This window comes from Miniopterus schreibersii (assembly GCF_964146895.1).
Source record: "Miniopterus schreibersii genome assembly, chromosome: 1".
NCBI lineage: Eukaryota > Metazoa > Chordata > Mammalia > Chiroptera > Miniopteridae > Miniopterus > Miniopterus schreibersii.
Window position 1 is genome coordinate 198,925,434 of NC_138101.1, and position 61,709 is coordinate 198,987,142.

The 61,709-nt window shown below is 52.7% G+C and overlaps 1 protein-coding gene across 3 annotated transcripts; it reads left to right on the top strand.

The window, feature by feature from the left end:
• Nucleotides 1-27,934: 27,934 nt before the first annotated feature.
• Nucleotides 27,935-60,281, top strand: LOC308556607 (uncharacterized protein). 3 transcript variants are annotated; one of them, XM_081136011.1, is made up of 8 exons: nucleotides 27,935-28,175; nucleotides 28,632-28,836; nucleotides 31,471-31,564; nucleotides 31,778-32,513; nucleotides 34,132-34,244; nucleotides 38,144-38,284; nucleotides 46,609-46,684; nucleotides 59,932-60,281. In XM_081136011.1, exons 4-7 carry the CDS (start codon nucleotides 32,426-32,428, stop codon nucleotides 46,678-46,680), a joined length of 414 nt encoding a protein of 137 aa, XP_080992137.1. In that variant the 5' UTR covers nucleotides 27,935-28,175; nucleotides 28,632-28,836; nucleotides 31,471-31,564; nucleotides 31,778-32,425; the 3' UTR covers nucleotides 46,681-46,684; nucleotides 59,932-60,281. The 3 variants fall into 3 exon arrangements, 1 of the variants encoding a protein (XP_080992137.1); XR_013998734.1 differs by lacking the exon at nucleotides 27,935-28,175 and adding an exon at nucleotides 37,923-38,052 and having other exon boundaries at nucleotides 28,735-28,836; XR_013998735.1 differs by lacking the exons at nucleotides 27,935-28,175; nucleotides 34,132-34,244 and adding an exon at nucleotides 37,923-38,052 and having other exon boundaries at nucleotides 28,735-28,836.
• Nucleotides 60,282-61,709: the final 1,428 nt, after the last annotated feature.

Consider the following 61,709-nt stretch of genomic DNA (forward strand, 5'->3'; position numbering starts at 1 on the left):
TGTGCACGAATTCCTGACACCTAAAATAGCCTGGGACATGGGACACGGCGCCAGGAAGCTCTCGCTCGGCATCGCGGCAGCTGGTGGCCCCAGGCTGGGAATAAGGAACCATTATTAAGGGTTTCTATGGCTGCATTCCGGGCTGAGACGGAGCGGGGTACAGGGGTCACATCTGATCAGCACTGGCTGTGTGACCTCGAGCATGCTCTTTCCCAGCTCCGTGCCTCAGTTTCCTCAGCTGCGGAAGGACAGTGAGCAATCTCTGCACGATTCCTGTAAACATCACTATAACATGCGTGTGCGGCCTGCAGTTCCTTGCCCTGCCTCTCGCCAGATGGAGGCCCCCACGGCCCCCAGCCCCCCAGCCCCGAGCCTACGACAGGGAAGCCTGAGCCCTGCCAGGAAAAACGGCAGCCTGGGCTCTGCCCGCCGCGTGCCAGCCAGGGACACCAAAAACCCTACTGAGGACAGCAGCTTTGGGCCCAAGTAAATCACAGGCAGCAGAGCCCAGGGTGAATCTGTGCAGAGCCGAATTCTGGGTGGTCTGGGTGGACGGGAGGAATTCAGGGATGTCCTGGAACTTGAGTAGGAGAAAGATGGCAAATTCAGGCCAAATTTGGGAGAAGCGTGTACCTCAAGGCCCCACCACGAATTGGACAAAAAATGTGAACGAAAGAAAAGCATGAGGCCTGGGGGGCTCAGTCGACGTGCCCCAAACCCACAAGTAGTTGTTAGAAATATGGGGCTAGGCCTGCCTGGCCTCAAAGACCCCTCATCTGCCGCAATCTTGGGGAACCAAGGAGTTAGGCCCCAGGAGTCCGCAAGGAACCCTGCGGCTCCTCACGGAGACTTAGGGCACAGCGGACGGACGTGCGAGCATGTCCCGGTCTATTTTCGGGCCTCTGCTGAGGACACAGGAATCCAGGCACATGGGCCCAGGGGCCGGGACCACCTGTCAGATCCTTCCCAGCTGAAGGCGGGGTGTGGATGATCCAAGGCCGGAAAAAGTCAAGGCCACCTCTGCACCTTCCAATTTTAGACCCGCACGTCTCGAGCTCCCGGACACAGAGTGTCCTGCTGGGGACGGCACATGCCCTATTTAGGATAGACCCTTGCCACAGACCCAGGCCAGCATTCCTCCGATCTTTCATTGCCTGTCCCCGGTGCCAGCAGGGCACTGTGGCTTCGTGGACTTATAAGGCCTGGAGGAAGGCGGACAGTTCTTTGGTGGGCCCGCCCCGTACAGGCACACATGGAGGGGCCATAAGTTAGGGCCTGGGGTTCAGGACACCCCTGGATGCCACTCAGCTGGGAAATTTGGGGGGCAGAGTTTTGAGCTCTGAAGGTCAATGAAGGAGACACTCATGGCTGGAGCATAGGATGGCTTCAAGCTGGCCCTTCAGGTCGCCCCATGTGCCAGCTGAGTAACGTGGAAACTCCATAAAATGGGGCCAGGAACCCACCCTATGGGCCTCTTATGGGGATTAACTGACACCCTGGCAGCTCCCGGGCTCGGATGTGTGGGCTCCAGGCCCCGTAAGGCCAAGCCTGCCCTGCCTCAGCTCTGGGCTGGCTCTTGTGACCTGCCGGGTCCTACATGGTGTGTGCTCCTGTGTGTGTGCGTGTTTCCCAGGCCTCACCGAGGCTCAGCAACAAGAGGCACCTTCAGGAACAAATTTTGCCATTTTGTGGGCAGAACCAGGCCCTGCTCTGCCCTCTCCCAGACCTGGTCCCACTCTGTATCTCTGTCCCTGTCCCTGCAAGTCCCCATCCACAGAGCTGCTGTCTCCGGTGTTGCAGAAAACCTATTCTGGGGGGCCTGTCCTTGCCCTGCTGTGTCCACAAGCACCATCTCCCCAATACTGTAGAATGTTCACACGTCTGCCAGCCGTCTGGCCGTGAATGTCACGCCTGCTTGCTGACTTCTCGGCGGTTCTGCTGAGATGGGGTTGGTGGGTTTGTAGCCCCAGAGGCCATGACTGCACAATTTCTTGGTTTTCTGAAGAAAGTGAGGGGGCCATTTTCACAGCCAAACCACAGGGCGCCCCCCGCCGGCAGGTGTCAGCCTTTTTGTCAGGACGAATGGGAGATGCACACTGAGGGCTGTGGGCAGGGTGGGCCCTGGGAGGAGAGAAGACATCACCATAATGTTCTGGTCCAGACAGAGTCACGGGGGACAGGTTGACTCTCCCACGCGAAACGTTCAAGACCACCAGACAAACGGTAGGAGCCACGGGTTTCTCAAGATCCTGGGTATCACCGAAAGTTGGGAAACAAATGAGGTGAGTCCCCCAGTTGCCCCGGCTGACGTCCCTGGGAGACGCCCTGGCTGTGGGGTGGGGAGGGAGCCTGAGGCAGCTGGAACTCTCAGGGCAGAGGGTAGTGAGGGGTGAGAAGGCCCTGGGGCCTGCACACTGCCTGCCTGCCCGCCTGCCGGGAAGAAAATGACCTCAGGCTGGAAAAACCAAACTGCTCAAATCCAGGGATTAAAAAACACACAACCTTAAACCATCCAAAAAGATTAGCTGGAACAATCCCAGCACTCGCACAGGACTGACAATAGTGTCTGTTTCACCCAGCAGCCTGGCAAAACTCATGCTCGCAGGACTTGGACTAGAATTCTCAACAAGGTGTGACCTCGGCAGCGGGAAATAATGATCAGCCCCGGACTGAGCGCCGCCTCACACCTGCCCAGCAAATTAGAGAAACGGGGCGCAGAAGGATCAGACTGTCTCTAGGTAACTTGACTGAATTCCAGAACAAAGCTCAGAATATTTATAGGAACACAAAAACATTCGGCGCGGGAACAAAGCAAAATTCATAATGTCTGGCATCCAATCAAAGGTGGCCAGGCGTCCAGCTGGCTGGAGTGGCCCGGTGGGCTGTGCACCGAGAGGTCGCCGGTTCAATGCCCGGTCAGGGCACACACTGGGGTTCAGGTTCGATCGCCAGCTGGGGCAGGTAAGGAAGGCAACCTATTGATGTTTCTCTCTCTCCCCCTCTCTCTTCCTCTCTCTGAGCATGTCCTCAGGTGATGATTTAGAAAAAACGTGTGCCAGGCATCCAGAGAGTCAAGAACACCTGACCCCCAAGGGAGAGACTAATTATTCAAAACCAACCCGGACCCGACACAGATGTTAGACTTCGCAGAAGAAGATACTGAAGCAGTTATTATAACTGTGTCCCGTATGTTCGGAAGGTTAAGTAGAGAAATGGAAGCTATAAAAACAGAACCAAATTGAACTTGCAGAGCTGCGTGTAAGAGGAAATTACACCGGGTAAGATTATCGCCAGATTAGACATTGCAGGAGAAAGGATAATTAACTCGACAATTTAGTAATAGAAGCTATCTAAAATGAAACACACAGAGAAAATAATCCCCCAAATTAAAATAGCGTCAAGGAGTGGGGGACGGTGTCGAGCCGCTAATATGCAACAGGTCATTGAAGAGCCAAAGGATTGGGGGTGTGTGTGTGGGGGGGAGTCAGAAAAAATATTTAAAGAAGTAATGGCCAACATTCTCCCAAATTTGATGAAAATGATAAACCCTCAGCTGTAAGGAACTCGATGACCCCCAAGTACAAGAACAGGACAAACACTGCACTAAAGCACATCATAGTGACATTGCTCGAAACCAGCAATAAAGAAAAAAATCTTAAATGCAGAGGCAAAAAGACGTGTTACTAGAGGTTACAAGACTAAAAATGAATGCAGAGTTCTTAGTGGACACGGTGCAGACAAGACGACAGAGCAGCAATCTTTAAAATACTCCCCGCCCCCCGAAAAAACCAGCCAACTTAGAATACTTTCACGGACCCAGACGAGCTTCCCTGATACACCTGGTGAAATATCTCCTGAGAACAAAGGTGAAGTCAATTTCCCGATGTACAACAGTTGCCCGAATTCTTCATGAACAGATCTGAACCCCAAGAAATGTCAAGTCCTTAGGGCACAAGGAAAATGGTATTAGACAGAAATATGGTTCCACGCAAATGAAGGAACACCCCAAATGCTAACTTCGGGGGTAAATAGTCAAGGTTGCTTTTTCTAATTTAAATTTCTTTAAAAGATAGCCGACAGTTAAAATAAAAATATTAACGTCCGGCCGGGCGGCGCGGCCCAGCTGGTTGAGCGTGGCCCGTGTACCGGCCCGCGTCGCGCTCGGTCCCCAGGAGGGGGCGCGCAGGCGGTGGCCGGTCCATGCGTCTCCCTCGTGGATGTTTCTCTCTCTCTCCCCGTCTCCCTTCCTGCCTCGTTAAAATCAATAAAAACGTATTTTAAAAATATTAATGTATTATAGGGTTTATAATAGATGTAAAAGTAAAGTGCGTGACCACCGCACAGAGGTTGGGGTGCAGAAATGCAAGTCTGGTGTGACCGGGTCTCACCAGGCGTAAAGCGGTATTTACTCGAAGGCTGACTGTGGTAAATTCACGGCGAACACCATAAACCTTAAGTAATGACTAAAATGACAAAACTGGGAGTCAGGTCCACAGAGGAGGAAAATTGGGATAATAAACATCACGATGAGTTCCAAGAATGCAGAAAAAGAGGGAAAAGGGAACAAAGAACTACCGGGTCAAATAAAAAGCTAACAGGTGTCTGGCTTAAATCTAAGTAAAATCGATCACCCAATTAAATGTAAGTGGTCTAAGCACCCCGTTCAGAGGCAAGCAAGACCCAAAGTTGTTCACAGAAAACATACTGCAAATATAGAGACACAAACAGATTGAAACCTAAAGCATGGGAAAAGATAAACGACGCTAACACGATTCAGAAGAAATTTCAAGTGGCTGTACTAACAGCGGACAAGCAGATTTCAGGGCTAAAAACCACGTTCGTTTTCTAATGGTCGTGGAGTCGCTGACCTAGAGGACACAGCATTCCCAAACCTGTGCCTCTAATAACAGAGCTGGAAAATGCATGAAATAGAGACTAAGAGCCCTGCAAATAGACAAATCTGCGATTACAGTCGGGCATTTCAAGCCTTCCCTTTCGGTAATTGATACAACAAGTGGGCAGCACATCAGTACAGACCGAGGGGACGTGGACAGCGCTACGCGCCAACTTGACATAACTGACATTTATAGAACACGCCGCCCAACAACTGCAGACACACATTCCTTTCAAGTGTACATGGAACATTTATAAAGATAGATCGCATCCTGGGCCATAAAACAAGTATCAGTATATTTAAAGGGATACAAGTCATATGAAGTCTATCCTCTGGTGGAATTAAATTAGATACAGTATCAATAGCAGAAAGATCTCTGGGATGTTGCCAAGCACTTGGAAACTAAGTAACACACTTCCAAATAACTCCTGGGTCAAAGAAAAATAAAAAGGGAGAGTAGAAAGCGTCTTGAGTTAGGAGAAAAATGAAAAAGAATAACAGAACGTGGGGACTGTCTCTCAAAGCTGTACCACGGCAGGAATTTATAGCACCAGATGCCTCTACTAAAAAGAAAAAAAAGATCTGAAAGCAACGACTTCCATTTCCAAATTAACAAAGACAACGGAGAGCAAATTAAACTCATAGTAAGCGGAAGAAATAATTAAGATCAAGACAGAAATCCGTGAACTATAAAACGGAAAGACAATAGAGAAAACCAATGAAACCAAAAGCTATTTCTCTGCAAGATCAAGAAAACTGATAGACCCAGCCGGGTGGACGAGGAAACACAGAGAGAAAACACAAACGGCTAATATCAGGAACGAGAGAGGCGACGTCCCCGCGCCTGCGGCGACTGGCAGGACAGCAAGGGAATATTAAGTGTGAACAACTGTATGCATATAAATTCTGCAGCTCGTCTGCTTTGGAAAATATCTTTGTGAAATCAAACTATGAAAGCTCAGTAAAAAAAATGTCATCGATAATCGAATTAGCTGTATTTATATAGATTCAAGAAATTGAATTTATAGTTAAAAACTTTCCCACAGAGAGAACTCCAGGCCCGAATGGCCTCACCAATGATACCAAACATTTAAGGAAAAAAAATAATACCCGTTCTTCACAAACTCTTTTAGGGGATTCAAGAGGAAGGAATGCGCCCTAACTTATTCTATGAGGCCGGCATTCACCTGATGTGAAAACCACATAGAGACGTTATAAGAAAGAAAACGGCGGACCGGCATCCTTCATTAACACAGGTGCAAAACCCCTGCAGCATTACTTTAGGGAATGGAATGAAACAATAATATCGAAAAAGGAAAATATTCAAGACCAGACGGAGTTTATTCCAGGAAGGCAGGGTCGCTGTAACACCTGATAATCAATGGAATGCACCATAAAGAAAACACACACACACCATAGGAATATTTTAATAGACACAGAAAAAGCATTTAATTAACTCCGGCCTCCATTTGTGATAAAAACCTCACAGTAACGAGGGAAAGAAAAGAACTTCCTGGATGTGACAAAGAGCATCTTCAAAAATCTTACAGCTAATCTCGTATTTAATGGAGAAAGACTCCGGCCCCCCCGCCCGCCCCCCGGAACAATAACCGGACGGGGACGGCTGTTCTCACCTCTGCATTCAACACTGTACTCACCGGGAGCTCCGGTCTGTCTACCGGCCTCTCTGTTTCAAAAGAAGAGAAAAAGAGAGACAAGAAATAGATAAAAGGCCTTCAGATTGGAAAGGAGCAAGTAGAAACGTCTTTATTTGCAGGTGCCACCACCATGTGGGTTGGAAATCTCAGAATCTAGCACAAGAAAGCTCCTGGAGTGAACAAGTGAGTTTCGAGGTGCTGTGGATTACGAGATCAATTAAAAAAGTCAGCCCGGCCGGGCGTGGCTCAGAGGTTGAGCATCGACCTGGGATCCAGGAGATCGAGGTTCGATTCCTGGTCAGGGCACATGCCTGGGCTGCGGGCTCGATCCCCAGCGAGGGGCCTGCAGGAGGCAGCCGATCAATGATTCTCTCGACATTGATGTTTCTATCTCTCCCTCTCCCTTCCTCTCTCTGAAATCGATAAAAGATATATATATTTTTAAAAATCCATTGTTTTTCTGTACACTAGTGACAAAGTATCGGGAATAAAAACTAAAGTGCCATTTATAAAAAAATATGTGAAATACTTATGGATAAGTCTAACAAAAAGATGGGAAAGACTTATGCAAAAGAAAACGAGAGGGCTGTGGAGAGAAATTAAAGGTGAAGGTCAATGGAGAGATAGGCCTTGGTCACGGATAGGAACACTGAGCGTTGTTAGGATGTCACGTCTCCCCAAATTAATCAATAGAGAAACACCATCTCAATCAAAATCCCAGCAGGATTTTAAAAAACAGTCATTGGTAAATTTATTCTAAGCTAATTCTAAAACTCGTACGGCAACGTAAGACCCAGACTAGCCGCCTGGGCCCGTGTGGCTCAGTTGGTTGAGCGGCGTCCTGTGCACGTATGGGAGGCAACCATCGATGTTTTTCTCTCATATGGATGTTTCTCTCTCTCGCCCTCTCCCTCTCCCTTCTCCTAGGTCTAAAATCAATAATAAAAATATATATACATTAAAAAAAATACCTAGACTAGCCAAAGCTACTCTGAAAATCAAGAATGAAGTCCGTAGGCTAACACTACTCAATTTCAAGGCTCATTATAAAGCTGCAGTCATTACAACAGCGTGGCATTGGCACAAAGAGACACCCCTGGCCAGCGTGGCTCGGGTAGTTGGGGATTGTCCCGTGTACCAAAGGGCTGCCCCCGATCAGGGCACACGCCCAAGATGCAGGCTCCGTCCCCAGTAGGCCGCGTGCAGGAGGCAGCCCATCGGTGTTTCGCTCTCACATCCATTTCTCTGTCTCTGTCTCTCTCTCCCTCCCTCTCTCTCTAAAAATCAACAAAAATATTGTTAAGAGAGAGAGAAAATAGACCAACAGTACAGAATAGAGAATCCAGAAACAGACCACACACAGGTACATGGAGTCCTAGTTTTTGACAAAGGTGTGAAAGCAATTCGGTGACGAAAGCCTGGCCGTTGACAAACAGAGCTGGACAGGGAGACGTCCCCGTGCAGGAAATGACGTCCCACGAGTGCCGCACAGCGGATACAGACCACCTCCGAGACCCCAAGGTAAAACCCAAATCTATGAGCAGTCTGGGACAGCACGCCCGCGGGGGAAAACCATCGGGAGCTTGGTGTAAGGTCTCTTAAAGAAGACCCCCCACAAGCACAGGCCGGCACAACGGGCTTCAGCAGAATTAGAAACGTGCCTTCCAAAAACTACCTTTAAGCCAGTCTGGTAGAAAATATTTGCAAAGCATATATTTGAAAATATATGCATCCAAATATAGAAAGACTCTCAACTCCTGACACCTGGCCAAGCGTCATAATAAGAAAACAGAGAACTAGCCCTGGCCCGGTGGCTCAGTTGGTTAGCGAGTCATCCCCCCAGGACAAGGTTGTGGGTTCCATCCTCAGTCAGGGCACATACGAGAAGCAACCAACGAAAGCATGAATCAGTGGAACCACAAACCCACGTCTCTCTCTCCCTCTTTATCTCTAAAATCAATCAATAAAAAAAGTTATGCTGGAAGCAGAGAAATCAATCAAAGCAGGGCCAAATACTTCACCAAAGGAGACGTCTAGATGGCAAGTAAGTTCACAAAAACCTGTTCAACATCAGTATTTTTTAGGAAAAAAGACGTTTAAAAACACAATGAGATACTACTACACAATTATTTAAAAGTTTGAGTGAGAACCAGCCAACTCACCAGCTTCCCATCAACTCTCTGCCTCGTGGCGGAGCGCCGGGGTGAAGGGGGGGCAGGATGTCAGGACTGGGGGTGTCTGGGCTCCCTTCCTGCCCTCCCTGGGTGGAGGGAAGACCAGGGAGGCCCTGGGTCTGGGGATAGAGGTGAGGGAGGGACTGAGGGAGAGGAAGGGAGGAGTGAAAAAGAGCCCAGGTGAAAAGGAGAAATAAAGTCTCTTTTTCCAGGTGTCAACGCCTGACACCTGGCCAAGAAGAGGGGCACAGAGCTGGGAGTCAGCGCCAACCCCCCTGCCCGGTATCCTTGCTCAGGGAGCCATTTCCACCAACACAGCTGCCTCTCATTTCCTTCGGGATTAAGAGGGAATCTGCAAACCTGCTCCCTGGACATTGTGAGGCAAAAGCTAGCGCCCTGGGGACCATTGCATTTAGCTCCAGACCCTGGAGGCCCATCGAGTATTCATGGTTCTCTTTGCATTTCTAGGGGGAGGAAGTGGGGTCTCCCTAGGTCAGCAACGTCCCTCCTCTCCTAGCATTTTGGGGTTCAGCCTCCACCCCAAGCTCTCTGAAGTCTGCCTTACCTTCAGCACAGCTAATCTGGGACAGATAACTAACTCCCTTCACGGGCTACAAAGGGGCTCCCTGTGTCAGCCAGCACCCTCCCTAGTCCTTCCAGCCCCCCGACTCTGTTAAAGGTTGGGAGGGAAACCCTAAAACCGAGTGTGTCCTCTGACCCTCTGGTGGTGACATGGAAATTCCCCCCAGGGCCACCTTCCCACCCCCAGCACATCTGAAAGACGCCAAACACAGCTGGACCCGGTTGCCATGGGGAGCAGGCGGGGAGGGGTTCCGAACGGGGCTGAGAAATACCGCTTTTCATGCTCACACTGCTGCGCTCTTCTCTCTTGTTTTGTGTTGTTTGTTCTTGTTTTTGTTTCGTTTTTTTTTTTTAAGACAAGAAACAAGAATTATTCCTGTAATTGTCTTAAAGGTTAAAATATTATGACAGTTCCCTGATTGGGCTACTGGGAGAATTAAATGAGATGAGGCCCCAGGGAACGTCAGGGCGGCTTTCGGGAGCTTTCTGATGGCACAGGAAAAAGAACTGTCCTTCTGCCACCAGGCTCCTGTGCCTCAGTCGCCCATGGGGAGCTGTTTGGTCCCCTTAGCTTGTCACTCATCAAATCCTGCCTACTGCCATCCTCCACAAGACAGATTCTCTTACGAGGTCTCCAGGGAGGACTTCCATCCTAATAGCATACTTAAGTCTTTTGAGTGGAATTTTTAGTCGTAAAGAACTTTGGGGTGCGATTGTTGTTACAGGATTCAACCTCCCCAGACCTGTCATCTCTGCCCAGGGCTAGCAGGCCCCCCTGAAGCCCACCCCCTCAATGTCAGCCTCAGACCGCTCCCACCCAGGCCCTCCCCACTCTGGGCCTCCAGGGTCCCAGGCTGGGGGGTTCGAGGCTGCCCCCTCCACCTCACCTTGGCAGCACAAAAACCTGGGACAGTCACAATGTTGGGGTCAACCTTTCTGAGGCCGCTGTGGAAGTCGGGTGTCCACGCTTTTCCGGTTTAGGCGTCTGATGCTGGACAACAACAAAAACACGGTGAAATAAATGCCAAGTGAAGACCCCAGAGATCACAGCGAATTGAAGAGAAGACAGCCCTCAGACACCTGGGGTCCTGGATGGCCTCCTCCGGGGGCTTTCCTTGGAGTGTGGCCGCCCAGCTCGGGAGGCAGCAAGGCCGAGGCACAGCTCCGGAGCCTGGAGAGCTGTGAGGGGTGTGGGGGTCTCCCAGCCTGGGGCGACGGCTGGTGGTTCAGCCCAGGAAGCGAAGTGAATGGAAGCGAACACCCTAGGGAAGGGTGGTCTTTGGCCCCTGGGGCAGCTCCAGGGCTGCTCCTTTAAGAAGGGGAGGAACTCACAGGTACAATTCAAGTTTCCCGGCCCCCACCCGCTTGAGCTAGTTTGAAAATGTCTGAGGGCGTGGGAAGGTGGGGGGGTAGGACTGGAGGCTGGCGGAGCCCTGAAGACTGGGAAGTTGGGCCTTAGGTACCCTCCGGGGCCGGGCGGCTGCTTTTTGCTCACCACACTTCCCCTTTGAGCTGAGATGTCTGGTGGCACCGTAGGCCCCAGACCCATATTGGTAGGGAGGTGGTAAGAAGCTTCTCCACCTCGCGGTGCGCAGGGCTGCGGCGCACTGTGCCGTGGGGCGCTGGGCACAGTCCTGCCACTGCTCGCGGTGCTGCTGCGGTTGCCCGGAGCCTCATCACTGGCTGCGCTCGGTTACCCACAGGTGCTGGTGGCCCTCAGTGACCTGGAATGGCCTTGTGCCTTAGTCCACTGCATGGGACTCCCTGCCTCACACATTTTCTAAAAGGCTCGGGGTTGGGGGGCATGGACTCCGCCTCAGGCCTCTGCCTTGCAATCATCCCCAGCGGAGAGCCTGGCTGTAACCGGAGCCGGTTTTCCCAGGTTCGTAGGGCTCAGTCCTCTCTGTGCACTAGATGACCAGTTTGGGATTCTACAAAACCGAAGACTAGAAGACCCATTTCCGAGGTCTGTGCTCAATAAATGCTGTGTCCAATGGGCTATACATAGTAAGAGTGCACAGGAAGCAGACCTGAAATCGGCCTCTCCCAGGTCTGAGGAAGACAATTTAGCCAGAATGACTTAGCCAGTGTCAGTTCAGAGATCTGAGGACCCCACTCTGTGCACCCGCATCAGGGATGGCGTGTGATGAGGAAATGCTGGCTCCCAAGAGTAACTGGAAAATCTCAACCTGACACTGCCCCTTTAAGCCTGCTGGGAGAGCCTCTGCCCCTTTAAGTGAAGACCCATTGAGTTGGGAAAGACTAAACCGCCAAAAGAATTACCATTTTCCCGAATTACCATTTTCCTGAATAACCAAACTGCCCTCCCGCTGCTTTGTAAATGGCTGTCTGCTGTTGACTGAGCACTGGGAGGGGCAAAGGGTCCCCAAAGAATGAGAGCAGACCCACCCCTTCGTCAGAGAGAGTGCATTCTCCTTCCTTCAGCTGCGGGGGCCCTAGAGTTGAGGTCTGGGATTCCCGAAGAGGTTTGGCGCCTGCAGGATTCCCCCAAGACCGCTGGCCCCAGGTGCAGGACTTGGCTGCTGGTAGTTAAAGAGTGAAGAGAGTTTCATGCCTCAGGCCTTAAACAGGGATTGTAAAGTTTGCTGGCCTGTGAGAAGTGACTTCCCATGGGCCGCGGTTCGCCAGCGACCCATGTTTCACCAGTGTCCCGCATTTCACCAGTGTCCCGCATTTCACCAGTGTCCCGCGGTTGACCAGTGTCCCACATTTCACCAGTGTCCTGCATTTCACCAGTGTCCCACATTTCACCAGCGTCCCGCATTTCACCAGTGTCCCGTGGTTCACCAGGGTCCCGCATTTCACCAGTGTCCCGCGGTTCACCAGCGTCCCGCATTTCACCAGTGTCCCGCGGTTCACCAGCGTCCGGCATTTCACCAGTGTCCCGCGGTTCACCAGCGTCCCGCATTTCACCAGTGTCCCGCGGTTCACCAGCGTCCCGCATTTCACCAGCGTCCCGCATTTCACCAACAGCCCCACGGTTCACCAACGTCCCGCGGCTCACGAGTGTACCGCGGCTCACCAGTGTCCCGCGGCTCACCAGTGTCCCACGGTTCACCGGTGTCCCGCGGCTCAAGAGTGTCCCGCGGCTCACCGGTGTCCCGTGGCTCACGAGTGTCCCGCGGCTCACCGGTGTCCCGCGGCTCACGAGTGTCCCGCGGCTCACCGGTGTCCCACGGTTCACCAGTGTCCCGCGGCTCACGAGTGTCCCGCGGTTCACCAGTGTCCCGCGGCTCACCAGTGGCTTGCGGTTCACCAGTGGGCCGCTGTTCACTGATGGCCAGCAGTTAGCCAGTGGCCCACGGTTTGCCAGGGGCTCATGGTTCGCCAGTGGCCTGTGGTCGGCAGCACCCAGCACTGTAATCCTGCACATGTGCTGAGGTTCACCACAGTTCCTCTGGTCTCCCTGCCCCTCCTCTGCCAGACTGTGGTTTGTGCCCATGGTTCACCATGATGCCAGGTTTCACTGGTGTTTGCTCAAATTTCTGATTTTTAGAGTGGTGTGTGGTCATTCTCCAGATCTGGGGGACCAGTTTCTAGCCGCACCCAAATGCCTGGGGTTTGCTCAGTGCTTCTCCAGCCTGAGGGAGTAACCACGCCTCTCCAGGATGACTTAGGTAAATTTCATCCTTAAGGCAGTTCCTGAAAGCCTGTGGAGGATGCTCTGTTCCTTTAAGAGAAAACTCAAAAGCCGGTGAATTCCAGAGGAGGGCTGCGCTCCCCTTGCTGTTTTGCAAATGACTCTCTTTGCCCGAGGCAGGTCCGCCCTGAGAGCAAGAACTTCCTTGAGTGTTAGGGTCAAAGAAGTTGAGTTTGGGGTCTCTGGGGGAAGTCTGGCACCTGCAGCTTCCTCCAAGACCACTAGCTATCACTTTTGCCAGAAAGAGAACAGCCTGCTGTCTGGCTAGGGTTCGCTCATTGCTCGGGGGTTGCCCATTGCCCACAGTCCACCAGTTGCCCGCAGTCCAGGGTACCATCATCCTGCTATGTCGCGGTTGCCACTCCTGCTCTGCCCAAACCCTGGCTTCCTGGCCCCCATGCACCCCATTTACAGCTTCATGGGTCTACACAATTCTCAGAGCCATTGTTCTCATGGGGGAGGCACTGCACACGATCACGTGTACCCCTCAAGGCTTGCTGAAGTGTTTCAGACCTTCGTCTCAACTTAGGAAAATTGTTCAGGGGGGTCCCAAACATCCAGTTCTCCTGCTGAGAGCCCATCTGTACCCTGAATTCTATTCTCTTATGGTATGTGTAGACCAGCTACCCAGTCAGTTTGTGAGAGAAGCCAGTTTAGGATTCTCCATAACTGGAGGACAGGAGAGCCATTTCCTAGCATTGTTGTATTGAATAAGTGAAATAAATGTCATGGCAGAGTTCCTGAAAACATGACGAATTGTATGACTGCACCGCACTGTCCCCTCAGGAACCACGAAGTGCCTGATCCACAGGTGAGGTGTGGGCGACCACAGTGGCTTCCCCACAAGTCTGGGGGTGACAGTGTCACCAGAATGGTTTTGCTGGGGCTGCTCCAAAGTGTCCACTCCGGCCTTCCCGTGCTGGGTGAGGGAGAGGACAAGAAGAGCGACAATTGACCACCTCAGAGCTGTTTTTAACAACCCGCCTCGGGATGCCCTGTTCCTTTAAGAAAAAAAAAAAGGACCAATTTGAGTTGAAAAATCAACTCATCTCCTGAATTCCAAGGGTGGGGCTGCCCCCCACCTGGCCCCGCATTTCGCAAATGGCTCTCCCACTGGCCTGATGTGTTGTTCCAAGAATGCGATTTGCGACATCCTGCTTTTCCAGGCCTGGGGCTTGAGATACTGAGTTTTGAGGTCTGAGGAGGTTTGACTCGTATCTCTAAGGGTGGGCTGCTGGGCAGCTTGCAAGCCAGGGCGATATTCACACCCCAGACTCAAATCAGGGGCTGTCAGAAGTTCGTGGGTCAGGGAGAGGGGAGCGCAATTGCCGCGCTAGGGTCCGCCAGTCGCCCGCGGTCTGCCATCGCCCACGGTCTGCCATCGCCCGTGGTCTGCCGCGTGGTAATCCCGCAGCACTGTAATTGGCCACACTAATCTGCCCTGACCCCCTGGCTCCCCAGATGCGTATCTCTGCTGTGCAGTTCACTGTGATTCCCATGATTCACCATGGTTCGTGATTTCATAGATCTCTGTGATTCTCAGTTTTGAGGGTTATCTACGGGCATTGGGCAACTTTGTGCAAGACTCAAGTATTTGCTGAGAGGCTGCAGCAACATCGCTCCGGGCCCTCGCTCTGCACCTCCCCCCATCTGAAACTGCATTTCTAGAGGAATTGATACTTGACTCTTAGTTGACCCTCCCCCAAGGCTCTTGGTTACTAGTGAATCACCAGGAGGAGGTGGGGGATGGTGGAGTTAGAGGGTGGCTCAGCCTCATCTCCCATTCCCAGGCCGATGACAGCCTTTGGGGCTGCCTGGGCAGAGGTGGTGCAGTCCTGGGGGTCCTGGCAGTGCTCAGGTACGATTCTGAGCCGAGTGTGTTCTCGGGCTTCACAGGCCTGAGCTGCCTCGTGCCGCGTCACTGTTACCGCGGCACGTACACGCAAGCAAGCACGCAGTCACGCACTTGCACCCGCACATTCTGTCCAGGCCAGCTCCGTCCCCATGACGTGGACCTTGGCTTTTCCTAGACACAGAGCTGCTGGGTCAAGCCCTCTGTTCTTCTCAGAGGGGCAATTCTGGTTCCCAGCACTGATCAGAGCCCTGGGTCTTGCTTTTCCAGAAGGGAGGGCAACAAGGCTAACGGAAGAGCTTGTGAAGGAAGACTGGAGTTCACTGGCAAGAGGGCCTGCACCCCCTGGAATGCTTATCTTGCTGGGATAAGGTCCTCAGGACAATTGTGTCCTTTAAACCTTGACGAATTCTCTGCCCCTGACTCAATCCCTTGGGCTCTGCTGTGTCATTCTTGACCTAACTCAACAGATTCTTGTCTTAAGCACAGGAAGTGCGGCAGCCACCCCAGTATGGTGCCCTTTTTCTTTGGACCTTTGACCACTGACATGGGCCAGTGACTCCAGGAGAGACTATTGCGCACCTTGGGCCCCATCCATCCCACGCAATTCCTGAGCCAGCGACTTCCCTGGGGCAGTGAGGACAAAGGCTCGGCGGTCCACAGACTGGCCTTCCCCTTAGCGCCACCAAGTCAGAGCTGGAATGGGGACTAGCCTCTGGGCCTCTGGGCACCCCAGCTGAAGCCTCTGTAAACGTGAAGCATGGAGGTTCTGTTGGGCAGGATTTGGGGTTAAAAATAAGAACACAAATCTGAACCATGATCCTCGAAGTCACGATAAATTGTAAGGGGCCTGAAACAGTTCCCCAGAGATCTCCAAAGACCCCTTCTCACAGTGGTGTCAGATGGGGAGCAGTCCCTTCCCAGGCCCCAGGAGGCAGCTTGGAACAGCCCACAGGATCTGTGGGCCCCTTCTCTCAGCCTGGAGCAGGAGGTGCTGTGACTTAGCCTAGGAAGTGAACACAACAAACTCCCCCATGAATGGGGGTCTTTGGTCCAGGCTGCTTCCAGCTGGGCTTGCTCACTGTTCCTTTAAGAAGGGGGAAGAGCTCTCCAGCCTGGAGTTTTCAGGCCCCCAGCCTGGTCTTGCTAGTTTGCAAATGACTGTGTCTGCTTTGGGGGAGGGGTGAGGCTGAAGGCTGCCCATCCCCCTCTCCTGCTCAGCCAGGAGGGCAGAGGAATGAGCTTCAGGATTTGAGTCTCAGAGGCGGTGTTAGCACCTGCAGGGTTCACCCCGAAACTGCCCGAAGGCTCTTGGGCATGTCTGGCTGACCATGCTTGTCCTTTGAGCAAGTGGAAAGGTGATTTGGGACGTGCAGATGTGTGCCTGGGCTGCTTGGCGGCTTTGAAGAAGGGATAGTTTGAGTGATCTAGCGATTTCGAACCGTTTGTGGGTCTGTGAGAGTCCAGGTCTTTGGCCGCTGCTCCGTGGCTCGCTGCACTGTGGCGCAGCCTGGTTCCCCGTCGGCGCCCGCGGTCCCACGGTGGGCTGTGAATGGGCACTGGCCGCACTCACGCTTGGGCTTTTGTGTACACAGCAATGGCTGACATCGATCCTCAGTGTTGGGGACATCGTGGGGCTGGGGTTCTCAGCACTTCACCGTGACTCCCCGTGGCGTGACACACGCCTCACAACAGCTTGGTATTGCTGAGGGGCTGGAGTGGGAACTGCCGCAGGCCTTTCTCCCAAGTTAGGGAAAGCGAGAGGCCCTCTCTAGAAAGTCAACGCAAACTCACTTCTGCAGGGAGCTCCCTGCACCATGGCGCTGGCTGGGCGTGGGGATGCCTCCTCCTGTGCTAAGCAAGGGACCTTGTAGGCTTATCACATCTGGAGGGGGAGACACAGATAACTCCCAGATTGGAAAGTTGTGCTCAGACAACCCCTATGTTCTTTGAGGTTCTCTGTCACCCATGGGGCCAAGAACTCAGCTCCATGTTCCTGAACCCAAGGGAGATGGTTGACAAGTGACTGCAACGCAACAGGGAGAAATGTCACTTACCACAAATGCCCGGCTGGCGTCCCACAAGCTGTAGCCCTGTGCCTCAGTTTCCCCACTGGTAAACAGGCACGATAAAGCACACATCTGGGTGAGCATTAAATGCGCTGTTCAGAGGTACAAAAGGCCCTTAGAATCCCATCACCTCGCATTTTCCTGCACAGCGGGAGCATTCGTTTCTTCGGGAGTCATTTCTAGAGGAGATGGCAGGGCTGGGAAGTATGTGTGTGTCAGGGTTTGCTCTGTGCTGCAAGAAGGCCCTACAGAAAGTTGATGAGGGAGCCTGTGTGCGCTGTGGTGAGGGTGGCATTTGCATGGTAAGTCTCCCAATAGTTTAGTAAAAGAATGTAAATCTTAGATAAAGAGAAGTCCCTGAAGGACATTCTGATGGGGTCCGGATCAGGCATTACATTTTACTTTCTGCAGCCCCCCCATGGGTGATGCTGGCCTCTGGGACCCAAACTCCCATGGGCCACCAACCCCCCCCCCCCCAGGTGCACAAGGCTGAACCTGGCTGAGCCAGGGTCTAAAGCTAAGACAGACGCTGGAGCACAGTCTTGCTGGGGGCAAGTGAACCCTGGCTCAGAGTGGGAGGATGACCTGGGGTTTTTCAGTTTATTTAGAGGGGATATGGGTGCAAGTGAGAAATCCTAACTCGGGGAAACGCTGTTCTGCATCTGTGCTCCTCTCGGCATGGATTTCCATGTGGGGGGCTGCTGGGCGCCGGGCGCACCTGGAGAGTAGCCTTCAGGCTGAGAGCAGATGCTGAAGTTTTTGGCGTCTTGCTTCTGCCTCAAGTTGCCCCCCACTGGGGCTCGAAATGCAGGCACAGCGTGGCCTTTAACACACGGGAGCCCAGCAACAACTTCTGTGAACGCCCAGCCCCCCTTCCGGAGACCTGCCAGGAGGCCGGGGGCCGCCCAGGAGTGTCCCTGAAAGGCTGCAGTGTCTCCTGGTCCAACACAGACCCTCACACATTTCTTGAGCGGGAGGGGCATGGCCTCGCGGGCTGCCTTCCTGGACCCCAAATCAGGCTCTTAATGCACAACAACCTCATAGATACAGACAGCAGAATGGTGGTTACCAGAGGGGCAGGGGGTGAACTGGGTTAAGGGGGTCAAATGAACGGTTCCGGGAAGAAAGAAACAAGACTTTTGGTGGGGAGCATGCAATAGACTATACAGATGTTGAATGGTCATGCTGTACGCCTAAAATTTACATAACGTTATTAGCCAATGTCACCCCAATCAATTTGATAAATTAATAACTAAACAAATAAATAAAATCCATAAAAGAGTGCAAGAACCCGGGGAGGTCATTGGGTGGGCCGTGGTGCACACAGGGGCAGCGTGTTCTACAGGTTCCCGGGCACCTGTCTCCTGCTTGATTCATTTGGGCATTTTTTTGAGGCTCTGTTCTCAGGGGAGCATTCCTTTCGGTAGTAAAAGAACCCAATGACGGCGTGATTCCCCCGGGCACGAGGAGAGGCGACTGGGCCCGGAAACGGAAGGGCTCCCCAGAGGAGGAGCCTGACCTGGCCCTGCCTGTTGGTCCACATTTCTTCAGCTACATCCCCTCCAGGTGGTAACCCTCCCAGGTGGTGCGGGTCCGCACGTCCTCCAGGCAGCTCCCTCCCAGGTGGTGCAGGTCAGCACGTCCTTCAGACAGGTCCCTCCCAGGTGGTGCAGGTCAGCATGTCCTTCAGAGAAGGTCCTGGGACAAGGCATGTGGACCCTCTTCCCTGTGGAAGCCCCTCCCCAGAGGGGGCTTGAAGTGGGCTTGCCTGTCGCTTTGACCCCTCTGCCCCTCGCTTTGACCCCTCTGCCCCTCGCCTTATCTTCATCTCTTTACTTTCTGCCCCTGCTGTCACCTGGCTTTTTTTGCAGCCTGGTGGGACAGGCGGCTTATACATGACCAGCTACCTCCCGACCCCCTCAGCCCAGGCCCACTTGGGTTTCTCCAGATTAGGGCCCTGACTTGGGCTGTGAAGCCAGCCACAGGTCCGGCCTGGGTCTGCGCGGGCTGCTGAGGCGTGCGTGGGGGCCCAGAGCGAGCCCCTGAAGCGGGGGCCGGGGTACACACTGCAGCCTTTCAGGGCCGCTCAGGCCGGGCAGCCAGACAGTTTTGCTTGGATCTCTGGGGCGGCCACGTGGCCATATGTTCAACGCTCTGAGTTGTCTGTGCCGGGAGCCAGAGAGTGACTTACAGCCCAAAGCGGGATCTGCAGGAGTTCTGCCGTGGGAGGCCCCTCAGAGTAAACACTGAGATTTCTGGGAAACGTACCTAAGGCCAGACTGTCGGGAAGGGACGTGGGCCCAGAATTCCTGATACTCGGAGAGTGGCGGGCCAGAGGTGCCAGCTTTCCCCAGCATCCCAGCCCCCTCGGCTGGCCCTTCTGGTTCAACAACAATCCCCCCCTTGTCGATCCCTCCCCCAGGGAGAGTGGGGGGCACTCACTGCTCCCAGGGCCTGGACTGAGCTCCTTGTGCACCTGAGGCGGGGGCAGAGGCAGCCAGAGCCCCGCCATCACGTGGAGGGCGCCCAGCCCAGCGCCCTGAGTGCCTACAGGCCGGGAACTTGTCCCTCTGCTTGTCATTTCATCCCTAACTCTTGAAACAGTGCCAGCCCTCCTAGGCACCTAGTGCTTCTTTCTTTTTCTTTCTTTCTTTCTTTCACCTCTTTACTGAAACCTGGTTTAGGTTTATGTTCCAGTAGATCTAGTGTCATCTTTTATTTTTATGTTTTTGAATTTTTAAAACCTTATTGTTGAGAGTGCCCCCTCCCCCCATTGCCCATCTCCACCTGGTTCCTGCCCTGCCCCAGTCCTTCACTGCCCTGTTGTCTGTGTCCATGGGCTCTGCGTATATGCATATAAGTTCTTTGGTTGATCTCTGCCCGCCCTCCCCTTCCTTCTGAGATTCCTCAGTCTGTTCCATGTTTCCATGCCACTGGTTCTATTTTATTCGTCAGTTTATTATGTTCTTTAGATTCCACATATGAGTGAGATCATGTGATGTTTGTCATTCTCTGCCTGGCTTATTTCACTCAGCATAGTACTCTCCAGGTCCCTCCATGCTGTCCCAGAGGGTACGAGACCCTTCTTCTTTACAGCTGCGTAGTATCCATGGTGTGAATGTCCCACAGCTTTTTATCCACTCATCTCCTGATGGGCACTTGGGCTGTTTCCAGATCTTAGCTGTTGTAAACTGCGCTGCTATGAACATCGGGGTCCATAGATTCTTTCTGGTTGGTGTTTCAGGATTCTTACGATCTATTCCTAGAAATGGGATCACTGGGTCAAATGGCAGCTCCATATTTAATTTTTTGAGAAACCTCCACACTGTTTTCCACCGTGGCTGCCCCAGTCTGCATTCCCACCAGCAGTGCACCAGGGTTCCCTTTTCTCCACACCCTCGTCAGCACTTGTTTATTGATTTATTGATTTATTGACGGTAGCCATATTTTATTGTTTTTTTAATTTTTAACTTTTCAATTACAGTTAACATTTAATATTATGTTAGTTCCAGTGTACAACACCGTGGTTAGACATTTCTATACCTTACAAATGACCCCTACGGTAAGTCTGGTACCCCCCTGACCCCACACATAGTTATTGCAATATTATTGACTGTATCTCCTACCAGCAAGTGTTTCTTGAACTGAGTGAATGAATGCCTGAATGAAACTATCTGGAATTCACTTTTTAAAGTCGACAAAACTCAGGCTAAAAGTGCAAAACCTCAGCTGATTTTTGGAGAAGGCAGCTGGTTTTAAGTGGTGCCCGGCCTGAGTGTGCCACCTACTAGGTGACTGGCTCAGTCAGAGGCTCCCCGTCTGACTGTGGACGGCTACTTTCCCTGTCCTGCCGAAGGATGCAGGAGGTTTTTTGTTTTGAATGGTCTGTGAGTCTGTGTTGTTCTGTGTACAGAGCAAACCTGTGGCATGAGTATTATTTTCATATTTTGCAGAGGGGAAACAGAAGCTTAGTGGGGTGAAGAGGGCAGGACCTTCCTCAAAGGGCTGGGGTTCCCAGAAGTCTTCCTGAGGCCCTCCCCCCTCAGCAGTTCACAGAGGCTGTGGTGTCTTCAGGTTGGGGGCCAAAGGGAGCCGGCAGGCTCCGGAAAGGTGGCTTCTGTTTGCTTTTCTTTATCATCAAATGTACCGGGGCAGCTCCGTTTACCTAAAGGCAGGCGCCTTTAAGCTCATCCTTTCAGCAAACACCTAAAGGGTATGTTGAACATTGAGCCCGAGTCTCCGAGGGCAAAGCATTTGCAGAGCGTAAGCCTGAACAAGCTGGTGGGCGAGATGAGGGCAAGGCACTGCGGGGGCCTGTGGCATCCTGCAGGGACCCCAGTTGCCCCCACTGACTTGAATGGTCAAGTTACCCCGAAGAAGGGGAAACGAAGGTTTTTGGTGGGCTGAGGCTACAAGACGCAGCTGCCCCCCGGCTCTGGACACTGTACACAGTGGATGCTGACCAGGGCTCCTGGCCCCCTCCCCCCAGAGGCTTTGCCACTGCCCCAATCCCAGACTCTCAGGTACCCAGAGGCTCGCAGCTCTCCCTCCCAGGCCCGGATCTGTTCCTCCTGAGTCACGAGGCTGTGATAGAGGTTTCTTGTTCTGCATTCCCGTGGGAAAGGCGGCAGAGTCAGATCTGCTCTCCCTGGGGGCAGCTTGGCCGCCTGCATGGGATGGGAGGGTGTCACCTCTGTTTTGAGCACCTACTGGCTACCCAGGCTTCCCTGTGATTTAACCTTCTCCACAACCCTGTGACACAGGTATTCCTATTATCCCCATCTTACAGATGAGGAAACTGAGGCACAGAGAGGCATAAGGAACTCACCCAAAGTCACGTAGTTAGTAAGCGGTGGTATCAGAATTTGAATCTGGGTCTGACATCAGAGCCTGCATTCCCACATGCCTCCCTCACTAGCTGCCTCCTCGCCAGGCCGCGGACTGCTGTGTCCTGACAGGTACAGGGGGGAGACAGGTCCCGTGTTCAGAGACATTTGTATCTGGAAGAGCTATTTCCCCACTGAGCTTGCAAACTGCATCTCAGGCGCCAGACTCTGAGATAGGTGGCCTTACCAGGGGAGGGAGTTGGCCCTTGTCGGTGGTGGGTATGGGGGTTACTGGGGTAGGCAGCAGTGGTGGGGGGCCAGCCTGGCCCACAGAGAGCCCATGAGGCTCAGAAAAGAGGCCGCCAGTGGGAAGCCTACTCCTGTTTTCTCTCTGATCCGTGGTGGGGACTGGCGGAGTCCATCCCCCAAAGTGCAGGGCTCAGCAGCCTGGATGTTTTGCAGAGCAGTGTTCAAGGCTGCCCCACCTGTGTGAGAAGGGCAGCCATAGGTGAGGGTCAGGGCAACAGGCTGCCTTTGATCTTTGACCGAGTGGGTCTAGTGGATTTAATATATATATTTTAAATGACAAATTTAAGCTTCTCGTAAAATAAATGCAAACATTGAAAACGAGAAGGTTTCTTCACCCACACTCCATGTCATGTAGCTGGGCTCACACGTCAAATACAGTGCATGATTTTTTTTTTTTGAAGATCTAATTGGCTTTATTACTGGGCAGCATCCCATCCAACAACAAGAAGGGCCCTCCTAGGGGCTGGACACAGTGGAAGGTTTTTATAGGAAGAAGGTGAGGCAAGGGGGCTTTGAACACAAGAAAAAGATTATTTTTACCTTTACTTACTTTCAATTACAGTTGACATTTGATATTATTTTATATTAGTTTCATTTGTATAGCACAGTAATTAAACAATTATATATTTTACAAAGTGTTCCCCCCTGATAAAACTAGTACCCATCTAGCACCATCATAGTTATTACAACATTATTGACTATATTCCCTGTGCTGTACTTTATATCCCCCTGCAGCACCCGGTTTCCCCTCCACACTCCCATTTAATCTTCTCACCTGAAGGAGACATTTATCCCCATTCTAGGAATCATGAAAATGAATTTCAGAGAGGTTAAACAACTAACCCAAAGCACACAGGCAGCGAGTGGACTCGCACCTGAAGTCTGATCTCAGGGCTCAAACCCTCAACCATCAGGTAGGGCTGCTGGTCTACCGGGGAGCTGGGAAAGAAAGCCAGCAGTCTGCCTTGTGACTTCCTGAAGTTGTCCCTTCAATTCAGGTGCCAGGAGTGACAGGTGTGACCAAATCAAGGCAGCATAGGCCACTGCACAGAGTGGCACTTGCCTGCATGCCACACTCTGCCCTGGGTTGGTTTCTTACCTTCTTTTTTTTTTTTTTTAAATATATCTTTATTGACTTCAGAGAGAGGAAAGGAGAGGGAGAGAGAGAAACATCAATGATGAGAGTCATTGATTAGCTGCAGCCCACAACCCGGGCATGTGCCCTGACCGGGAATTGAACCCTGATCGCCTGGATCCTAGGTCGATGCTCAACCGCTGAGCCACGCCCGGCGGGGCTCTCACCTTCTTTCATCTCCTGGATGGCACTAGGTGGTAGAAGAAACCATCCCATCTCTCCCGGAGGACACTCCACGTTCCCCCTAAAGCTTCTCATTTCCAGATGAGTTCCTGAGCCGGACGTCACCAACCTAGGGTCAACGAGAGAGGAAGGAGGCATGCCCCGTGGAACCTGCCCTATAGCCTCTTTGTGCATGGGTGTCTAATTGTGGGGTCCCCTGGGCACCCTTGACTCTCCAGTGGTGAGCTGGTGGCCTCTGGGTCACCGCTGACCCAGCAATTGCCAGCCCTGGCTCAGGGAGGCTGACTGTGGGCTCTGGGAGGATCCAGACCTCGAATGTTTAAACTGAAAGCATGCCTGGAATCGGCCCCTTCCCCTTGCGGTTAAGAAGACAGGTCCCTGCTGTAGCCCTGAAATCTAGTACAAACAAATGTCTTCTCTTGGAGCCTCTTGGGTGGGGTGGCAGTTTTTCAACTGTCAGCAATCTTTTAGGACTTTTTTTTGCATTTTTTTTTTTTTTTTTAAAAAGCAAACTTTCCAGTCCTGTTCTACCTGGAATACATTCTCTCCTCTGGGGCCCCTCCCCAGGCCTCTGCGTTCTCTGTCAACACCGTAAAGCCAGCCCCCTCCCTAGCCGCGGGCGGTTGAATGAAGCAGTTCTTTGCTCCACCGAAGGAAATATTTCCATGGAGTTGGGCCAAGAAAACCCCTTGCTTGAATCCGGGGCTGGCCCACGCCCAAAGCGAGGGGGCCCCATAGGGGTGGGGCTGGTCGACGTGGCCACGGTTTCCTGGTGTCAGGATGTGACTTCTTCTAAAACCCAGCCCAAGGCGGTGGCCTGCTTCGCCAAGACCCCATTCTTGGCCCCATCCCTTAGTACATGGATTTTTCTAGGCCCCTCCTACAGGAACGAAACCAACGAAGTTCATTTCTTGTTGTCATTCCCAGCTTGGAATTGTTCATCTCTGCGGGCGGGTTCAAGAACCTCTCCAGAGGTCTGGCGTGGCTGTGGGGCTGCCTCCAGGCCCCCCGTTGGGCATCCCGCCCCTGCTGGAGCCTCTGTCGGGACTGTGCCTCGAAGTACTCAGAAGGGGCATCCCGAGTCTCTCGATTTTTACTTACTTACTGAAAAATATTACGTATTTGAGGTCCTTAAGGAAGAGGCTTACGTGGTCAGCCTTCTTGGATCGTTGCATTTTTTTTTTTTTTTAAAGTACATTGTGAAAGCAATATATGCCGGTAGAGAAACCCATAAAAGTAGAAAGAAGAAACATTACCCAGAATCTACTTGTCCAGAACAACAAATGGATTTTAGGGGTATTACGGGGTAATTGTGGGGGTATTACCTTCCAGGTCTTTTCTACCGGCTGTAGTCACAAGTGTCCCTAAAGAGCAATGCTTACGGTCTCCCATGTACCACCGACCCCAGAGTCAAACGCTAGCGCTGCCTGGAAGCCCAGCGGTCTCCCGGGAAGTGAGCTTTATCCTTGCCTTGGCCTTTTGCAAAGGCCAAATTTTATTTGTCTTTTAATACCTACAATTTGGCAAACTCCTCTATGCAAAGGTTGGTGCTGCATCCAGAATTCAGGTTTCAGGGGAGCGGCGTGCTCCTGACATCGGGGTCCTGGGTAGAAGTCCGGAAGTGCGCAGGGGGCCACGGGCCCTGGAGTCGTGACAAGTGTCCCTAAAGAGCAACGCTCACTGCCCAACCCCAGGATCACGGCACACGACAGGGACACCCCCCCCCCCCAAATCCAACTCGAAGGGAATTTGGGTATGAGTTGAATTTGGATGAGCCAACAGGAGTAAAAAGTGAGCCTCCCATCACACAAGTCCTTAAATGCCAAGCTGAAAGAGGTTAGACTATTCTGATGGCAAAATCCACTTCCCGAAGGGCTGTGTGCATTGGCGTGCATTCTAGAAGGGCGCGGCCGATCCCGGGCCCTAGGAGATGGGACCGTTGTTTGACACCCAGCCCAGCAACTGGAAGGAGTTGTGGAGGAGGGCCCAGGGAGGTCTCATTTGGAGGGGGGGTACCTGGGAGGCTGAGGAGGCCTGCTGGAGGCGTGGGCACCCAGGGGACGCTGTTCTGTAAAGGCTCTCAGTATGGTTTTGAGAAGAGAGCACACTGACCGGCGCCCGGGAGCTGGATAGAGGAGGACCTTGTCCTCAGTTCATGGCTGAATCTTAGGGCGCTTGTACACTTGCCCACAAGTATGTACATGTGGACAGGAGACCGCTCACACGGCTTTTGAGGGTTCCCAAGCATGAATTTAAAAAAAGAAGAAAAATGTGTGCTTTGAATTAGATCTACGTGAAAAAAAAAAATAAAATAAAATAGGCAGCAGCTAAGCCATGCGTCTGGGACACTGGCTTCCCTCCAGGGCTCTTCAGCAGAGTTGGGTTTCAGCATGCACAGAAAAGAAAGCGGCCATTCCTCAACCTGGATTTCCTTGTCTGTTTTGCCCTATAGATATGAATCTGAGCCCTCCGAGGTCTTTTTCGAGCAAGGAAAGCACGCCCGATACCTCTCCCACGGAGGAGCCGTTGGGATCCAAAGATTACCATGGATTGGCTCTTTCAAGTTATTTCTTCCATTGCTTTGGACCAATAAATATTTTAAAAGTTGGGTTCTGAGCTCCAGAAAAGCCAACAAAAACACTTAAACATATGGATTTTTTTTTTTTTTTTTGGTATCGTGGTTAAACCGCGCTCGGCGGGATCCGTTTACAGCGGCCTTTGCTTTTTCTCGCCGCCTTTTCTTTCTCTATCTCTTTCTTTCTTCCTTCCTTTCTTTGAGGAAGCCAGAAGAATACACATGTTGCCATGGAGTCCTGTTTAAAATAAAATACAATGGAAAGAAAAGCAGGCTGATGAAGTAACCACATGGGCTGCGGGGCACACCTGAAACTAATTACTGTCAGGCACAATGTTCTGGAAGACATTTGACTCGCCTGATGTATACATTCAAATCAAGCAAAGCAGGGCTGCGAGGCTCCTTGGGGACCATCTTGTCCAACTCTTTCCTTTTTCCAGATGAGGAAATAGGGGCCCAGAGACCAGGGCCTGGACCTCAGCCTCCCAGCGAGGCGGGGGCAGAGCTGGGATTCAAACCCGCCGCCCTTGAGTCAGAAACACATCCTTTCAGGGGTCCCCTACCATGGCCTGCCAGCTAAGACCCTGGAAAGGCGGAGTAGGGTTTACTGGGAACCTCGCAGCAGCAGGCGGAGGAGCCAGGGAGGCCAGAAAAAAAAAAAAAAAAGCAAAAAAAAAAAAAAAAAAGCAGAGAGGCTGACTTGGCGCTGGGAGGCCCAGCTCCCCGCGCGGGGCCGGGCTGTTGGAGAGAGATGCGCGTTGCATGTCTGGAGTTTCTCCTTGCACAGGGCCTCTCGGGGGCCCCCAACCAAGGCCGGGGGCTCCTCCCAGAGTGTCAGCTCAGGATCTTTGGGGCCCGCAGAGCTGATGCCAGGAGGCGCTGCCTCCACGACCAGACCCCGGGGACCCCGAGTGCGTGACCACTGACGCTCCCTGCTGGCTGCCGGGGCTCCCACCCAGGCCCCCCCCACGCGTGGAGGGCGAGCTGGAGCCCCCGCCCCAATGCAAGCCCCTCTCCTCTGCCCCGGGGAGGCTAGCAACTCGGCCTGCTGGCGTCTGATTGGCCGCGCCGGCTTGACGACAGGGGCTCCTGGCCGCTGATTGGCCCCCGCCGGCTGCGGCTGTTTCCTAGCTATTAATACCGCGGCTAATAAACGTCCTCCTGTTGATTGGGAAGCTCGGAGCCATGATTTTTCGAAGCTTTCTTGACGTCGGTGGTCGGTGCGGGCCTTCCTGCGGGGGGGCCTCTAGTCCCTGGGGCTCCTTGCATGCCCCCCAGTCTCCCTCCCACACTCTGACACGTTAGGGTGGACCCCGGCCGTGAACCCCAAAGCTCACTTGATCCCCAGCGCCCGTGCATCTATAAGCGAGGCGCCCCCCCCCCAAGGCTCGGGGGCTCTGGTGGCCCAGTGGCCCACTTTCAGGTCCCTGTCACTAGCCGTTGGCTTTGCAAACAGCCCTGTCCCTCCATGTCAGCCCAGACCACCCCGCAGGGTCGGAGGGCTCCCTCGGAGGCCGCTTCCAGTCCCCTCCTAGAAGGGCGCGGGGGGGGGGGGGGGGGGCGCTGTTCCAACTTGATGCCTCCGCGGGGCCCCTCTGCCTTCTCCCCTTTGGGACCCATCACTCACTGTCACCCCTCTCCTGTCGCCAGGCGCTTCCCCCCGGCCCTCCCGGCTGCCACCCACCTGTCACCCTAAGATAGATCCTGAGGCCCTGGCAGCAGCGTTTTGACCTTTGCGAGAGGACGTTTGATTGACGGCCCTGCCCGCCGCGCCACGCGGGCCCCGCGCAGCCCCGAGGGCGCCACCTGTTAGGGATCGGTCCCCGTGCCCGGTCCCGGCGCGAGGCCGCGAGCCAGGCTCCGCCGCAACATGTGTCGCTGCCTGTTTCCCGGGCGGCGCGGTGCGCGCGTGCGGGTGTGCGCGCGTGTGTGTGCGCGCGCGTGCGTTTCACAGCGTACGTGTGGGGGAATCACCTCAATTTGGGGGGGACCCCCATGCATCTCCAAGTGGGACACAGAGCTCGGAAAGTACTGTCCCTGGAGGGACCAGGCTCACGCGCAGGCTCTTCCTACGGCCCCGTTAGGGGGCGCCTCCTAGTGAACGTGGAGAGACGGACCCCCTGGCAGAGGAGGGGGCCCTGCGGGGTGCTGGGTACACGGGTCGTAAGCAGCCGCGCCTGGACTCGAAACCGTTTTTTGTTTTTTTGTTTTTTCCTCCTGAGTCGAAGGTGCTGTGCCCAATCTCCCGTGTCAAAGGGTAACCAATCAGAGATGGGTGGGTGGGCTAAAAGGGGGCGACAGCGGACGACTTACACTTGGGTAGGGGTCATCTTGCCCGGGGATTTTATTTCCCAGGACAAGACGCCGAAAGCCTCATCCCCCCCCCCCCCCCAAGACGCTTTCTCTAGTAGAGGTTCCAAAACAGCCAGGTGCGTGATCGGTTACCCCCGGAGCCCAGCTTTACCCGAGCCCCCCCCCCGCTGCCCCCCCCCCCGAGAAGAAACATCCCCGGTGCCCCTCTCCTAGGAAATTGTGCACACAATTCGCCCTGCTGGGCGCGCGGGGCCCGAGGCGGGAAAAAACACCCGTGAGCACAGGGTGTTGGTCATGGCGGCGAGGGGCACTGCGGCAGAATTTTTTCCTCTCTTCTTTGCTGCAATCTGGGTGCGGCTAGAGCAATTTGTCATAGAATCTGGGGGGCTCATTTTTCCAGCCAATCGCTTTTGGAGAAATGAGCGCATTGCAGCAGAATGCGCTGACGTCAGAGACCACCCCTTCTGCGCCTCCATATAAACCCCACCCAGCCAGCCCCTAGCGCAGACGGCGACGAGCTGGGATGGAGCGCGCCTTGGCTCGCTGGCCTGGGCCGCAGCTCCCCCCGAAGAAGCGGGGCGCCCACGCGAGAATCTGCCCGCCAGGTGAGTGGTTGGCCATCCTGGCCCGAAAGGATGCGCAAAAGAGGCGCTACGCCCTCGCCTGGGCTGGGCGCTGCCCTCCTGGACATGCCGAAGGACAGGCGCCGGGACCTTCTCCAGAAGGTGGCCAACCTCGCCTGGTGCCGAGCGTCGGCAACAAAATGCTGTCAAGGAGGGGAGATCTCGAGGCCCGTTTTTTTTTTTTGTTTGTTTGTTTTTTTGTCTTGTGGGGGAATCAGGACCCCGTTTCCGTCCAGTCCTTGAGGGTGGGCAGGGTAGCGGGGGCTTAGCGTAAGAGGGGCGGGAGGAATCGCACCGAGCCCGTGGCGGAATCCCGCGTCCCGCACCCACTGGGGTCCAAAATCCAGATTTTCTGTGTTTCGAGCTACCCTTTAGAATCGCGAATGGTGGGAGAGATGGCGGCCGACGCATTCTGCATGCCCCACAGAGTAGGGGGGAAGAGCACCCGAAGAGAAAGGTCTCCTGGGCAGGTTCCCCCCACCCCCTAGTTTGTGGCCAGCTTCGTGGTGGCCTGTGGGCGTGAGGAGTGGAGGTGCCCGTCGGCGAGGGATTCCCAGCGCGAGCGCACGGGCTGAGCGCCCAGCCAACTCCAGGCAGAAATGAAGAGGAAGATCCTCACTGATCCCTCCTGGTTTCACCCCCATAAGCCTCCTCCGTGGTGGAGAGAGGGAGATGGCGCCCAAGTGCAAACCTTCCAGAAGCCCCCTGCCACCAGCTCCCCGGGAAGGGCGGCGGGAGGGACGGCCAAGTAGCCAGAGGTCTTGGCAGAGGAGATAAAAGGGGGGTGGGTTGGCCTGGAGAGAAGGCCCTGTCCTTGGGTCTGGGAAGCGAGAGGGAAGAGAAAAATACGGAAAAGGGGGTGTGTTTGGGGGGGTGTCTGGTCGCTGGGAGCTGGGGATTGGGGTCGGAGGGTCCTTTCGGCTTGCGTGATGGTCTCTGGAAGGTTCTGACATGTGGCGGGCTCTTGATTTTTGATGAAGTCGCCGTGTGCCGTTTCCTTTGTCCCTGTCAAGCCCCCCCATGCCGCCCCCTCCCCACTCGGGGCTGGCGGGCTGTGTGTGTGTGAGTGGGGGGGGGCGCTAGCGGGTTGCTACGTGGCAGGTTTCTGGAATGTTTTCTCGACGGCCGCCAGAGGGCGCTGGCGGCACTGCGGAATTTTGGGGGGCGGGGTGGGGAGGGGAGGTGGCCTTTGTTCTTCTGCTGGAGAGGGGGTCAGGCGTGAGATTTACTGGAGAATTCTGGATTCGTTTACCGAAGGGGGAAATGTTTTAAGATCCCTAGGTTCACCGGGGAGCGGCTGTAGGGTTCGCGCTGGGCAGAGATGCCGTGAGCCACATTGGTTGCCTGTCTTTTAGGGGGTTGTGGAAGTGCGTGGACACCGGTTAGTTTAATTTGGTTTTGGGTTTGTGGGTCTTAGGAAGGTGTGGCTCATTTGAGCAGGAGGAAGGGGCCATAAAATAGTTAATTAGGCGCCGTTGTGCGGGGTCTTGGAATTCTTGCTGTGGAGAAGGGAGGCTAGATTTGGGGGGGCAGTGGTGGTCTGGATGACTTTAGATGGTTTTGGCCGCCTTTAGTACTATTTTCTAGCAATACCATATTTTATATCATGTGTTCAGAGACCACGGAAATGAGTGAAAATGTTGTACGGAGAAGTGGGCCTTTAAAATTTTAATTAATTTATGTTTAATTGGATTTGCCGAAGGTAGGTCGGGGCCAAGCTTTCTGTGTTTTCACTTATTTAAAGTGGGATCATGTTCTGGAAGGACCCTTATGGCGATTGTTTTCTTGATATCCTCGTGTCTCTTTAGTGATCTCCACTGTTGCGGGGCACAGAAGTCCCTCTGGGCGGTTTTGTAGAGCGTGCTGCCTCATGTCCACAGGTGGATCCTGGCTGGTGATGGCGGGCATGCATTTTAGGGGACATAGTGGCCATGTGCGATGGGCTGGGGTCGGCTGTGCCCACCTTCCTAGCCTGAGACCTGTTGGGCACCCCATCTCCCATCCTATGCCAGCTGTTGCCCTGGCAGCTGCCGGCCAGGCACAGGAGGAGCCAGAGGCTCCTGCTGCACCCTCCTCAGGTGGCTGTGCTCTTGGGCTCTAGAGCTGACTGCGCGCCCCCTAGCGGTCTGTGCTTGCAAATGTTCTCAGCCCGCCAAATCAGGCTTGAGGTTGCGCCTGCGCACACAGTTAACACTTGTGTCCTGTCAATCAAGTCCTCCTTACCCCCTCCCACTTCTCTCCCTCCTCCCCTTCCTCTTCCCTTCCTCCTCCCCCTCCCATTTCTGCTCTCCCCCTCCCCCTCCCATTTCTCCTGTCCCTCCTCCCCCTCCCATTTCTCCTCTCTCTCCTCCCCCTCCCATTTCTCCCCTTCCCCCCTCCCCTCCTGTTTTCGTCATTCCTCCTTCCCCCCTCCTCTCTCTCATTCCTTTCCCCCTCCTCTTCCTTCCCTCCCCCTCTGGACCCCTCCCTTTTCCCTCCTGACCCCTCCCTCCTCCTTCCTCTTCCCCCTCCCCCCTCCTTTCCCTCTGAGTGCCCCCTCCCTCTCTCTGCTGTTCCCGAGCTGGCCGTTAGAGGTCATCAAGATGGTTTCTAATCTGGCCCCCTCCCATGCCATAGGTTCTCTCTTCAGGGATGACATCACCATTCACCTCCTCGTCTACAAGGCCCACCTGTTGATGAGCCGTGCTTGCTGCCACACCTCCACCGAATGGTATGCAACCCCTCCTTGTGGCAGTTTATGGACAACACAGTGGCCCAGTCCCCACCCCTGCCACCCTCCTCCCCCCACCCAGACCCATTAGCAATTAAAGGACAATTTTAAATTTTAACTAATTAGTTTTAGTTGTAATTAACTCATTTAAATTTTAATTAATACCTAGACTTGGGCTTTTAAGTGGGCCCTCTAACCTTTGATCAATTGCAGAGGATGCCAGGAGCACCGATCCCTGGGTCCCACCAGCGTACCAAGCAGCCACTGGCAGAGACCCCCCAGGACCAGAACCAGGACCAGGACCAGGACCAGGACCACGGAGGCTGAAGAGGACCAGAACTGACCGGCCAGCTGTTCCTCTGGGCTAAAGACTTAGACCAATGCCCTAGTGAGGGGGCATTGGGCACTAACCCCCTGACCTTTGCTACGCTTGTGCCTGTTGCTATGAATAATTTCCTGTAAGTCTCTGCTTGTGTTAATGTGCCAGCGACCTGGAGTGTTTCCCTCCCCAAGAAGGTGTCAGTCTTTCTCAGCTGACCCTGTTGCTGCCCATATGATGTCCTGAACGGAAGGTTCCCTTTGGGAACTCCTCAGGAGGGGGACCTGGGCCAAGGGCCCCGCCAGCATCACGCTGGCAATTCCAAGGCCCAGGTTGGCTTCTGGAATGGGGAGCATGAGCCCTGACGTCGTGGGCATCCCCGCCTCTTTTGGGACCTCTGTGTCCCTTCTGGGCAATGGTGACGAGGAGAGCAACCTCCCAGGGTTGTTGTGAGTATTAAATGAACTAAATTAGTCTAGGGTAGGGCTGGGCATAGAGGAGGCGGTCAGCAAACGTTTGTTGAAAGGTAGGTAGGTCAGTCCATGCCCACCTGTGTCACCTGTCTCATGCCTCTTGTTTGTTCCCCCACAGCGCTCCGCCAGCCCCTGCCCACGGGGCTCTGCTGCACAGGTAGGGGCGCCGCGGCGCAGGGTGATGGGCCGACTTGCACAGGGACGTGAATTCTGCATGCGGCCATTTCCAGAGCACTTTCTATGTTCTCTGAATGTGTTATTTCTGTGTCAGACCTAGAGGTGATGCATCCTCATTTACAGATGGGAGTTAATTCGGCCCTGACTTGAGTAATTTTAAAAAGGCGGGTGGGGACTGAGCGCCCCTCCCATGGGATACATTCACAGTGAGGGCGCTGAGGCTGGAGGAATGTAAGTGTTTTGTCACATTGCTGGAAAGACAAGGGGTCAGAGTCGGACCCTGGGTGACATTGTAGCTACCCCTTACCCCCCTGGCCCAGAGTTAGACTAAGAGCTTTTGATTTCTAATCAAGCATCTGACAGCGGGACAGTCTGTTTGAAATCCTAGCTGCCCAGGGTGGTCTTGGGGGTCTGGGTGGCCCCAATGCTGCTCCCATGTGCTGGCTCCACCTCAATGGTGGGGTGACCTTACACAAGTCGCTTAACTTCTCCAGGTCTCAGTTCCTTTCATGGTCTAAATGAGGATTTAAAAAAAAACACAAAAAAACACACCCGCCTTTATCTACCCCACAGGGGGGCTTTTGGAGACCAAATGATGTAACTATGAAAGTGCTTTGTAAATCGCTGTGGAGGTTGCAAGGTCCTTAACACTCCGATTGTTTGCATGCCTGGCCCTAATAATTGGGCTAGCACCCAGTAGGTGCTGTGAGTGTTTGCGCTCAGTCAGTAAATTTCAGAATGAGTAAGGACAGAATTAATTCAACAAACCTTTTCTGAAACACCGACAATATGCCCAGCACACCAGGCCTGGTACGTGACGGATACAAAGGTGATGCAAACAGTGTCTCGGAAGCTAATTGGGGCCCTCACTTGGCCAGCACTCTTTCTCCGTCGCCTTTTAAGCCAACCAGTTTTGTCCAGACAAGACAAAAACCACTCGGGCCGCTTTGAGAAGCCCGGCCTGGTGTAGACAATAGCTCCTGGGCCTCTGAAAGGGCCTGATTGGATTATATGGCAAATGAAGGTGGCAGGGTGACTTGGAAGGTGACGAATGAAGTGGGCGGAGATCTGCTTCGAGTTAATCCAGGCTATTAGGAGGGAACCTTTTGTCTTCCAGAGGCTAGCGGGAGCTTTTACCACTGCTTTTTACATCCTTAATGTAAGGACGCATAATTTACGGTCAGTGAAGTCCAGGCCCCGGTGAGATTTGAGTGGGCTGGAAAACAGAGCCTCCCACTACCAGCGAGTAATTATGGCGAACAGTTGAGTCTCCCTTTGCTGTTTGCAAAGGCCTTTTTGCAACTGTTCAAATCATTTGAACCTCACAACTCCCTGTCCCGACCCGGGGCTGGCCTGCCGCCTCCCAAGGGAGCGGAGGCTGTTAAGGGGCCCTCCAGATTGGGGTTCCACAGCACATTTGCACCCATTGCCTCTTGCCTTGTAAAGGAAGAGTTGTCGTGCACTGGTCACTTCTGTCTCACCTCTGGCCACCGGCTACACCCTCTGATTTCCTAACTGCTCTCTCTGCAGCCTGAGCCTCCCCGGGCTCCCCCTGTCCTCCTGTCTGGCCACTACCGTTTCTCTCTTTCCTTTCGCAGCCAAGCTTCTCCAAAGGCCTTCTCCACTCGCTGTCTTCCTTCCTCACCTCCAATTTCCTCTTCAACCCACTGCTTCCTGCCTTCTCTGCTCCGTCGAGCGGCTCTCACTTAAGGTAATGACTTTTTTTTGGAGCTTGAACCCAGACACATTTCTAGCTCACGGACACAGGGACACATGAACACATTTCCAGCCTTCTCTCACGTGGCTTTCGGGCCCTGGTTCGCATCTGTTGACACGAGCTCCCTGTAGACTTCGCAGGGCCCTGGGGTGGGTCAGTTTTTTCCAGGCCACTTTTTCTCAGTTGCAAAATAGGGTTAATAACAGTTAACCCGGCAGGCAGGTCTGGCGGGACGTCTTGCAGGTAAGAACCAGACACTATTTGAGGGATTTGAAATAAGGTGGTTAAAAGTATTCTTGAGAAAATACAATTAAGAGTCGCCATCAGATTTTCTTACAGGTTAAGTTCCCACGGGGAGGACCACAGAGAGAAGAAAGAAATGGGGGGGGTGCGGGGGAGCCAGAAGAAAAGGGCGAGGAGAGGCACCAGAGACAATCTGCAGGGAAGGGCAGGCTTAGGAAATATTAACATCTCCCGAAAGCACAGCCAGAGAAAGGTTTCCTCTGGGGTCGGGTTGGGCTAAAATAAACAGGAAAAAGGTTTAAAATTAATTATCCCAGTGACAAATCCCAGGAAGCTTTCAAATCAAATTGCCCCGTTTTGGGGTCTTAACTCCTATCAAGTTTAACCTCTTTACCTCCTTCATCCTGGGTAAACCCTCCCCTTGGGCCCCTCCGCTGGTGATTAAATCCTGAAGGTCCACGCAGCCTTTCAGTGAATGAATGGCCAACAGAAAGAGCCCCTCCCTCCCCCCAGCTGTGTTTTTCAGTTTTCTTGCACTTTCCGCCCTTTCCGTTAATGAACACAGGGCCAGTCTTGGACCCTGTCAAGGCAGAGGCTGCAGACGCTAATGAGGTAGCTGCTGGGCTCCAGTGTTCATCTCTTAAGGAGCCTCCTTTGTCTGTGAAGCACAAACACACTGATTATCATAATGAGGTGAACTGGCGTCTGCAGGGCAGGGGCGACGGCCCCGAGGCCACCCTTGTAATTTCGGGGCCGGAGCCCAGGTTTCCTTTGCTCTTCATTTAAGCCTTGGCGAGGCCCATTGAGCGGAAGGCCGCTGCTTTGTAGGAAGTTTCTTTGTTGGGCCCCGCAGGCAGATGCATGGGGCCTGGGGATGCCTGCTTGCCTGCGGGGTTCACTCTGCCAGAGCTGAGGAAAAGGGGGTGCATGGTTCCTACTCCAGCACGCACCTGACTTGTTTCAGGACCCACTGAACATGAAAAAAGTGAGGTCACCAGGTGGTAGACAAGTGCCAGGTCACAGGTGTAGAACCCACGGGATTATTGCAGAGGCACCCCCATGGAAGGGTATGGTTTGGGGTTCACATATAGGTCCCACATACTAAGGAGACCAGCGGTTTGTTAAGGTCACAGGGAGCCAAGCGCAGAGGGGACTTGACAATAGATCCTGCATTGGAACCTGTCATATCCCCCCTCACAGGTCCTGTGTCCCTCCCAAACCCCCCTTCTGTCCGGGCACTTGAACTCCCCCGAGCCTGTTTATGGCAGCAGTTATGCCCAGAGCCTGAAACTTGCCCCGTGTCTCGAGTTTGGACATTTCTCACCCCCGAGGCAGGTCAATAAAATTAGATCCATTAAACTTCAGGCTCTGGCCAGACCTGCAGCCAAATGGAGAAAAGTTAAGAGGGAAGCAAAGCGGTTGGAGCAAGAGAACTTGATGAGCAGAAAACTTAATGGCCTCTCACCTGTAAGCTGAAGGTGTGGATCAGAGTTCCACCCTCTTCCCAAGTTAGTAAGGCCAGCGCTCATCCGACTCCCCAGTAGAAACGTTGAAGGGAGGTGACCCAGATGTTGCCCAGACTAGAGTAAAATAATAGAACAATTTTTGGTGATTTTAAATAGGGAAAGAAATAATCCATAGGACCCTTCTCACCTCAAATACACACCGATAATTTTTTTTTTCATACTGATAATTAAAATACAAGCTGAGGCTGATCCATATTCCAGCATTTGACCACCTGGGGAGGGGCAGGAGGCATTCGTTGGCCAGGATCTTGGGGGGTTTGTGCTCTGTCCTGGAGCCCCAGCTGCCTGGCCCTTGGGGAACCCGGCTCTCCCACCTGCTCCTGCTTGGGTTTCTGGACACCAGCCGGTCCTCTTTAGCTTTTCTGTGTTCACCAGCAGAGGGGCCCGAGCTCATGGCTCCCTTGAGTGCAGGGGTGGCACCCTCTTGTGTGCCTGTGCACGGGGGACCCCTGCGTCCTACTCTTCTAGTCCAGAGGTCTTGGATGGCTTCCTGTGTTGGCCTGTGACCTCCAGAGCCTGCTGTTCACATCTGTCAAGTCCAGCTCGGAGGCTCGGGAGATGTGGGAGCGTGTGGGGAACTAGGGAATGAGTGGGGCCTGGAGATGCTCTTCCCTTCTCCAACTCTTCTGGGCTCTGGTTTTCTGTTTTCACTGTTCCTACCTCTGTTCTTCATGCCCTTCCCTCCACCCTCCATTAACATTTCTTAACCCAGTGCTCTGGGGGTGCCCTAGGCCAGCCCACACCTCCCTTGGGTGTTCCAGCTCCTGCTTGGCACAAAGTGGGGCTCTGTGAAAGTATGTGGGATGTATGTTTGGACAGGTGAGTCAATGAAGGACCTCGGCTGCTAGAGGAATTGTTGGGATGCTAGGATTTAGTTAGATGTAGGTCAAAAGGGTGGAGGGTGGATTTCTGTTGAGGGAGGAGCCCTGTTTGAGCAGGGGCCTTGCCGGTGTTGCCCCTTCATTCACTCACGCGCCCATCCTTCATTCAACAGTTGATCCTTACTGAGCCAATGCACAGCCCGGCTCCGGGCTGGACACCCGCCACGCTAGCCGGTCCCTTGATGGCCTCTGCCCCGGGAGCGCAGGCCGGGGGGTTGCCGCTGCTGAGCGCAGCCTGGCTGTCCCAGCCCTGGAGCAGAGACTGCTCTGTAGAAGGCAGGCAGGACAGTGCGAGGGGCCGGCCTGGTTTGCTTTCCATGGGCCAGTTGGTCGGTGACCTTGAACGCAACCAGCCCCTCCTGCCCTCTCTGACCCCCACACTCAGCCCGGAGCTGAATGCCTGCCGATGGCTGTTCAGCGCCCCGTGGTTGTGTCCTCTCAGGCTCTGGCCATACAGGTCTCCCTCTTGAGTTGGTGCCCGTGGGCTGGACCCCTCCCTCCATGAGACCTTCTTCCCCCTGGGGCTAAATCCAGCTCCTTTCCTTGGCTGGAGACTGTCCTCTGCAAAGGACAGGTGGCTGGGAACCTCCAGGGAGCTCTGTAGGCTCCGCCTCTGCCTGGCTGCCTACCTGTCTACTCTACCTGGCGCTCCTCCCCTGGCTTCCACCAGCTAGGCTGGTCGCCCACCTGGAGCTCTGCTTGCCCCCCCCCCTTCTCTGCCCCAGTTACCCAGCTTATGACCCTCTGGGCCTCACAGGGAGGTTACCTGGCCCTGCCTGCTGCCTCACCCATCTCTCACCTGCTTGCCTTTGGCCCTGCTTCTGGGTCCAGATAACCCTCCCTCAGCCCAAAGAGCTTTTTCTTAGTGCTGCCCAGGTTACCAACAGGTCCCCAGTGCCCATAGGATAAGCCCCTGCTGGCATGCCACCTCTCCCACCATACTCAAATGTCTACTCCCATTTGCCTGGACCTTACGTCCTGCCCCTTTCCCCCACAGACGCTTTGTCATTGTGCCCAAGCAGGTATCCCATGGCCTGCCCTGTCCCTGTGAGTCCCGGACCCTGCCCACCCCAGGTCACCCCAGCCCTGTGGCTTTTTCTGCCATTGCTCATCCCCATGAGCCACCTCCCCCCACCGAAAACCAGACTTCAGGTGAGACTGGGCTCTGAGTCTTTTCTTGGGGTGCCTGTGGCTTTCTGGGGTGCTGGCCTTGCCCTATTTTAACTTTTTGTCCCTCCCCAAGGCTGACCCTGGGCTGGGTCAGCTGAAGAACCAACGGAAGAGTCAGAAGAGCTCCCGAGGACCACCGCCCTGGACCAAGCCCACCTTCCCGACAGCCACCTGGTGTCTCGTGCCCAGCCTCCCACCTCCATCCTGGTTTAGGGTGAGTTTCTTGCTTTTTTGACACCATGATTTCACTTAGTCCAGCTCATGTCCCTTAGTTCAAAAACATACACATTTAGCCTGGGGAGGGGCACTACCTTTTACTCCAACTTGGGGCCTGGGGGCCTGGAAGCTGCCTGGAGCCGAGACCCCGTCCTCACCGAGCTGATGTGCATGGGGGCCACCCTGTCTGACGGGATGCTGCGGGCCCCGCATGGTAAGTGAGGAGTGTCCAACTCTGGTCTGGGCCCTGAGAACTGTCTTAGGCACATAGTAGGTCCCTGAACTGGCTTAGGCACATAGTAGGTCCTCAACAAAGCTTGGCCGAGCACGTTCATGAGATGGATACGGGTGCATCTGCTCTCCTGAGCTTCCTCCCACTTTGGGGATGTGGCAGTAGGAGTGCACGTCGGCTCTGCAGCTCGCAAACGTTTCTCCCCCAAGCCATGGTAACGCCAGCCCTGGGGAGAACGCTGGCCGCTTGCACACAGGCTTTGATAAGGTCCTTTAATCAAATCCGTGGTTTTGAGTGAATTCTTCTCTTGGCCTCTTTTCCTTACCACTGAAATCGCAGCGAGATGGGAATGTTTGTGTTTGTTTACACACAATCAGTAATGGTGGGGAGACGCGTCATCTGTTTATCCACAGTTCACTCGATCCAGCCGTGCTGATGCTCAGGGCGGGGGTCTCTCCACCGTGCCCTACACCAGCTTTGCCTTCAGGCCCAGAGGGTCAACTTGGGTGTCCTGGGAGGTCCCACGCAGTGACGTTGCCCAGGAGGCACAGTGGGGGGCACCCTCCTTTCTGGGGTCCCAGCGGCTGAGTTCAGGAGAGGGCCCGGCCTGAGGGGCAGTGGGGTGAAGGATGAATACAGACTGCCAGGCGTCCGGGTGGGAGATGAGGAAGGCCTGGCGGTGAATTTGATTCAGTCCCCCAGACGCCAGCATCCCCTGTGACACACACACACACACACACACACACACACGGGGTCTCTGCGAAAGGAAGGTGTGAATGGGACCCTGGGCCTCCAGGTGCGTCACCATGTGTGGCCTGCTGCCCAGGACGGTGCGGCACCCACGATGCCCTTCCATCACACAGGGCTTTTGGCAGGAGTGCCTCCTCCCCCAAATGGTAACGGGGTGCAGATCTTAGTTTGAAATAAAACGCGTCAGTGTAGGCAGAGAGGGGCAGAGGGGTGCAGACCTGGGCGTTGCCGCCTTTGTCTGCTTGTTCTCGCCCCCGGGGGCGCCTGGCAGGTGGGAGAGAGGTGGGGAGTGTGTGCCCAGGGCTAAGCCCAGGGAGGGGGCCCCGGGAAGCCTGTGCCCTGTGATATTTACTCCATGGCTGGCATTTGCCAAGCCACCTGCAAACATGGTACCGTGGAAGAGAGGCCTAGGCGGGAGCTTTACACAGGGCTCCTGGGGGGCTCCTCTCTCGAGCTTACCGGAAAGATCCATGCCGCCAGTCTGAGTCAAATGCCCAGGGCTTCTAGACTCCTTTTGGGCACCTCAGGACCCCGTCAGGTGGGACCCAGTGGCCAGCAAGTCCTGGACTTTCCCCTCCCGGTCCCTCACCCTGCTCAGCAGTTAGGGGTGGTCGGACTGCAGGCTGGGCTGTATTTCAGGCACCCTTGAGAATGGTCAGTCACACATTTTGGGGTTCGTGTGGCACAAGCACAAAATAGATGAAAATAGATCAAGTTCTCAATTGAAGAAGGGCCATTGTTAGGTGTTGAAAAGTATTTATTTTGAGCGTAATCCTTTATTTTGCTGCATTGGTCCATCCTTGAGCAGGAAGGGGTGGGAATGACACTCTGACCATCCAGGGGATCCTGTCACCATGGTGGGCGGAGGTTCTCTGGCCATTTTGTCCTTACACTAGGCTGTTCCCGGGGTCTGCTTCCACCCGGATGCTCCTGGGTGGGCACAGATGTCGGGGAAGGCTGGTGGTCTTGTCTGGAAGCTGGGCCTCCTGCCCCGCCCGCCTCCCCTGGGTGGATGGGAAGGGGGCTGCGTGTCGCGCAGTCTCTGGGCTCGTGGAAAGGGAGAGGGTGCCCCCTCGCTCAGCCCCCAGTCAGACCCCCAGTGTTTTTCCCAGAAAATTTCTCCACGTAACGTCAGAACCTGGCAAGACCAAGGGCAGCACAGCGCACGTGTTTCCTATTCACTCATTTACGTGCCGTAACTTAGATGTGTTTCTCTGTGCAGCCTGACTTCCAGAAAGAGAAGAATCTGCCGTCTTTAACGAGCTTGCTAATGAATTTTTCCTTGAAAAGAGGAAGGTGGCTTTGCACAGAATTTACACAATTTTTCCTTGAAAAGAAGGAAGGTGGCTTTACGCAGAATTGGCACAAATTCAGGTCTCTCAGGGTTACAGGGCCGTGGCCAATGGAGGAACCAGCCCAGCACTGTTGGCTGAACTGGGACGGGTTTGGGCGCTAGTTTTCTTACTGGAAGCTTGGAGTTTACCAAGTTGTGGACAAGTCCCCAGAGCTAGGCCCCCTTCCCCTCTGCTGCTCTGAGCCCTGTCCCATCTCCTCAGAGACAAATAGGGGAGTGTAGCTTGGTCTCCTATCCCCGGTTTTAGCAGATGAAACATTCTGAAAAAGCGTTGCATCTCTCCAAATGAGATCCTCTCAAGTGTGGGGGTTCCCATTTGGAAAGAGAGGCCCAAGTCTGAGTAGGGCAGGAGGGAAGGGTGTCACTGTGTGCCTGTGCCCACCGGCAGCCCCTGCCCTTTGGAAAGGCTGAAGGAAGAGGGTTCTGGAGGCAGGCGCCCCTTCCTGGAGAGAAATGAGTCAGCATTTCAGAGCCCCAGGGAGTCCTCAACTGTGTCCCTCATGGGAACCCTGGCACTGCAGTGGGATGGGACAGGAAGGTGGGTCCCAAGTCCATTTGGACCCAATAGAGGTGGAGGGACCCCCTACCTGTGCCAAGGCAAGCTGCCTGGCGCTGGAGAGAGGTGCACCTACCTCCCGGAGTTTCTAGTGCCTCTCGGATTTTAGACACTGGGACTCATATTCCAGTCTTCGTTGGAAAGCTGATGCCTCCAGCCATTGTTTGGGGAACTAAGTGTGATTAGAATGTCTCCAGGCACGTCTGTAATTGTCTCCTCAGCTCCCTTCCCCCTAAGTCCCTTGGTGGTCATGGGGACCAGCGAGCAGAGCAGGTGCTGGGTGGCTGAGGCCGGGGTGGGCCCCAATTTGGGGGGATGTGTGTGAGAGAGGAGTTAATTAAGGGAGAGGATGGCCGAGGGTATAGTCACGACTCTCCTAATTGCTCTCCAATTTCTTTGGGCTTAGAAAAAAATCCAGATGGAGACTTCTTAAGTCCCCCACCCTGGGGGTCGGGGCAAAGGAAGGCTCCCCACCACCTTTTGCTTGGCTTCTCTCTGCGCAGTGAATAGGGCCTTTGGCAGGGGCTTAAGGAGGAGACTCTTAGCCTGGGAGCTCCCAGGGCCGGTTCAGAGGGGAACAAAGGCGCGGGCAGAAAGGAATGTGGGGGAGCCCCCGTGGAGCACAGCCACCTGGGGATAATTGGGAGGGCTGAGTGCAGATGAGTTTTCCCAGGTCTCTGAATGCATCCTTTCAATAGAAGGTGCCTTTTCTTCAGATGAAAAGAAGAAAACCTCAATTACCTTCCCCTGAGAAGGGGGGTGTGGGAGTGTGTGTGTCCCCTCTGGGGGCCGCTGCCCCTGGGGCCCCCTTGCCCTGTGTGCGCCTCCAGAGACACAGACAAGAGGCCACACAATGGCACGCTCGGCCAGCCACCCCGGCAGCGCGACCCTGGCCATGCTCACGCTCCGTGTTCTCGGGCTTTTCTTTTTTGCGAGTTTCTCAGGAGGAAGAATCGGTGGCTGTGCCTATAAACAAGAATCTGATCAAACCGGGCCGGACGCCCGAGAGACAGCCAGAGAGACAGAATGGGGCCAAGGACAGAACTCGGGGATGGAAAGTTGGGGAAGGAGGACAGTCAGGGGGCCAAAGGCTGACCGCACGTCTGTGCTGGCCGCCCAGGGCCGCAGCTGCCTTCCCGGCCCTTTCTTGAGGCCGCCCTGGGGGTGGAGAGGATCCTTCCCTCAAGGCTAAGAAGTTGGGGCTGGGGGTTCGGGGATCCAGGGGACTGTGCTGGGGTCGAGGACAATGGGGGAGAGTTGGCGTGGCCCACGGGAGCAGGGACAGCTCTGAGCAAGGGGAACCTGTTGAGTTGGAGGGGAAACAGTGCCACCACTGCCCCACACTGTCCTAAACTACCCTGAGGGCTTGGGCCCTTTCCTTGGGACCAGGATAAGTCCCTGCCCTGGGAGGAAGGAGTCCCAGGTCTCAGTCTTGGCTGATGTCTTTGTCACCACTGGCTTCAGGACCTCAGTTTCCCCATCTGTAAAGTGACGCAGTAGCCAGTTAGGTCTGCATATTCCACAGGCAGAAAGAAGCAGCTCAGGATGTCAGTATTGGAAAGGCCAGCGCCCCACTTCACCAGAGGAGGGGGCAGAGGCCCCAAGTGTCCGAATTGGGCCCCACTAGTCTCCTAGCTGGACACGGGATGAAGGTCCCCCCCCTTGCCCCTGCTACTTGGGATGGATGGTCAGGTGGTCAGAGGAGAGCTGCTCGGGACTCAGGGTCAGACAGCAGCCCTAAGAGGCCTTCTGGACACCTGGTTCCAGCCTATGCGCAGCACTAGCTGTGGGTGTTACGCTGCCCCTTGTCTCCACACCGCCGGGCCCCAGTTTTCCCATCCGTGAAATGGGGTGGTGCCTGTTCACCGTTATCTGAGGGCCTTGGGAACTCTGGGTCCCTTCCAGCTTCCTTGGTGGTCCTCTGTCACCTGTTGGTGTTTGTTTGCTGGGTCTTTAGAGTTAGGGGCTGAGATTACTGGTCCACTACCTTCCAAGGGGTCTACTTTAGAGATGACAAAAGCAGAGCTGAGGTGGCAGGCCCGATAGGACATCCGCTGCGGTGGCTGGCTCTGCTTGACCAGCCTGACAGTGGGTGGCAGTCAGTAGCAGGCTTCCTGGTCAGCTTCCCGTGAACAGATTCTAACAGTGCTCACGCCCCGCCCCACACTAGTCCAAGAGGCTGTTTGGTGCAAGCGTTGCATTTAATGGAGCACTTTTCCAAATGGCTGGGCTGCTGGCCAGGCCTGGAGAACCTCTTTGGACTGTGGAGCGGTCACTGTAATGAGTGAGACTGGCCCATGGCTGCCGTCCCAGGAGGGTGTGGTGGCCGCACCTTCCCCTGTGGCTCACTCTGCACCTCTGGGTCATGAGACCCCAGGCAATGGGCAGCACCCCAGTTGGCACCCTGGCCCGCTCAGCTGAGAACTTCCTGAAAAAGCCATCAGGTGGCAAGTTCTGGAAAAGCGATCAGTGGCCGGGCCTGTGGCATTGCCCCACTCAGTGCTGGTTCTGCAAACAGCCCCAGCAACCTCTTTGTGCTCCAGCGCACGTAATAGACGGCTCCGGGAACCTGCTCAGGCCCGCACCCCTCATTACCACGGTGGGCCGCGGCCTTTGTTTGGTGACCTTGGTTACCTGCAAGCTGAAACAAGGGATCAGAAAATCGCCAGCCTCAATTAGACCAGCAGACGGCCTTTCCCAAGGCTGCCTCGCCATTCTCTCCATTAACGGTGCACATACGCCAAATAGGCCCTAATTCTCTCTAATTGCCCACTCCTGAGGCGGAGCGGAATTCCAGGAAGGGGCGCATGTAAACATCCCTCACCGCTGGCCACGGAACGAGGCGGCGGGGGGCTGGCGGGGGGGGGGGGGGAGAAAGAGGGGGCCAGGATTTCAAAAGATGTCCCAATTAGCTCTCCTATTTTCATAAATGGGCCCACAATGCCCGGGGCCCCAGCCCTCACAAAGGTACAGGAAATGAGCTCTGCAAAGACCTGCCTTTGGAGGGAGGTTGCAGGAGGGTGGTCTTGACTCAACAGGTAGGAAGCAGGCGAGGCCGATTGTGTAAACTGCAGGCTTGATTTCTGGAAATCGTCGTTCTATTAAAAATAATCTTTTTAACGTCTTCACCGCTCTAAATATCCAGTTTCTTGTCCCAGAGACAGGGCAGATCACTTAGAGCCTGTTTGCCTCCAGGAAAGAGTGACTGTAGCACTCTGGGGCTGCTGAACGAGAATGTTCTAATCCTGTCAGGTTTGGAGGATGCAGCCAGTGGGTCCACGGTGCTCCTGCGTGAATCAGGAGCCCCGTGCACGCATCTGTGAGGTCTCCAAGACCGTGTTTGTGGACTCTGTAAGGAGGCCTCATGTTTTCCTTCGGTTCCAGTGACTCAATCTTTGCAGCTTCTCTGACATTTGTTAAGGTTATTGCTTGGCAAACCCAGGGCTGCGTCTCACACAGCATCCTGGGGTCTTCACAGAGCATCCTGGGGTCTGCATGGAAGTTAATCAAGGGCTGCAGGAAATCTGAGGGTTCACAGGGCCCCCGGAGCAGAAGCAGGTCTCATTGAAATACCAGAGAGACCCAGCCAGAAGAAAACCCCCAAAGTGCTTTCCTGGCCCCTAGTCCTCCGGGAAGTGGCAGTGTCCAGGGTTGGTCTTGCTGCAGTTTCAGGTTCTGGGGTCCCTTTGTCACCTTAGGACCTTGCTGATGACAGGAGGGCCACCGCAGGTGCTCACAGGCACCTGGGAAGGGTCAGGCACATCTCAGGTGGTATCTAGCACAAAATGGAAGTCCCAGAGTCCTTAGACAACCAAAGTCTGCCCTTCGTCACCCAAGGGGTGTAACTGCTTAATCAGCACTTTCTTAAAAGACCTTTTTTATTATTTCTGGATAAAAAAGCAACCAGTTAGGGGAAACCAGTGTTTGGGAAGCTCAAAGACAAGGAAGGAGTTTTGAAGATTTGGAAGTAAAAGGTGTGTCCCCAGTGTCCTGTCCAGGTATTGGGAGCCCCAGCAAATGACGCAACGGGTAATAGAGGGGCAAAGGCAGCAGGGGTGTCCCAGTGCCTTACATCAGGGCAGGGGTGTGGAGAGAGCCTCTTCCTTGGGGTTCTCTGGAGGCCCAGGGGCAGCCTGCGCCCTCTCACCCTTGCCCCGATCTCACGCTCCACTCTCACCCACCTTCCTGCTCAAACCTTAGCTGTTGCAGATCACCTGTTGGCCTCGCCTGCTTACCTTCATTAGACTAAAAATCGACACACTTAAACATTGTTTTGATGAATAGACTATTTTTTTCTGGGCAGTTTTTATGTTTATAGAAAAAGTGAACGGTAGATCCAGAGAAATCCCATACCCTACCCGTTTCCCTTGCATTAGCATGGCTCATTCCTTAAAACTCACTCTCTGTATCCACGGGATCCACACCCATGAATTCAACCTATGGATTGAAAGTATTTGGGGAAAAACTCCCGTTGCTGCCGACAGCGGGCACTGCGTTAGGCCTGCGTGGCTGCCGGCTGCGTCTGCATCGAACACCGTACAGGCTTTTTTCCTGCTGTCCTTCCCCTGCGCAATCCAGGGCAACAAGCACGCACACAGCCTTCACACTGTCAGGCGCTCCGAGCAACCCGGAGGGGATGCGGAGTCTAGGGGAGGGTGTGTGGGTCACACGCCACCACTTCCCCACTTTATGTGAGGGGCTGAAGCACCTTTGGGTTTTGGTATCCGAGGGGGGTCCTGGAACCAAGCTCCCCATGGATACCAAAGGACCCCTGTAATGACATGTACCTGCGATTACTCAGCTCACTTTTTTAAACTCCAAGTTGAAGGTCAATGTTTGAAGTCAAAGGCTTGATATGCCTGGTCAGGGCTTTTCATGGCGCCGATTACAATGTGTACATCGTTGCTAAAGGGAGCTGTCTCCCCAGGCGCCATCATCTCTCATCCTGTGACCTGTGTGCCATGGCTTTAGGGGACACTGCTCATTACAAACTGCACGACCCTTAACGTGGCCCAGAGCCCACTTCTCTGCCTTGTGCAGGGCTCACTGCCCTGCTGCTCACGCCCCCACCATGCTGCACTGTTGCCTCCCTGAACACACCCTGATGACACTGTGCCCTTCCTGCCAGGTGAACACCCTTCCAGGGAGCATCCCGTCCATGCTTTCGGGATCTAGCTCCGCTCTGCTTGTGCAATGGCCCTAAACTTTTGGGTTTCACAAAACAACACTTAGCCCCATGGGTAGGTGCTCCCGGCCCCCATCCACCCCATCTGTGGGGCGGGGAGCTGGGCAGGAAGTGAGTGCGTGTGTAGTGTGTTGGAAAGAGAGACTATTGGTTTCACCAGTGCCACACTAGCTAGAAGTTGGGGAGTCCCTGCTTTGTCCAGTTGGGTGAGGTTCCCTTCAGTGACCAGTGCTTTGTCGTTCCAGCCGAAGTTGTCATCAGGAATCCTCCGTGGGATGGGACCTTCGACACGCGACCCCAGCACCCTGCACCTGTAAAATCGTAAGTTCCTGGAGAGCGGGACACACACCTGTGGCCTTGTCATTGAGGGTGGGGGCCGCCACTCACAGCACACTGCCTGGCGAGCCTTGTGGGAGGGCTTGGGGAGCACTGGTTCACTCATGGGGAGGTGGGCGCCCGACAAGCCAGCTCAAGTGAGGACCTGGGGGGCTCATTTCTAAGGCAGGACCTCCAGCCTCCTTGTGTTGTGGCAAAGAATTCTATAGGCGGCTTGGAGTGCCGGACCCCGAAAGAATTCCTTTCACTCTAAATGAATGGCCCTTTCATCATCGAGTGTCCCTCTGGCTCCAGTGCCGCAGGGCAGACTTGGATGGAAGTGCCCTTGTGAGCTGGGGGCCCTTCATAGGCCACCGCAAGAACTCGGGCTGAGGGACCTGCCTTTCAATGGGCCGCCAGCTCCAGTGACCTCCTCACCCCCTTGAAATGTCTGGAAAACAGAATGGGCAGATTTTCTGTCTTCATGGGGTCCGGCTGAACCTCTTCAAGTCCCCTATTGTTGGGGACCGAGACACTCAGCGATGGTAATGGGTTGTTCCTTTTGTATTTGCTTTGAAAGGCCAAAATATTTTTATACCGCCACAAACAAAGCTTTCTATTTAAAAATGAACCCATATCCGCCTTTTCCCACCGGGGAGACCGTGCAGGACGTGTGCGGGGGTCCTCCCAGGTCCTGAAGCTGCTTTCTCATGGGGATGGCCACTCACAGGGTCCAGGGGAGGTGCCCCCACCTGCCAAGTGCCCGCGTTAAGGACTGTGGGTTGTGTACACCTTGGTCTCGGGGTTAATTTGGTGGGAGGGGAAAGGAAAGTCTAAGATGCGGCGATTTTATCGGTTCGACGGATACACAAGCAAACAGGTAAAGAGGTGAGTGAGCCAGGAGGAGCGCGTGCACTGAACAGGAGCCGGTTCGATGTTCGATGTACAGGAGATCAATGTATAAGTCAATAAAAAATACTGAATCGATATGTAAATAAGGCCGCACACGAACCAGTATCAGGTCACCGCGACCAAGGACTAGGTGTCGTTCGAATACAGAGCACCTGACGGTGGTCAACAAAAGGGTGAAAGCCACGAAAAGGAGGGCGCCGTGCGAACGCCGCGACGGCACTCGCCGTGGGCGCTGTGTGTGTAAAACCTTGCTAAGCGGGCAGGTGTCGTGGGGCGGCCCCGGGGGTGGTGACAAGTCATGAGAGGGCGGCAGGAGGCTTTTCAAGGCCACGGGCAGGTTCACGCCGCAGATTCTGGCGATGGTTTCACAGGATCATAGATTCTGGTGATGTCCATGCGGACGTTAATTATGTATCGCTTTTTGTCAGAAAGAGAAAAATTAAAAAAAAGAAAAAGAGAAAGTTCGTGTAGAAAAACCCCCACACCCATGAGGAGGAGTCCCCGAGGCCCGTCCAGATGGGAAGGCGCCGGGAGGGGGTGGGCGGCGGGAAGCAAAATTATAAATGAAAAGGAGAAGGGTAATTTTTAAAAATGAGGCTATGAGTAAATAGAGAAGGCGGGCTTTGGTTATTATAAACCAAGCGTAGGGATTAATTCAGTGCGTGCTCCTGGCGCAGAAAGATAAACAACTGGGACAGTTAAGAGTTAAAGAGGAAAGACGATTCGGGGGACCAAAGACGAGAGTTAACCTGAACCAAAAGTTTTCTTAAAGTCTAGGTGCACACAAATAAGTAAATACCGAAATGAGAGAAAGCCAGAGAGAAGAGGGGAATGGGATGGCTGAGGGAGCAGAGAGGCCCGGGGGGGGGGTAGTGAGTCTGTCACGGGGAACAGTGACAGAACGAGAGAATAAGTTACACGTCCAACTCCGGATCCCGAACCGGGCAGCAGGAGGAGCCGGGGTTAGGGGGAGAAGCGCGTTGACGGTGCGTTGATGCTGGAAGGAGATGCGGTAGAAGACTGACACGAATCAAGGGTTGGGGGGCCCAAGTCTGAAACCACAGTACTGTTGATAAAATAGTGAAAAATAGTAAGCCTCTGAATGAGCAAGGAGAGGAGAGGGAGGAAGCAGAGGCGGATGGCGGGCGTGGGGGGCTTGCCCCAGCACTCCTGATGAGCGGTTGGGGGGTGTCCTGAATTCCCCCCCCCGGCAGAAGTGCTCTGAGAATGAAAGAAGGCGAGGAGGGGGTTCCGAAAGCTGTAACGAAACAGAGGCAGGAAGGAGGCAAAGTCACAATGACTAACGTCACACATGGGTAGATCCTCGGGAGAGGGCTAGGCTAGGATGGACAATGAGGGGCCCTCACGAACGGTGGCTCATAACTGGTCCGAATCTGAGCACTCTGTTCACTGATAAAGGAGTAAAATACCCAATAAAAAGAAAGGAAACAGGACGAATGGCTCAATGGAGAAAGCCAGGGTGCGGGAAGGAATTAGCGGGACTGGCGCTGTGGGCCGCGGTGGGAGTTGGCAGGCGGCCGTGGGAGGCGTCCCTCCACGCAGCTGCGCTCTAAGAGTGCAAGGCTGCAGGAAAGAAGGAATGAGACGGAAGGGGAGAAAGAGTGGACACTGGAAAGATGTAAAAGGCACCTAAAAAGAAGGAAGGTGATTAGATAACTGACAAATAAATACACATATAAGAGAGCAGTTCTGGGCATAAGAGTGAGGGAGCATGAACCTTGCAAGTGCTCTGATTAATCCAAATTGTGCTTCTGACTTGGGCAGCCACCCACCCAGGAAAAAGTTCAAAGATGGCACATGTAAGGGAGGGACCCCCGTGGGGCTAGGGAGGGGGGGACACATTGTCTATAGATTATCATGTATCCAATTAGGTGCACCTGCCATCTAGAAGTGAAAAGACAATGATTTAAGCAGAAAGACTGAATGGATGCATGAATGCAGGAAAGAAACGGGAACGATTTGCATTGACTGATGGGGAGGGTGGGGGCGTTGTAGAGGGAGTTAGGGTTGAGCCAAACCCTGGTGCTTGGTCTCCAAAAGAAAAGCCAGAAGAAAGATTGAAAGGATGGTAGAAAAACCAATTAAAATGGGGGGGCAGGGGAATCAACATAAATAAAAGGAAGAAAAATGATGATAATATATGTATTTGAGGGGACTGGTTTAGCACTGATCATACGCATTAACTCAAATCTGTGGCCCTGAAGTTTATAAATAATAAAAACAATACCATACACTAGAGAGTGAGAGAATAAATGGGTGTGTTCCATGAAAAAGAAACAAGAGTTTGAAAAATAGAAGGAGACACTGGGAGAAAGAAAGATACTACAAGAGAATATAGGAAAAGGTACTTACTGGATAAGTACTTAAATATAATGAACAGGTATTATTCACAAAACATAATTCGTGGTAAAACATGAGGTTCCGCAGTAAAAAAGTCCACGTGGCTAAAAAGAAAGAAGGAATTAACAGGAATGGCTGTGGGAATGAGTGAGTGAACGGATGAGTGAGGAATGATTATTTCCGTGAATTCACTTCTGTACCAAGGCTCAGAAGGATAGAGTAATGCAACAGAGAAAGCAAGGAGAGTGGGGGAGCAAGAAAATTATGACAAGATGGATATAAGCAATAAAAACACTAAGCGAATAAATATACATGAATATATGAGAGAGGGCCATGCTAGAACAGAAGAGAGAGACAACATCTCCCCCAAAATTATGACTGATTGAAAACTGGGCTCTTGATGCCGTTAAATAAACCCTAAAGCAAAGCACCAGTACAAGAAATGAACAAGCCAAAGGTCGCCCCATGGACAGGTGCTGAGAAGCTCTGCGAACCACACGTTATGGTTAATCCAGTTCTGTGCACCTGAGGTCTGAAAATAAAACGGAAATACTGAAGCAAAGGAGTGACAGGAAGGGTGAACAGATATGTGAGGCCGCCTTAGAAACGGCAGGACCCGCACCAGCCAGGGCAGTGCTGCCCATGGGATGGCCCTCATGTCACTCCAGGCACCTACAGTCCCTAAGTGGGAACAGATGCCAGAAAAAAAGCATTTGAGTTAAAGATGAGAAAAGGCAAATTGAAACTAAGTAAAAGGGAAGGAAACAAAGCCTCCAAACAACCCCATTGAATGGTACCGTGGGTGTGTGTAAAACAGAAAAGCCTGCTGGGGTTGGTAACGGGGTCATTAGTCGCAAAGATGGATGAGATCATCTAATCCCATATCCAGGGCAAGGGAAAATGAGAATTAAAAAAAAAAGGCAAAAAAGGCAAAAGGAAAGGTAATAAACAAACAACAAAAGTGATAAATGGCTAGTTAAGAGGTTGTCTGAACAGGGATTATAATTGGTTTACATGCATACACCTTAAATAGATAAATACATTACACCTTTCAAAGAATAAATGAAAAATTGAGGAAATACCGGCCCCCAAACGAGCACTGCAATAAAATATACGCAATCGAGGTCCATAAATAAAAGAATAAATACTGAATGTAAAAGGTGACTAAATGCAGGGAAGAAAGATTGCAAATAAAAATAAATACATGGGCCAGTGAGGTTCATTTTGCACGTGGAGGTTTTGACTAATACAATTATTTCACAGGAGATCTAGTAAGTAAAAGAACCCCCAAAATTAGAAAGAAAGGACAAATGAATGAACGAGTGAAAGAATGAGTGAATGAGTGACTGACTGACTGAGAAATGAGCTGCATGGACCAGGGGTGGGGAGGTTGCTTGTGGGACCCTGGTGCGTCCTTCTGTGCACCTGAATTTATAAGAATGAAAATGTAAGGAAGAGTCAGAGAAAGGGAGAAAGATGAAATTTGGGGAGAAATACAAAAGAAAGGAATGAGGAATACAAATTATATATGAATCAACAGGATTTGGGAAGGGAGGGCTTCATGCACAAGGGCTATGATTAATTTAAAGCTGTGCTTCTGAAGTCCATAAAATAATCCAATCTAATTTGATTTGATTCAAATGAATGTATGAATGGATGAGTGACAGGGAGGGAGGGAGGGAATGGGAGAAAGAAAGGGTAGGAGAGATCTTCCTTCCTGTTTGGGGCTTCCTGTGATCTAGCCAGTAAAATAAAGTGGGTACCAGGAAGGATGGATCTTGGCAAGTCATGTACTTGTTACATGCACTTCACCTGGCAGGGAGACGCCAGCTCTGGAAGCTTTTGGGAGTGATTACCCTTGCTTGGTGTGTGAGGGCCATTTTACTTTAACTCTCTCATCCTCAGTTTCTCCATCTGTAGCCTTGGAATGGCATCAGCTTCCCACTTGGATTGGTCTTGGGTTGATCATGGGGGCAGATGCTTGTCTGTTTGTTGGCAGTGTGCTATCTATGGCCTTGATACGCAGAAGGGCTCAGCTCAGGGCCCCACAAAAGGTTGCATGAACAAGGAATGTTGGGCTAGGTGGGTGTCTTGGCCCATCTTTGGGCGTGGGTCACCTGTGAGGATGGAGTATGAAGGCCTGGCTTCTGGGGAAGATGAACCAAGGACCTCTTGAGTTCCTAATGTAAACAGTGTAAATGGCACATGACCTAGAGCAGGAGGTTATCCGTCAACCTGACATATCACCCGTCTTTTTTATCCTCTTCAAATTCTTGTCTAAGTCTCACTTTTTTAAAATGAATATATTTTTTAATGACCTAACTGTCATTACTCACCGCATAAACTATTTTTACGCCCTGCTTTTTCCATTAATACGCTGTCATCAACAATTTTCTTGCTTACAGTCTTCACCACCTCACTAGATGCATTGTGTCTGATTAGTCACAACACCTACCTACTATTGTTATGCACAGCATCTTTCCTTTTAATGTTATAAATTATGTCACAGCTAATGGCTTAGCACACCCACTTTCTCTCATTCTTACGAGTTATCGTCCTACACCCAGAAATGATCACTGCTACATGGGCGCGTCAGTTTCCCCTGCTAGACTCTGAGCCCCTAAGGGCGAGGAGAATGTTGACTTGATCTTTGCATCTCAAAGCCCAACATGTTACTATGCTAAATATTGTCTGGTTGCATGAGTGGATGGAAGGATGAAAGAAGAGCTGAATGAGAAGATAAGTGGTGGGCTGATGGATGAGAGGTATGAAAGGATGGATGCAGATGTAGTGAATGCAGTGAAAAAGTGATTGGTGGTTGGCTGATAGACAAGAGGATGAAAGGGGAGATGAAGTTGCAGTGAGTGGGTGAGTGGTTGACTGATGGATAAAAGGATGGAAGGATGGATGAATGTAGTGAGTGGGTGAGTGATTGGCTGATGAATGAGAGGATGTAAGTATAAATGAAGATGTGAATGAGTAGTCAGTGGTTGGCAGATGGATGAGAAGATGGAGGGACGGATGAAGATTCAGTGAGTGGTAAGTGATTAACAAATGAATGATAGGATGGAAGGATGAAGATGTGAATGAGTAGGTGAGTGGTTAGCTGATAAGAGGATGAAAGCATTAATGAAGATGTGAGTGTGGGTCAGTGGTTGGCTAATGGATGAGAAGATGGACGGATGGATGAAGATACGAGTGGTTGATTGTTTGGCTGATGGATAACTGGATGGAGGGATGAATGAAGGTGTAGTGAGTGGTCAGTGGTTGGATAATGGATAAGAGGATGGATGAAGATGTGAATGAGTGGTTGGCAGACAGATAAGAGGATGTAAGGATGGATGAAGATACAGTGAATGGGTGATTTGTTAATTGATGGAATAGAGTGGATGGTTAGATGAAGATATAGTGAGCGGTGAGTGATTGACTAATGGATGAGAGGATGGAGGGTTAGAAGGATGAAGATGTGGTGAGTAGGTGAGTGGTTGGCTGATTGACGAGAGATGGAAGGATGGGTGAAGGTGTTGTGAGTGAATGAGTGATTCGTTGATGGATGAGAGGATGGACAAATGTGTATTGAGTGGAGGAATGATTGATAAATGAGGATGGAGGGAGGGATAAAGATGTAGTGAATGGTCAGAAATTGGCTAATGGGTGAGAGGATGGAGGGATGGAAAGTGGAAAGATGGATGAAGATGTGAATGAGTGGGTGAGTGTTTGGCAGATGGTTGAGATGATGGAGGACTGAGTGAAGACAGTGAATGGATGATTTGTTAATTGATGGATTAGAGTATGGATGGTTTGATGAAGATGTAGTGAGTGGCGAATGATTACCTAATGGATGAGAGGATGGAAGGTTAGAAGGATGAATGAAGATGTAGTGAGTGTGAGTGGTTGGCTGATGAGTGAGAAGATGGAAGGATGGGTGGAGGTGTAGTGAGTGAAGGAATGACTGATGAATGAGAGGATGGAGTGAGGGAGGGAGATGTAGTGAATGGTCATTGATTGGCTATTGGGTGAGAGGATGGAAGAATGGATGAAGATGTGAATAGTGGGTGAGTGGATGGCTGATGGATGACACAATGGAAGGATGGATGAAAATGTGACTGGGTTCATAGTTGGCTGGTGGAGGAAGATGTAGTGAATGGGTGAGTGATTGGCTGATGAATGAGAGGATGTAAGTATAAATGAAGGTGTGAATGAGTGGTCAGTGATTGGATGGTAGGATGGAAAAACGGAAGAAGATGTAATGAGTGGATGATTGGTTGGCTGATAAATAAGATGATGGAAGGATGAATGAAGATGTAATGAGTGGTTCAGATTGGTTAATGAAGGAGAGAAAAGAAGGAAGGGTGGATGAAGATGTGAATGACAGGGTCTGTGGTTGGCTGATGGGTGAGAGGATGGAAGGATGGATGAAGATGTAATGAATGGGTCATTAGTTGACTGATGGATGAGAGATGGAAGGATAGATGAAAGTGTAGTGAGTGAATGAGTGATTGGCTGATGGGTGAGAAGATGGAGTGATGGTCAAGATGTAGTGAGTGTCCAGTGATTGGCTAATTGATAAGAGGAGGGAAGAATAAAAGGTTGTATGAAGATGTGAATGACTGGGTGAGTGGGTGATGGATGGATGAGAGAATGGAAGGATTGATGAAAGTGTAGTGAGTGAATGAATGACTGGCTGATGGATAGAAGATGGGGGAACGGGTGAAGATGTAGTGAGTGGGTGCTGGGTTGGCTAATGGATGAAAGGATGGAAGGATGGATAAAGATGTAGTGAGTGGTCTATGGTTGGCTGGTGGATGAGAGGATGGAAAGATGGATGAAGGTGTATTGAGGGAATGAATGACTGGCTGATGGATTAGAGAATAGAGGGATGGGTGAAGATGTGAATGAGTTGATCAGTGGTTGGCTGATGGATGAGAGGATTGAAAGATGGATGAAGATGTGACTGAGTAGGTGAGTGTTTGGTTGATGGATAAGAGAATGAAGTGATGGATGAAGATATGACTGTGCATCAGTAGTTGGCTGATCGATGAGAGGATAAAAGGGGAGATAAAAATGTAGCGAGTGGATGAAAGCTTGACTGGTGGATGAGAGGATGGAAGGATGGACTAAAATAGGAGTAGGTGATTGATTGACTCATGGGTGACAGGGTGGAGGAATGGATGAGGTGTAGTGAGTGGTCACTGATTGGCTAATGGATGAGAGGTTGGATGGATGGATGAAGATGTGAATGGATGAATGATTGGCTGACTGATGATAGGATGAAAGGATGAATGAAGATACAGTGAATTGAGGATTGGCTGGCTGATAAATGAGAATGGAAGGGTGGATGAACATGTAGTGAGTGAATGAATATTTGTCTGATGGATGAGAGGATGCAAGTATGTGTAAAGATGTAGTGAATGGGTGATGGGTTGGCTGATGGATGAGCAGATGGAGGGATGGATGAGTATGTGAATGGGTAGGTGAGTGGTTGACTGAATCAAGATGAGAGGATGGAAGATGTTTGAATGGGTGCTTGGATGGCTGATGGCTGTGAGAATGGAGGAGTGGATGAAGAGTGTGTGTGTCAGTGGTTGGCTGATGGATGAGGCAATTGAAGGATGGATGAGAGTGTAGTGAGTGAATGGTGAATGGCTGGTTAATGAGAGGAGAGATGGATGCAAATGTACTGAATAGTCAGTGTATGACTAATGGCGAGAGGATGGATGGGTAGAAGGGTAAATGAACATGCAGTGAGTTGGTAAACGGTTGGCTGATCAACCGGAGGATACAGGGATGGTATAAGGTGAATGAATGAGTGAATGAATGAAAATTGGGTGATGGATGACAATGAAAGGATTGGTGAATAGGTAATGAGTGGGATGTTGGTTGGCTGAGGAATAACACCATGGAAGGATGGATGAAGGTATAGTGAGTGAATAAGTGAACACCCAAAGGATGAGAGAATAAAAGGATGGATGGAGATGTAGTGAGTTGTCAGTGATTGGCAATTAGATGAGTGGATGGAAGGATAGACAGATGGTTGAAGATGTAGTGAGTGGATGAGGAGTCGGCTGATGCGTAGAGGATCGAAAAATGGATGTAGGTCTGATGAGTGAATTAATGATTGGTGGATGAAAGGGTGGAAAGATGGCTGAAGATGTAGGGATTGGGTGTTTGGTTGGCTGATCAATGAGACGAGGAGAGGATGCATGAAGTTGTAGTGAAGGAATGTATGATTGGTTGATGGATGAGAGGATAATGGGATATATGTAGATGTCATGAGTTGTCAATATTTGGCTAATGTTAAGATTGAAGGATAGATGGATGAATATGTAGTGATTGGATGAGTGGTTTGCTGATTGATGAGAGGATGAAGGGATGATGAAGGTACAGTGAGTGGATTTTTGGTTGACTTATTGCTAAGATAGTGGAAGGGTAGATGAAGGTGTAGTGAATGATTGTGTGATTGGCTGATGGAAGGATGGACTATGATGTAGTGAGTGGTCAGTGATTGCCTAATGGATGAAGATGGAAGGATGGAAGAAGATGTGAATGAATGGGTCAGTGGTTGGCTGATGCATGAAAGGAAGAAGTGAGTGGGTTAGTAGGTGGCTGATGGAGTAAAGAATGGAAGGATGGTTGAATGTCTATCGAGAGAATAATTGGCTGGTGGATGAGAGGATAGAGGAATGGGTGAAGATATAGCGAGGGCTCAGTGATTGGCTAATTGAGAGGATGGAAGGATGAGAGGATGAGTGAAGATGTGAAGTAGTGGGTGAGTGGCTGGCTAATGCATGAGAGGTTGGAGGGATGGATGAAGATGTGGTTGTGGGTCATTGGCTGATAGAAGATGGAAGTATGGATGAAGGTGTAGTCAGTGAGTGACTGGCGGATGGATGAGAGGATGAGAGGTTGGAAGACGGATAAAGATGTAGTGAGTGGGTTTCATTTGGCAAATGGATAAGATGATGGTAGGATGGATGAAGGTGTGAGTGAATGAGTTATTGGCTGATGGATGAGAGGTTGGTAGGATGGAAGGATTGAAGATGCAAATGAGTGGGTGAGTGGTTGGCTGATGGATGAAGTTGTAGAGAGTGGGTTTTTGATTGGCTGAGGGATGAGATGAAAGGATAGAGAAAGGTGTAGTGAATAAGTGAATGGCTAGTTGATGGATTAGAGAATGGAAGGTTGAATGAAGACGTGAGGAGTGGATTTTTGGTTGGCTAATGCATGAGGTGATGAAAAGATAGATGAAAGTGTAGTGAGGTAATGTAGGACTGGTTGATGTATGAAAGGATAATTGGATGGATGAGGGTGTTGTGAGTTGCCAGTGTATGGCCAATTAATGAGAAGATGGAAGGATAGGATAGGTGAAGATCTAGTGATTGGGTGAGTAGTTGGCACAGGGTTGAGGATGGAAGGATGGATGCAGGTGTGAGTGAATGAATGATTAGTTGATGGAGGAGAGGTTGGCGGGATGGAGGAAGATGCAGTGAGTGGGTTTTTGGTTGGCTGATGGATTAGATAAGATGATGGAGGGATGGAAGAAGACAAATTGAGTGGGTTAGTGGTTGGCTGATGGATGAGAGGATGGAAGCGTGGGTTAATGTGTAGGGAGTGATGAATGACTCCCTGATGAAAGGGAAGATGGAGGGTGAGTGAAGGTGTCCATTGTCAGGGATAGGCTTGGGCGGCCAGCGGCGATTTGCACCTTAATTTGATCCATCCATCCACCCATGCTTTCCAACTACGATTCTTGACATGGTGCTTTGGCCTCTTTTCTGAAAGCAAACCTTTTCCTTTGGGTGGGGTGTGTGGTGCCATGGGCTGTGGCGAATGTCTGTATTTGTAGCTTCCTCCTCTTGGGTCACTGGCCTGAGCAAGCCCCAGCTCAATCTCTTCTGCCACCGTCACCCCCGTGGCTCCCTTCACACGGTGCTTTCCCCTGCATCGCACACAGTGATGGATTCAGGGCTGGGGACACGTCCTCCCCAGGCCACCCTGCCTGGTGGTGCATGGTCCCAGGCTTGACCTTTGCCTTCCACCTTCCGGCTTCCTCCCCCGGACGGCCGTGGTCGTGACCCACCCAGTCATCCATCCCTTCCTTCATTCACTCACGGGCAATACACAGATTTGAAATTCGGCTAGTGCTGTACTAGGGCGAGCTCACAAGGAGAGCTGAGCATGTTTGTAAGGAGCCATGTTTGTGTGTCAGTCACCAGGCGAGACCCTTATTCAGCTGCCACTTCCAAGTCTGAGTTCTGTTGAAAGTTTGATTGTCTTGTCCGACTTTGTTCCTTACAAAATGAGGTTGATTGGTAATCAGTAAACTGTGTTCCCTGCGTGCTCAGAAATCATAGCCCATGTCCTCAAGAGGCTTGGGCGAGAGCCGGGGGCGCTGAGTCGAAGGGCTGGCGCTGGCCACGGGCAGGCTTTCAAGTCATTAGAGCACCTTGGTCTGCGCCGCAGGAGGAGACCTTAGAGCCATTCCTGCCCTATTCGAGATTAGTTAATGCTCAGCTCTATTTAGAGAAAATTGGGGAGATGATTGCTCTTGTGGATGACAAGAATCCTGCCCCGTGAGGGGTCTGCTTGGAACAGCTCATCAGTGAACCAGGGTGTCCAGGCACATGGCACTTTGCAAACCCTGGATGCAGCCCTCAGCATCCATGCAGGTCTTAGGCCCAGTGGGACCCCCTTTAGCTCACTAATCCCAGCATGGGACAAGGTGTGGGTCTTGGGGGTGCTACTGAGAATTTGGCATTTTAGTTCTTGCAATGGAGGAAGAGGTAGACTTCCTGGGCAAAACCAGGACCTTGGAGCTGGACAAACCTGTGGGTTTAAAATTAAGGTGACAGCTTGGGTGTATCTTCTTGGCAGGGGAACCTATCACCCACCTCGCAGGGCAGACGTTGAGGGGTTGGGCTCTGGAGGCCTTGTCCATTTAGTTTCTGGACCTGGTGTCACAATTGCCAGCCTAGTGGTCTTGGGCAGGTTACTCGAACCAGCCCAAGTCTCAGCGTTCCCATCTGAGTGGTGGGTATGTCATGGCGGTGTCAGCTAGGGGATCCAGGTAGACACTAAGAGTGGTGGCTGTGCCTTGCTGCACGCCCTGTGCTGGCTCCCAAGAATCAAGGTCAGGGTTCCAGGCTGTCCCAGTGTCTTTGTCCGTATATGTGTGTTTGAGGGGGCTGGGTGAGCTTGCTCACGTGTAACCTGGAACTAGCCACACTATCTGCCATGGTTACTGCTTCAGGGAGGTTATTTATATGTAAATAAATGCTTTGTTACCTGCCATACAGGTGCCCTCCTGGGGGCTCTGGGGTTGGCCACTTGTCCTGTAGTCTGTGAGCACTGGTCACAGCGCTGCACTCCCTGGGATTCCCACCCAGGGGACTGTTGGACGGAGCAGAGGGTGTGGGAGAAGCACCTGGAAGGCTCTGGGGAAACAGGGAGGGAGGCAAAAGTTTGCTTTTAAATATAGATTTAACAGGCTTGGCGGGGAAGGGGTCGAGGCCAGAATAGAGGCCGAAGGAGAATATTTAGAAACCCTCAGAGGAGGCTGATATTTTAGAAAACATGCACTTTTAATTGGTAATGGGTTGGACAGGAGAGCTTGGTGTGCTTTAGAAAGGCCAGGATTTCTAGATTCTGTTTAGTGAGGTGAGCACCATGAGAAGTGGTTGGTGCAGGAGGGTGCCCTGACCAGGGCTGTGCTTCTGGAAGTCTCTGTGGGTGGTGTACAGGACACCAGAGGTTAAAGGGCACTAGGTAGACAGGCAGGAGCTGGTGGCTGGTTGCTCCCTTTGCCCCTCAAGGCTGCTAGGAGCCTTTCCTAAGATATCGGGGCTCTCAGGTGTCCATCTCCTATGCAGAGCAGGCTCCCCTCCTCTTCTTGCTCCCTGCCTGCTTGTGTGCATGAGAACTCTTGCTAGCCAGTGTGACCGGGAGCAGGTGGCCCTCATCTGCACCTGTGTCTCTCTCAGCCTCCACAGCCACGGGGACGCCCTGCACACATAACCGCGGGACAGGCTGGACACAAAGACTCTGCACCCGGGCTGCCCCTGCAAGGAGGAGTGTGCCCTCCTCAACCTCCCCTGCAGTAGCCACCCACTCTTTGCTGATGGACTTCACTGAGCTGAGGGCCAGACATGTGGGCTTGACCCTTGCTCACCCTACTCGAACCCTGAGACTTAGGGGACCAGCTGCGCCTTCGACGTCCGCGTCTGGGAAAGGGGCTCTCCACCTACCTCACAGGGTTGTTGTGAGGAGCCTGTGATGTGGTTTGACACCCTACTGTGCTCTCAATAAATGTCTTTTTTGCCTTACAAACACAGTGATGGATGTGCTACTAATATAAGGAGGGGTAAGTGTTGAATGTCCCGTGTTATTGGGTCTTCTCCTCACTTTGGGTAGTGTGATGTATCCCCCTGTCCCCTACCCATCTGGCACTGAAGGGTGATAGGCTGTCCCGAAGCAGGGCTGGCCTGCTGGGGGTCTTGGGACTGATACACATTTGGATGAACTAACCCAGCTGGTCCCCCTTCTTCTAATGGTCGTAGGATGCCAGGTTTCTTTCCAGAAAGGAATGTACAGAGGTGATGGAGCAAGTCTGAGCAGAGCTCACTGTCCTGGTTTCTGCAGCCCCAAGAGGAGCTGCTCCCAGGGCTGCTATTCTTCCTCCCCCGCCTCACACATTCCCAGGGTCATGGCAGGGGTCTGTCCAAGCAGTTATTAATCTTGGACGATGGCAAGTGGATGGCCAAATAGGTCCAACCTGGCTGTGACCTTGGGCCAACACTCATTCCACCAGATGGTTACTGAGCAGGGCCCTGAGGGGGCCGCAGAGGGCAAGCCTCAGACCCATCCCTCAGACCCACCAAGCCCAGCTCAGGACTCTCAGGCTGTTGGCCAAAAGCTTGTGGCTGGGGCTGGATGAAGGCAGAGGGAACAAGGGCAGGGGGCTTTGGACCCAAGTCCACACAGAGTCCTCAGGCCGCCTACTTGGCATTACTGGAGCAGATGAGCTAGACATGCAACCTGTGCGAAGGGAGAGGCTCACTGCCACCACCACATGGTCACTGTCAGAGCCAAAACCACCACCACCGCCGCCACCTCTTTCCTCTCCGTTCGTTCCCCTGCCTCCTTCTCTTCCTTCTTTCCTCCCCCCTCTTCCCTCCCCACCCACCTCCAGCGAGGTGCCTTAAGAGAAAATACAAGCAAGTCCAGCCATGAGTGCACCAGCTGAGCGTGGCTCCTTTTTGAAGAGAAAGAACCACCTGGCCCAGCCAAGAAGACCTGACCCCAGTCCCTGATGGAGATGGAGACATGGATGGTGCTGAGTGATGGTCCAGGCAGCAGTGAGACCAAGAGAAAATGGCCACCAGTGTGTGCCCCGCCCAGATGAGCCTATGCCTTATGAAGAGAGGGCAGACAGCACAGGAGAGTCCTGTGTGTGATGGGTAGAGCCCCAGCCTCTGATGAAGCTGAGTCATCCACATAAGGGACCCCTAGAAATTCCAGAGCTGAGACTCTAGCTCCAGCCTCTGGTGAAGGTCTGATGTCCACGATGAGTGGCCCCAGCTCCAGCCTCCAGTGAAGCTCTGATGTCCACGATGAGTGGCCCTCATGACGTTCCAGAACTGAGACCCCAGCTCTAACCTCCCATGAAGCTCTTATGCCCATGATGAGAGGCTCTCTTCATGTTCCAGAACTGAGACCTCAGCTCCAGCCTCCACTAAGCTCAGATGCCCATGATGAGTGG

Bases quoted from the DNA above. Each gene is read 5' to 3' on its own strand.
- LOC308556607 (XM_081136011.1), top strand. From the start codon at position 32,426: ATGCCCACCTGTGTCACCTGTCTCATGCCTCTTGTTTGTTCCCCCACA. The intron at 32,514-34,131 runs GTAGGGGCGCCG...TTCCTTTCGCAG, and splicing joins CACGGGGCTCTGCTGCACAG to CCAAGCTTCTCCAAAGGCCT. The intron at 38,285-46,608 runs GTGAGTTTCTTG...TTGTCGTTCCAG, and splicing joins CACCTCCATCCTGGTTTAGG to CCGAAGTTGTCATCAGGAAT.